At 46.0% G+C, this 71345-nt stretch overlaps 4 long non-coding RNA genes across 9 annotated transcripts; 3 read left to right on the forward strand and 1 right to left on the reverse strand.

Annotated features, from left to right (window-relative positions):
• Positions 1-8619: 8619 nt before the first annotated feature.
• Positions 8620-54364, forward strand: LOC308650571. Of its 4 annotated transcripts, XR_014022350.1 has the most exons (7): positions 8620-8940; positions 9826-9884; positions 10123-13801; positions 14642-15375; positions 19140-19285; positions 42211-42297; positions 53777-54364. It is a non-coding gene; the product is annotated as an uncharacterized lncRNA (long non-coding RNA). The 4 variants fall into 4 exon arrangements; XR_014022348.1 differs by having other exon boundaries at positions 10123-15375; XR_014022349.1 differs by lacking the exon at positions 42211-42297 and having other exon boundaries at positions 10123-15375.
• On the forward strand, positions 33606-38250 carry LOC308650572. Of its 3 annotated transcripts, none has more exons than XR_014022352.1 (4): positions 33606-33718; positions 34455-34518; positions 35982-36072; positions 38158-38250. It is a non-coding gene; the product is annotated as an uncharacterized lncRNA (long non-coding RNA). The 3 variants fall into 3 exon arrangements; XR_014022353.1 differs by having other exon boundaries at positions 33648-33754; positions 35976-36072; XR_014022354.1 differs by having other exon boundaries at positions 33648-33754.
• On the reverse strand, positions 33747-39847 carry LOC308650573. Its single transcript, XR_014022355.1, has 4 exons — positions 39743-39847; positions 37685-38804; positions 37107-37196; positions 33747-34004 (listed from the first exon to the last, which is right to left on the reverse strand). It is a non-coding gene; the product is annotated as an uncharacterized lncRNA (long non-coding RNA).
• Positions 54365-65412: 11048 nt separating the features above from the next.
• On the forward strand, positions 65413-67367 carry LOC308649168. Its single transcript, XR_014022022.1, has 2 exons — positions 65413-65847; positions 66940-67367. It is a non-coding gene; the product is annotated as an uncharacterized lncRNA (long non-coding RNA).
• The last annotated feature ends 3978 nt before the right edge of the window (positions 67368-71345 follow it).

Consider the following 71345-nt stretch of genomic DNA (forward strand, 5'->3'; position numbering starts at 1 on the left):
GCCAGAGGTTTCTCTGAACTGTCAGCAGTTTTCAGATCTATGGTCTCCCTTCCCCAAAGCATGTGGGCCCCACAACTGTTCTAGAGCTCTATTGGGATTGCACAGTCATCCCTTTTCTGAGAACTCAGGGGGTTCCTGGAACATGGGACCTCTAGAGTGAGAACTAGGATGGTCCAGGAAAACCCAGGACGGTTAGTCATCTTGTGTGAATAATCAATTCCATTAGATTCTTTTTTTTTTTTTTTTTGTGATGCTGGGTATTGAACCCAGATCTCACGCATGTAATCAAAAATCAACAATCAGACATAAATGCCAGAGCTAAAAACCCAACAGGTGTGAATGAGCAAGTGGGACACTTACCTTTGAAGTAAAAGATAAACATTGTAGTTCATGCACCATAAAGATTCCGCCCTCAGCCTGAGATAAATACAGACTCACACCTAACTGAACTGCCCTTCATCTTCTCCGGGCAGCCATGCTGAAACAGATCTTCTAACCCATACGACAGGCTGAGCTTTTTTGGTGGAGGATCATTGTGCTGTACCTAGGTTAATGTTGTCTCTTCTGACTGCACGTTAGACCCAGATGGAGAGTTTAAAGAACACAAAGGTAGACCACCAGGATCCACTCTTGATCGAGTAAATCAGATTCCTGAGTAAAGCAAAATTCCCTGGTAGGCAATTCTTAAAAAGCTCTGGAACTGATTAGTCTGTAGACTGGTTGAGAAACATGGGTCCAGGCAAAGAAGAGATCCCAGAAATCAATGCTGGATCAAGCCGGTGGCCGCGAATCCTGGCTTGCACCTGTTGTCCTGACGTTTTTTAATAGCACATTTTTTTTATTCTTAAAATTCCCCATATTAGAACAATAAATGCTATGATTACACAACATGGAAAACTGTTAGAAATTTTTTTTTCTTAATTGAAAAGACAGAGATCTTAAGTGTGTTGATGAAATTTAACATATGTGTGCATCTATGTAGCAACAAGCTATAATAACATTTTTAGTACTTTCCAGAACATTTGTTCCTCTTTCTGGTTAGTATCTTTTTCTTTACGTCAAACAAGTAATTTTGACTCCCTATGAGTAGATTCAGAAAATATATACTGTTGTGTGACTGATTTCTGTCTCTCAAAATCATGTTTGTGAAATTCATTTACGGCACAGCGTGTATCTGAAATTTGATATTTTATACAGCTTAATAGTATTCCATTATATGATTATACTATAACTTATTTACCAATTTGTTGGTTGTGGATGGACATTTGAGTGTTTCCATTTTTGGCAAATGGGAATAAAGCAGCTATCTACATCCTTGTACCTGTCTTGGGACACAGGTGCATGAGCTTTTCTTAATGTCTCCAGCCCTGAGAAACCAGTAGCTCATGGGTTATCTAGATCCACACTTGGGCATGTTGACTGGATGCCCTCAAGCTCTGGTGTATCAGTGGGAGTGGGAAGCTCTGCTTTTGGCTCGAGGCAATGGAGATGATCAGCATTCCTTTCCGAGATCATTGGAGGGTCTAAGGATGTCAGAGAGATTCCAGGTGGGGTGTGGGGTGGATTCCAGTCAAATTAGCAACAGGGGAGGGAGCATCCTGGAGGAGTTTAAGGTGACACTTCAGAGTCGGCCATGGGTACATTTTTAACCCTTTGGGTGGGAAAATGCACGTACACACATGCGCTCACACACACACACACACACACACACACACAATCACACACAATATAGTAGAACAAATGACATAATAAACCTACACGTTCCCATCGCAGTTTCAATAATCACCAAATTTGGCCAGTCTTTTTATTTTTATTTTTTAAATCTGCATCACCGCTGTTTCCCCCCACTCATGGTCACTTCTTTGATTTCCCAATTTCAGTAAAAGTGATCAGTGAGGGGAGTGAGGAAAGGGGTCATTTCAGGAGGGGAAAGTCCCTGTGAGTTCCCACTTTCATGACATGGAAATTTGGGGGTCTCAAGACCACATGCTTTGCCATCTCTTCTGTCCCAAATGGTGAACTACTTTTTCCTTTTCTTTCTGATTTCTTTTTAAATCCCAGGCCCGGCTCTGTGGTCTGTATTGCTCTAGACTTTGGGCTCCCCAGGATCAGGGGCTGAGTCATGGCCGTGTGCGTCTCCAAGTCAGTCCTAGCAGGGGGAAGGCACTGATAAAATATTTGTGGAGCGAATGTTGGGAGGGTAAGTTGTGGGCAACCAGTCATTTCCAAGTCTGGCTTCTAGAATCTAAGAGCACCTGCAGGCTTCAGGGGTGAGTGTGTGAGGCTACAACCCAGGGCGGGGCCTGTCCATGCGGCTTCCTCCAGGGTCAGCAAGGACTCAGGGCAGTGGCTTCCTGGTTCCTTGTTCAGCTCTGGGGTCCAGCCCACCAGGCTTTCTTCCATGTTTCCTGTTCTCTGGTTCTGCCTGCCTTCTGCTTCAGGTCTAGGCAGAATTTCTAAAAGAAAACCATTCCTTCAGGTCCCAGTCCCAGGACAGGTGCTTCCCAGCTGGGACAGAATCCACCCTTTCTTCTTTCTCGGGCTTACTTGGGCTCTCCTTTGATCTCTCATTGCGTGGGTACTGGAGACTTCCTAGAAGAATCCTCCTCTGTTTACCCAACAGTCAGGAACTTTTCAGAAGAAACCCCCCTTCGCCAGAGTTCTGCAGCCGGCATTGAGCATCGCTGGTCCAAGCCGGGTGGCGCACCTGCCTGAGAGGGGCTTTTTATCTTGGAGAGAATAGATGTCCCACTGTTGAGCACAGGGAGGCTGTAGGCAGGGACCTTTTGCTTGTGGAATTGGCAAAGACAGCAGGGCAGGATGATGATTGGTTGAGGCCATCCATCGGCATTTTCTCGGTCAGGTGGAGAGTCTGTACATCTGTCAGTGAGTATGGAGGGCAGTCCTGGGAGGCGACACCGGGTGAGGCTGGAGCACTGGGTCAGCGACCTGACACCTGCTGCCCATCTAACCAGCTTTCCCCAGCCCACACACCAGTGGAGACGGCGCCTGGGGCTCGGATCCAAGCACAACGCCTGCCCCTTTGCCTTCCAGCTGCCTTCTCCGGGCCTGAAGAAGACTTTGTCACCTTTGAAAAGAAGGGTGAGGAGGATGGGAACCTGGGGAGGTAGAGGGCACCTGGAGATGCCATCATGGGAAGTCACTAAGGACCAGGGGAAAGGGCAGTGGTTAGAGCCATCTGTGGCTGGCTTTCAGTGGTCCCAAGTGAATCAGACTTTCTGTTTCTTCCAGGGGATGTCATCCCCTGTCCTCTCATGAAAGCCCCAGAGGCAATGGCAGACTCAGTGCAGAGGGATGAGGAAGTTAATAACACAGGACAGGGGTTCTTAAACCCAAGGGCCTCAGGAAACCTGGGGGCAGGGGTTAAACCCAGGGTGCTAGGCCCCACCCCCAGGAGTTCTGATTCCTAAGATCTGGGTCCCACATGGGAATCTGCATCTCTAATAAGTTCCCAGGTGAGGCTCCCGCTGCTGCTGATCCGGGATCTCACTTTGAGAACTGGGGATCTAGTACCTGACCACAGACCCCTTGAAGCAAAATGGGGTCAGCAGGAGCCAGAGACGGCTGTTGATCCAAGTGCCTTTTATAGATGGATGAAGTCCAGGAGGTGGAGTGTAACAGAAGGTGACAGTTTGACGGACCCCAGGTGGCCCATGTTGGAAGGTTTTACCCCATCCCAGGGTTCTCCTCTGGAATCCCCGGGGTAGAAGCTGGGTCACGGTGACGATCCTGAGGAAACCCGACTCTCCTGGGGCAAAGTCCATATTCTGCAGAGATGAAGGAACAGAGGGATGTAGTGAGGAGCAAGGCTGGGGACCTTGTCCTGATGGAGCAGGGACCCTGTCAAGGGAGTGGAAAGACCACGAGCTGACCTGTTGGGATCGAGGTGCAGGACAGGAGCCCTGAGATTGCAGAGGTGGACGCTGAGGGTGGAAGGGACATGCACGGAGTGGAGCGTGAGCACTGCATGGGGCATGGGGCGCTGGCGGGCGGTGGCCACCGATCACACAGCTGTTTTCAAACACCATGACCTTGTCTTATCTTCCCGCATCCCTGTGGGTATGTGGAGCAGCTACGATCACTTCCAACTTCTGGATGAGGAGATTCACCACTGAGAACACTGGACAACATGCCCCAAGAGGCTGGGACAGCTGCGGAGCCCATGTCCTGCATTCGGAAGCCCATGCTGGTTCTGGGCATTGGAGAGGGTACAACTGCCATGCTCGGGTGTGCTCAGTGGACACCGCATGGTGGGGTGGCTGAATTGTGGCTCAGGATGGAACCTGGGCCCTGGAGAGGACCCTCGATGTTTCAGCTAGTGGAGAGCAGAGACCAAGGCAGGTGGCCAAGGTGACAGGAGGGAGGGAGGCAGGAAGCCTGGGGGGGTGGGGTCCTCATCTGGGGTTTAGCGTCACTCTCCCCGTGACAGTGCACCAGCTTCCCCCTGTGCCCTGCCTGCCTGGGCCTCTGCCTTCTCCCTGCGGTGGCTCCCTCTCTGCCTGCCTTCCCTAGTTTCCTGCCACACCATGGATTCTGCTTACTGCCATTACTTGTGTTCTATTCTTTTTTTTTTTTTTTTTTTTTGATAGGGTGATTGAACTCAGGGGTACTCAACCACTGAGTCGCATCCCCAGCTCTATTTTGTATTTATTTATTTATTTATTTTAGAGATAGGGTCTCAATGAGCTGCTTAGCGCCTGGCTTTTGCTGAGGCTGGCTTTGAACTCGCGATCCTCCTGCCTCAGCCTCCTGAGCCACTTGTGTCCATTCTAGTTCCCGTGGTCTGCTCTGCTGCTTCTCTGTGTACCATCTGTGGATTCTCTCTGTGTATATTTAAAGTCTTTAAGAGTAAGGACCTAGTTTGAGATGACCTAGTTTGAAGAATAAGGACCTAGTTTGAAGGTGGAGTGGAGTCTCAACCCACCTCTTGGTTGGTCTATAGGAGGCTGTTTTTGGGTAATGTCTGGTACCTGGTCCGGTCAGCCAAGGCCAAGGTGGAAAGCGACACAGGGCAGAGCAGGTGTCCAGAGCTGCCTGTGGATTTGTCCAGGCCATGGTGGGCCCTCAGAGGTGCTATGAAAGCACGTGCTGTTATAAAAGTCAGGCAGAGCCTTTGCCCTAGAGGGGATCCCAAAGACTAGGCTGCTCTGTAGATTTCTAGAGATTTCCAGATAAGAGGAAGGAGATAAGATTTTCTTTTCTGGGACTGAAATGTAGGGTGGGATGTAGGGGTGGAGCCACAACAAGTCCATAGCTGGGTGGATTAGCAGGAGGAGGAGTCAGGAGGGAGTCGGTGCCAAGTGCAGAGGGTTGGGCTGAGGTCCATAAGTCCTTCCTGCCTGAGGCTGGTCCTGCCTCTGATCCTGGACACTGAAATTGGGCTCACAGAGAAGGCTCTGCAGGATTCAGCTGTGAGAGTAGGATGGCTGTGGACAGAAACGGGCTGACCCAGGCCACAGTGGACCAGAACGGATGGACCCCGAGGTGGAAAAACAGCAGAACACCATGTTTGCCCAGGAAAAGGGTGTTTATACGTAACACATGCTGTTGGGACCTGTTTTCAAGTGAAGAGAATTCCACTCCTACTTGTAAATTCCTGAGTGCCAGTAAAAGCACCTAATCTGTGACCGTACTCCCAAAGCCACTCCTAAGGAGATTTATACCTGGGGTTTAACTAGGTGACATGGTCAGAAGCCTCAGTGACTGCAATTTCATGTAAGAAGAGGGGATGACTGGTGGGTCCCCTGAGAAAATTCCAGCAGAGGCTGAAGGATGGCAGACCAGTCCTTCTGCTGAGAGGTCTGAGCTCTGACGGGGGTGGGGCAAGGGCTGGACCATAGGGTCCTCGACCGACAGGTGACTGACCGTCCTCCCAACCTGATACTGTGGTTGGGCAGGTCCCAGATCCTGCCCTGTCTGGCCTACTGTTCACCAGGCTGCTCCGTCCTCTCCTGCCAGGGGCAGGAGGGACCTTGAAAAGACGGTCCTGCTCAACCCTCTGCTATTCCATAGGTAAATGACAAGTCAATCAAGATGCGTAATTGTCTGAATGAAACCTGGATCAGTAGGTTGGGGCTATGGCGTTTATTTGCATGTGGAGATCCAGTCTTCCCAGCACCGTTTATTGAAGAATCCATCTTTCCCCCATGATGTGTTCGTGGTGCCATTGTCAATGTTTAGTTGAACACATGTGCACAGGTTTATCCCTGGGCTCTGTAATCCATTCCGTTGGTCCATGTGTCCTGTCTGGTTGTTTGACAGTACCATACTGTTTTGATTACTATAGTTTTGTCAGATAGTAAAAAAACCAGGATGTATGATGCCTCGTGTTATTTCTCAAGATCGCTTTGGTGATTTGGGGTGTCTCATGGCTCCATAGTGCATGGCTCCCACGTGTATGTGGAATCTAAAAAGTTGAACAAACGAAGGCAGAGAATAAATGGGTTGGTGACCAGAGGTAGAGTGGTGGGAAATGCGGAGATGTTGGTGAAGAGTACAAAATTTCAGCTATAAGATGAACATGTCTTAGAGACGAAGGTCCTGTGTGGTGACTATAGTTAATAATGCTGTATTGCATCCTTGAAGTTGACTAAGACGCTACCAGGTCTTAAGTGTTCTTACCACAAAGTGATAACTCTGTGAGACGATGGATGTGTTAAATAGCTTGATTGTGGTAATCATTTTGTAATGACTTGTACAGTCATCCCTTGGTACACACACAGATGATGGCCTACAGAACCCCTCCCTCCCCACCCTGTGGGTGTCAAAATCCTCAGATGCTCAAGTTTCTCATAGGAAAATGGCATAGTATTTGCATAGAACCTGTGTACATCCTCCTGGATGACTTATAATATGCAACACAACGTGAATGCTATGTCAACAGTTGTTATACAGTGTTGTCTAGGGAATAGCAAGAAGAAAAAAAGTTTGCACGTGTTCAATATGGATCTACTTTAAAAATATATTCTTCGGGCTGGGGATGTGGCTCAAGCGGTTGCGCGCTCGCCTGGCATGCGTGCGGCCCGGGTTCGATCCTCAGCACCACATACCAACAAAGATGTTGTGTCCGCGGAGAACTAAAAAAAAAATAAATAAATATTAAAAATTCTCTCTCTCTCTCCTCTCTCTCTAAAAAAAAAAAAAAAAAAAAAAAGAAAGAAAATGGTTTCCTTGTGAAGTTTGTTTCTACGGGTTTCTCTCTTTAAAATATATATATATATATATATATATATATATATTCTTCATCTGAGGATGGTTCAATCTGGGAATGCAGAGCCCGTGGATAAGGAGGAAGGAGGGCTGATATATATCAAAGAGTCACATTGTGATTCTTAAATGTCCATTCTTTAAATGTGTATAATTTTATTTGCCTATTTTACATACCTTGATTAAGTTATAAAAATTTAATTCAAGACCAAGACAAAGAACATATTTGATGTCAGGAAGTTACAGCTGCTTCTCTGTTCATTTACGGAGGCTAAGGGAAGCCAAAGCAATGATGTTAATCTCCCTTTGTTTTCTACAGTTCTGGGGATCAAACCCAAGGGTGATCTACCTCTGAGCTACATTCCTGGCCTTTTTATTTTATTTTGAGACAGAGTCTTGCTAAATTGCTGAGGCTGACCTCCAGCTTGCAATCCTCCTGTCTCAGCCTCCTGAGTAGCTGGGATTACGGGCGGGAGCCACAGTGCCTAGCTCTCCCTTTGTTTTTGATTAATTGGTATCGCTGAAATGGTGAAGCCTCCCTACACGCAGTTATGGTGACATGTGTTCTTGTCTGTCTTCCCTGCTAGACTGCAGTTATTTACGGAGGGTTCATCTATGTTAGTAAGGACTTCACCTTGCATTTGTTCCTCTTTTGCCAGAGACCTGCCTTCCTCATCCATCAGATCACTTAACCCTTGCACTTGATGAAGGTCAAGTGGGCACTGTCATTATATACTCATGTGACAGTGAGGATTAAATGCCTTGCCTCAGGTGGAACAGGACAGTGGTTTCAGGTACTGGTTGTGCTCGCTGCTCTACCTGTGGTCTTCGCTAGGCTCTCTGACCTCTCCAAGCCTTGGCCTTCTCATTAACAAAAAGGACACCTCATACAATTTCCTTGAGAGTTGAGATTGTTTATAACTAAAACTTTTAGCACAGTACCTTTCAGAGAGCAAACGCCCACATTCATGCTGTGAGCAGCAAATCTGAACCTTCCTCTTCTGACATTATGCATTATTATTTACCGAGCAATTACTAGATGTTTGGTCTTGGGCCGTGTGCTTTGCCTCAACTCATTTTTGCAAAATCCTATGAGCCCTTTTTTTCCTTTTCCGTTTTATAGATTGAGGAAACCCAGACCCAGAGAGGTCTGGGTTCCTTTACCAAGGACACGGGGCTGTTAAGTGACACAGCCAGTATTTACAGCCATATCTTGCTAACCTGCATGTTTGTGCTTGTTACCATGACCCCAAGTTGCCTTCCCAGGTTTTCTGGCTTCTGATCCCCTGAGCTCAGCTCTGGATTCAAAGAAGCAAGAACAACCTCTGAGGCTCTGCCCATGTTCCTTTTGTCTTGGTTTACTTCCAAGTCACTCAAGGGTGTAAAGGCGATATGAGTTACGGCTGGAAAATAGCGAGTGGACGGGCTCCCAGGGCCTTCCTCTCTCCACCCAGAGGATGCCTGGTGGCTAGCTCAGAGCAGATAAGGGGTCTTCTGACTGCTGGACGAGGGGCTGGCCCAGCTGCAGACCTGTGAACAAGTAAGTCTGTTCCTTGCTGGCTCCCACTGCTTCAGCCAGCAGCAGGTGACCAGGACCCAGCTCACTTGCCCTTAGATGACACTGCAGATCTCACCTGTGGAGGCTGGGGCTGTGTCCTAGTGGTAGAGCTGGCTCTAGGTTTGATTCCCAGCACCTGCTTCCCCAAATCACCTGTGAGTGAATATGTGAGCTGAGCCCCAGGTTCTATGTGCACTGTGTGTGGAAGGGATCTTAAAGAGGCAGATTTGAAAGGATGCAAAAAGGATTCTAGGCCCTAACCAGAGCTGGCTTCCCTCAAAAGTATGTTGTTTAGGAGCTTAAAAAAAAAGGCTAATATTAATAATATTGACTGATCATTAGGGATGTATTTAACATTTTATTTATAAATCTCTGTGAAGCTACCCTAAGATCCTCTGATGGAGTGCAGAATACGGTAATTACTAGAGATGATTAAAGATGTACACATATTGGCTTCAGTTGCAACCTGGCTCTCCATCCTCTGCAGGACTTTGGCGAAGGAGCTGGGAGAGGGAGAATGCAGCCTTCCTTCCCCAGCCCCCAGCTGTTGAGAACTCAACCTATGAATTTAAGATCACAGTCAGCCTTCCGTATCTGCAGGTCCCACATCTGTGGGTTCAACCAACTGTGGATCAAAGATGTTCGAAAAATAGTTGTATCTGTACTAAACATGCAGAGAACTTTTCTAGCCTTTTTCCTAAATGATACAATATGACGACTATCGACATAGCATTTATAAAGTATCAGGTTTTATAAGTCATCTAGTACTATGCTAATTTCTACAAGGGACTTGAGCGTCTTTGGATTTTGGTATCCATGGGGCTGATACCAAGGGATGAATGTATTTCCCCAATTCAAAGTTTGAAACTACAAGCTTTAGAAAATTGCTCTTGCCCAAGATTATCATACATTGCCATATAATTTTTTTTTGTGACCTGCAACTTAAAGAGAACTGGATTTATATTTAACTTTGACTTATCCAGTCACCAGGGACCACTCTTCCACTCTCAGACTCATGAGTTTTTCTCTCTTGGCAAAAGGAAAGCTATCTGTATTTGGCCTGTTCTCTCTGACCAAAGTGGCTCAGTGTCTTCTGCAGGTAAGTGGGTTCAAGGTTATATTTAAGATGGCGTGTGCTTGCTGCCTTGAAAACATTTAAATTGATTATTTGCAAGTGTGTTTTTGGTCACAGGCTAAAATGATGAGAGTCTGGAAATCAGATTAGCGCAGAAGCAAATCAGATTGTTGAAGTATGTATTCTGTCTTCCGGACTTCCAACTCGGGGAGGGAAATATTTAAAGAATCGAGTATACTTTCTTTCTTTCCTTTTTATTGAGATATTTGACAGCGCGTGAGCCACACCTGAATCAGATTCTTCTGTGGTGCTGAGGATGGAACCCAGGGCCTCCTATGCTGGATGAGTGCTCAGCCACTGAGCCAACTTCCGAGACCTGAAGCAGAGTATCCATCCTGGATTCCCACGCGTGGCTTTGATTGTGTGTTGGTGCTTGTAAAGGAATTGATGCTCAAGTAGGGCCAGGTGAATTCATGCACAATGTGACCTCAATTGCTTTTTGTTTCATTGTGGCAAATATATATATAACTTGAATTGTGTCATCCTAACCATTTAAAGTGACCAGTTCAGTGGCATTAGGTAATTCATGTACAACCATCACTACCTTCCATCTCCAGAACTTTATCATCACCTCAGACTGAAACTGTATCCATTAAACATTAATTTTTCATTCCTTCTCCCCCAACCCCTGGCTACCATCTCTCTGAATTGGATGGCAGGAGGTACCCAGGCAAGTAGAATCATACAGTAGCTGTCTTTTGTGTCTGGCTGACTTAATTTAGCATAATGCCCCCTGGTTCATCCATGCCATGGCATGGTGTCAGAATTTCCTTTCTCAAAGAGGCTAAGATCCAGCACATGTATATACTGCACACTACACTTTCTTTTTCTTCTCCTTTTTTTTTTTTTTTTTGGTACTGAGGATTGAACTCAAGGTACTCAACCATTGAGCCACATCCCCAGCCCTATTTTGTATTTTACTAAGAGGGTCTCATTGAGTTGCTCAGTGCCTTACTGTTGCTGAGGATGGCTTTGAACTCACTATCCTCCTGCCTTAGCCTTCTGAGCTACTGGTACACCCCTCCTCGCCTCTACCACATGTTCTTCATTCACCTACTAGGGCATCTTTTGGCTCTTGTGAGTAATGCTGTCACGAACATGAGTGTGCAAATATCTGATCAAGTCCCTGCTTCAGTCTTGCTCTTTTTTATGTCCTGTGTCATCTTTAGCACTGATGAGTAAAACTCTTTCCATTCTCGCAGAGTAGCCCTTTGGGGGTCCTCTTTTAATATTCTGTATTCTATAGCAAAGCAAAAAAAAAAAAAAAAAGATTGGAAAATGTTGCTGACAATCAATTGTAGGACAAGTTACTTTTCTTTTTGCACGAATCTTGCTGTTAAAGCACCCCCTTGTAATCCCATTTCAGGGCACGCTGAGCAGTTGATCTGTTTACTGGCCAACATGTGGTTTGGAGGGGAGGCTGTGGAGGGTGGAGTGACCCACTCTGGCTTGATGCTGGGGCTTTTCCAGCTCATCTGTGTCTTTAAAACATTCTGCACATGTTCACTTGAGACTGGCACCTGCCCTGCGCCATCACTCTCTGTCACTTCCTTCCCTGTATTTCAAATTGAGCTTTCAACGTCCTGCCCAGATGCCTGGTTAAGAAGTCATAGGATTAAAAAAAAAAAAAAGCAAAAAAAAAAAAAAACCCACACAAAATAATCCCCCCACCCTACAAGACACCCAGCACCTAAAGAATAACCCAGTTCTACTAACTCATTGTAAAATGTTTGGCTTTATTTGGGTCTCAACCATGATGCCCCAAACCCCACGGGCCTTTCTCTCTGGGGATCTTTCTGCGTTTTGGCTTCCCTGGGGCCCCACACACTCCGTTTGGTGGGCTAGTTCTGCCTTGTGTTTCATCACAGGAAAGTTATTCTGGGTCTCAAAAAAGGCCTCGTAAATCTGCTTCCCAGATGGAAGTCTCCAGTAAAAAATCTCCTCTCTTTGTGCATCTCTCAAATTCCTCTTTAATTTAATTCAACAAATGAATAATCAAATGGGTGAGATAAGCTGTAATTCCACCCCCCCCAAAAAAAAATTTTGTTTTTTAAACAAGCACTATTGTGAATTTGACCACTTTCCTTAGTTTATGATTAGCCAAGTATGCAGCAGGCTAACGGGTGATTCCTTAGGAAGGCAGTCAAGGGTAAGCTGAAGGTCATTAACCGGTGCACAGCACTGGGTAGGCAAAATGTCACTGGGTCCTAGCATATTTGTTATTCCTTTCTTAAAAGGAATTTCATAACACAAGTTGGAGTTTCTAAGAGGCTGAGATATAATTTCTCTTTAAAGAGACAGGTTAAGGGATAGGTAGGCCCCAGGGTCAAGGGCACAGAGATCAGCCTTGTGACCTTGGAGTGGAGAACTAGACCTGGCACGGGTCTTAGGACTTTTGCTCTGCCCCCAAGCAGGAGAGATGACATGGGGAAATGCTGCTTGTGTGATTAGTCCTGGTGGCTTGGTGGGTTGATGGCACCTTTCGGGCAGCCTGTGGATGTCTGCCCTGAAACCCACTGGAAGCGTTCCTTCGTCCCTCCCTCTCCCCACAGGCACAGCTGAGGCTGGGTTTCCCCTCTTCTGTGCATGCTTCTGCTTTGGATTATGGGCATAAGAAACACACACTGTTCTTTCTACCAGTACGCACTTTTTTTTTTTTTTACCTTTTTATATGTATTTTAAAAAATATGTTTTTGCGGGGTGTGGTGGTGCACACCTGTAATCCCAGTGGCTCAGGAGGCGGAGGCAGAAGAACTGCAGGTTGAAAGCCACCCTAGGCAACATAACGAGGTCCTAAGCAACTTGGAGAGACCCTGTCTCAAAATAAAAATAAGTTAATTTATTGTGGCTCAGTGGTTAGGCACCCCTGGGTTCAATCCCTGGCAGAAATATTTTTTCAAAAAAAATTATAATAATTCTATAATTTTTTTAGAAATTATTTTTTAAAAAATACCAATGTTTATAATTTGTCCCCAAATTATAAAAGCCTCCCAGGTAGATTGAAACAAAACAACACAGAACAGCAAATAAAAAATACTTCAACCTCTCCCATGCCTCCTGGTTTCTCCCCACTCTCCCAAACCCATAATCACGGAATTGCACATGAACCCTTCTGTATTCTTATTTTATAGAAATATTTTATGAATTGCATAGCAGGTGGTTTTGCTTTAGAGAGCTAGAGTCATCGTACAGCTGCCGTTGCTTCTGGGTTTCAGTTACCCATGGTCAATAGGCATCCTTGTCCTGGCCTGTCATCAGAAGGTCCACAGTAGCCTAAGCTATGTCTCCATGTCTGTGACTTTCCCTTCAGTGCATCTTATCACGAGGGCATCGCATCATCTCACACCGTCACAGGGAGAAGAAGAGTGAGTTCAGTATAAGGAGATGATTTGGGGGGAGAAAAAGAGAGTGACTATATTCACATACCTTTCATTGCAGTATGTTGCTATAATTGTCTTATTGCTATTTTTAATCTCTTACTGTGCCTAATTTAGAAATTAAGCTTTATCATAGGTGTGGTTGTGGATAGGAATAAAAAAACAGTGGACCATACTGGGCTTGGCACTATCTACAGTTTCAGGTATCTGCTGGAGGTCTGAGGTTAGAGGGGGCTACTGTACATTTATTTGTGAATGTTTTTCACTTTCGAGTATATAGCATGGACAAGTTTCCAGATCAGTATAGAGACTGAACTCGTTTAAGAGGTACGTACCACTACCTGTGAAAATTTGCTGTCACTTATTCAGACATCCCCGATTGACAGACTTGCAACTTGCTTCCAGGTTTTACTACCAGGAACAATGCTACAACTGAAATCCTGTACATAGAAACACCCAAGCTTTTACTTCTAGAGAATGGATATCTTGCAGTGAGGTTCTGGGGTATGCCCAATTTTATAACTTATTGATTTTTGACTTTTCCAAAATTGACTAGCTCACACCATCACTGGCAATGGGAGAACACCTTAAACATTTATATTTCCTCTCCTGGGACTGGCCTATTATTTTTCATATTTTTTTTGGGGGGGGAATGTATCTTTAAGTTATTGATTTATAGCTGTCCAGCTGCCATATCATTATAATAGTTCCTTTTAGCTTACTCATTGTCTTTTGACTTTATTTTTCAATTTCCCTTTTAAATTATTTATTTATTTATTTTGAGGCAGGGTCTATCTATGTTGCTCAGACTGGCTTTGAACTCTTGATCTTCCTGCCTCAGCCTTCTGAGTCGCTGGGATTGAATGGGTATATCGCCATGCTCAGCACCATTTCATTTCTAAACTGGCTATTACTAACATAAATAAGAACCTTTGCATTTCATAAATGTATTGCATGTAGTTACCTTATCAAATTGTCCTAGTTCTTATAATAGATTTTAAAGATAGAATCTTTCCCTTTTTTAGGTGTAGTCATTTTAATATGTAAACATATTAGTCTTCTGATAGTGACACTCCTTTTTAAGTTTTCTTGTCTTATCGAATTCGTGAGAACTTGCCAAAGTAGATTGAATAACTTTGGTGAAGAAAACATTTTTGCCCTAGTTCATATTTTAAGGAAACCACTTTGCTATTTCCTTGTTTGATATAATGTTTGTTGGTTTTGTAGCTTTTTGTCACACTTTAAAAAAAAAACATTAGGATTGTCTCCTGGATTTTATTAAATGCCTGTTTTTCTTCAATGTGAATATTATTTGTCAATTTTAAAAATAAACCTCTCCCTAAGGGCCTCCACTTTAAATGATGTTGCTATTAGCTGGAAATTGAAAAATCTCACAGTTAGCAATGGATGTCAAACTTTGGTAACTTGCCACATCCTGTGGAGTCCTGGATGATGTCAGCTTGGAGTTGTCATTTGCATACAGCAAGGAAAGGCACAGCAAGACAGAAACCAGGGACTTACGGGAAGGGTGGAGGTGAGTGTCTTACTTCTGAAGCAGCTGGGGAGACCAGGAAGCAGGAGCCGGGTGAGGAGTGCTGATCACCAGGTGCTATCAATCAACCCGACAGCGTGAACCTGGGCGGCAAGGGTGGGGCAGAGGGTGGAAGCCAGTAAGATTCTTCACTAAGCATTGGGTAGAAAACTCCAGAAACCTGTGGAGCAGATACCAAAGTCTGATGTGAATGACAGCTCAGGCCATGGGCAGGCCAGGTGAGTGAGGCATAGGAATCAGAGGCTGGGGAGTAGGTGTAGGTGATTCAATGGTTGAGCTTAATCTCCCCGGGTTTAGGACTACTGTAAAAGGCTGAAGAACTTGTTTCTTTGTCATATTTTGGGTCTTTTGTATTTTTTTATTTTATTTTTTCTTTTTAGACTTTTAATTTTTGTTTTTCTTGAGACAGGGTCTTGCTGTGTTGCTCAGGCTGGCCTCACTCCTGGACTCAAGCCATCCTCCTGCCTTAGCCTCCCAAGTAGCTGGAACTACAGATACGGGTTGGGGCCATCTTGAAGATAGTTTGGTAGGTTATCTGTGAATAAAACGTAGGATGAAAAATTTGAACATTAGTGCTTCCTGAGTGTATTGGGTGCTTTCTTCCTTTACAAAAGAAATATTATCTTAAGCCCTCATTTTTTTTTTTTTTTTTGGTACCAGAGGTTGAACTCAGGGGCACATGACCACTGAGCCACATCCCCAGCCCTATTTTGTGTTTTATTTAGAGACAGACAACTTCACTGAGTTGCTTAGTGCCTCGCTTATTGCTGAGACTGGCTTTGAACTTGTGATCCTCCTGTTTCAGCCTTCCTAGCAGTTGAGATTTCAGGAGTGTGCCACCACGTCCGGCCCAAAATTTTAAAATAATCTAATTCCTAAAAAAAGGAAAATATAAAACATGGATAAAAATGTGCTCTAGAAAACAGAAAAATACAAATAAAAATAAGAATATAACCCATCTTTTAAAGAAAAACTTCAATAAATATTTTAGTGCATTTTTGTTCTGTCTTTTTTCTGTGATTTGAGATCATAGAGAATCTATATGGATAAAGTTTTTTTTTTTTTTTCTTCTCTGTCATTACTGTTTTCACCCAGAGAAATTTTCTAGTGTCATTAGGGCATATGATCAGGAATATCTACCGTGCTTAGCAGATATGCAAAAAATTATTTCACTGAATGAATTGTTTCACTGAATATCATAAAAATCTCTGTGAACAGAACTTTTAGTAGCTACCTGGAATTTCTCCTCTGTACACACCCTAGTTTATGGAAGCCTTGAGACAACCCTCTCCTTTCTCTCTAGCCATGTGTCTTCATTGCCTTGACCACCCCAAATTTCTAGAATGTTCTCCACACTCTCCCACTGTGTGCTGGACACTGGCTCCTTCCTCTGCTCTCCATGCTAGGCTAACTCGACCTTTCAGGTTCCACTTTGCAGACACTCACCTGGCAAGACCGCCATGTCCCCACAGCCATTAGTCAGACTCATCTTCGTCTCCCACATGGTCTCTAAAGATCCCTGAAGTTGGGAATTATATCTTATTTCTTTGGGGAAATATGTCCCAGGTTGAAAGTGAAGAATTAGACATGTTCTCTCCACCCACCCAAATAAGGAAGGAGACCTGTAAGCTAAGCCACCCCAAGCCAGGATGGGTCATCCTTGGAACAACCATAAAAATATTCTTGGGTGGATTCCATTAACAAATGCAAAACGGGATCACAAAGTAACAAGTGGCAAAAACAAATCCTAGTGATGATACATCTGCGAACGTGTGTAGATGTGTCCTGTATTGGAAGAGATTCAAGGCAGAGATGCTCAGGATAGTTAAGAAAAGCTGGGCCAAAAGTCAAGTCCCATAATTTAAGCAATAATGGCAAACTTCACATAGAATTTTTCATGAAAACGAGCACAAAGTTGTTGAAATATTGAGCACTGTGTGCAACATAAAAAAGTGCATGACAGGATGTGTCTCGGGGTCTAAGCATCCTTCGGTTCAATCCCCAGTACCAAAAACAAACAAAAAAAATTACATGGGAAAAGGTGGAGTGGCTCTTGTTAACTATTCCTCCAACATCCCAATATTCTTGTTGGGTATGAAATTTATTTTCCAATACACTGTGGTGGGTTTGGGCTAAATGTGTTTGCTGATACACAGAAAAGAGCCTTTCAAAGTTCTCTGACTTTGATGTGCCCAATAGCAAGACTGTGGAAGCAACCTAGATGCCCTTCAATAGACGAATGGATAAAAACAATGTGGCATTTATACACAATGGAGTATTACTCTGCATTAAAAAATGACAAAATTATAGAATTTGGAGGGAAATGGATGGCATTAGAGCAGATTATGCTAAGTGAAGCTAGCCAATCCCTAAAAAACAAATGCCAAATGTCTTCTTTGATATAAGGAGAGTAACTAAGAACAGAGTAGGGAAGAAGAGCATGAGAAGATGACTAACATTAAACAGGGATGAGAGGTGGGAGGGAAAGGGAGATAGAAGGGAAATTGCTTGGAAATGGAAGGAGACCCTCAGGGTTATACAAAATTACATACAAGAGGAAGTGAGGGGAAAGGGAAAAATAATACAAGGGGGAGAAATGAATTACAGTAGAGGGGGTAGAGAGAGAAGAGGGGAGGGGAGGGGAGGGGAGGGGAGGGGGGATAGTAGAGGATAGGAAAGGCAGCAGAATACAACAGACATGAGTATGTCAATATGTAAATCAGTGGAAGTGTAACTGATGTGATTCTGCAATCTGTTTACGGGGTAAAAATGGGAGTTCATAACCCACTTGAATCAAAGTGTGAAATATGATATATCAAGAACTATGTAATGTTTTGAACAACCAACAATAAAAAAAAAAAAGAATCCCCTGGGGATCCGGACAAAACATGCATCCTGATTCTCCAGGTCCTGGTGAGGCCTGAGATCCCCTACTTCTCACAAGCTCTCTAAGGAGCTGAGGACAGCATGAGCAGATTTCAATCAGTGAGATTCTTGTTTGTTTGCTTTTTAATCTTTTGTATCTGCTGCCGCTAAATATGCAAACTATACTACTCACCCACCTCCTCCATATTCAGAAGTGCCTCTGATTGAAAATACCACTGTCTTGTGACCTCTCTCAGCCAAAAAAGAAACTGCTTGAATTTTTCCTAAAAAATACCTTTAGTATTCCTAACATACACAATGTTGAATAGGTGTTCCCAACTGCATGGGATGCCCATCCTTCTTCCTTCTTGACAGTTATTTTCATGATTGTTATTTTTGTATCTCTCACACTGTTTTCACATGAGAAAGGTAAAATTCTCCATGAAGCCTTCCAGCAACCCTGTGGAAAAATATGCAAGTCTTTGATAAGGCAGAGTTCCAAATAATATTGAGTGCACCACTGTGATTCAGCTGACACTGTAGAACAAACAGTCCCCTGTCAAAGGCTGGTGTGTTGGTCAGTTTTCCAGTACTCTGACAAAATACCTGAGATAAGCAACTTATAAAGAGGAAAGGTTTGTTTGGGTTCACCTGTTTTAGAGGTTTCAGTTCATGATTGATTGGCTCTGTTGCTCTTGGACCTGTGGTAAGGCAGCACATCAGGATGGGGAGGGAGTGGCAGAGCAAATCTTGCCTCACGGTGGCTGGGAAGAGGGAAAGTCAGGAAGGGACTGAATTCCCACAATCACACTCTCAATGACCTGAACACCTCCCAGCAGGCCCCACCTCTTAGAGTCCCACTGCCTTTCAGTAGCACCAAGCTGCAAACTGCACAAGATGGCATTTTTTGTTGGTTGTTTCCATGGCTCTCAACACTTGAGTCAGGTACCATTTTAGCCAAGCCTGGCTCTCAGAGAGGGAAAGAAACAGCAGCCACCCTGTCCCTGATACCATTATACATCTTACTTTTTCAACATCTTCTATGGTTACAGTCGAGGCGTTTTGAGTTTTACTCTCCTTCTTCCTATTAAACAAATATCAAGAATATAAAAGGGCTAGGGTCGTAGCTCAGGGGTAGCGCGCTTACCTCGCACATGTGAGGCATTGGGTTCAATCCTCAGCACCACGTAAAATAAACAAAATAAAGGTATCGTGTCCCTCTACAACTAAAAAAAATATGAAAAAAAAAGAATGTAAATTAAGTTCCTTTTTGCTTTAAGTAGGCTTCGCTACTAATTATACTTTCCAGTTGAGGTTTTTGCAATTAATTTCTAGATCCAACAATCAGAGACCAACTCCCTGCAACTCTGCCCCATTTTCTCCTTCACCTGCCTGGTCCCTCTTCCCTCTGCTTTCTTCCCCTAGTCTGATGTCACTGGACAGCGGGATGATGTCACTGGACAGCGGGATGATGTCACTGGACAGCGGGAGGAGTAGAACCCACCATCGAGAGTCCAGGGTCACCTGGGCCGGTCATCTCTGTGTCCTGTGAACTCCTGCCATCATAACGGGTGAACACAGGCAGAGTGGCCCAGGGGGAGCAGGGAGTCTGGTGGAGGGGAAGTGGTTCTGACCATGGTTGTACCCCTGACTCACTGTGTAAACTTAGATTCATTGTTTAGCCACTAGGGTTTTTTTTTTTTAATCCCTTTGTTCTGGATTATACATATTCCCTATAAATCTAGAATGCAGTTTCCAAAGAATTACAGCATCTTTGACTTTGCAGATGTCTTGGGAGGGTTTAGGAAACCCTGTGTTCATGGACTTGTTCTCCAGCCCTGGTCCTTTGCATTGTGTATACAAATACACACCTCTCACGTGGGAGAGGGCCAGCTCTCACGGCCACTGGCTGTATGTTTGTGTGTAAACACAGACAAAAATTGAAATGTACCCAATAGTAAATAGACATTTGCTGGAATCGTCACCACTCCCTGCAAAAATTATAGCTACCACTCAGGACTTCTACTTACAATATCCTTACAGTGCGCAGACTCTGTACTAGCCCCCCTTTCTCAGCAGAAACTTAAACAACTCCATAAATTCCCCAGATCTGTTCAATTTTCTTATTCCTCAGATGCTTTCTTTAATCCTTTGCCATCCCAACTAAGGGACTATTTTTCTAACCACTTTTGCTTTGCTTGATCCCATTTTAAAATTTAACCACCCCCTTCAACCTCTGCACCTCAATCTTGCAACATAAACCAGGAAGTAGCCAGGTTCATAGACTGTGGAGAAATGGGAACAGAGCTGCCGGTTGAACCATCAATCTGCTTTTTCCTTAGCTGTAGAAAAAGAGGGTTTGTAGCTTGAGGAGTAGATCATTTTTCAGGGGCTTCCAGGCTAATAATATTCCATCCCTGTTGGCAAATTTTCTCCCACAAGTTGAGCAAGTCACTGTGACCCTCTGTACAGTATAAATGCCTCTGATATAGACTCTCATTTGGAAAAGTCCTGGAAACACAGAGTTTGGAAACTGTAGGATCTGCTCCAACCACGTGCCACTTGGTTAGTCCCTCGCCCTTCTGACCCTCGCTCCCGTTTCGAGCGGATGAAGGACCACTGCTGTCTTGGATGAAAAGACTGTACATTAGAGAGGGGTATGGAGGAAAGAGAATAAAAAGTGAAGTCAATTTGCATTCAGATGTTTGCATTAAATATTAATAGGGTGTGGGGGTGAGGGGGGAGTCTCCCTTTTATCCACATTCAGGTTGCTATGGCTGGCTGGGGTTTTCAGAGCTGTCTCTGGGCAGAGGAAGCAGGAAAAGTAGCTCAATGTCAGTCCTCATCCTGCGCCCTGGCACCAGACTAAGAGCGAGTTCAAGGAACTGGACAGCCGTTTCCAGCAACAATCAGAGGACATAGGGGGTGTGTGTGGGGGGGTCTTTCTTTAACCAATGAAACACCTTCATGATTTAAAAGTAGTAACTTGAACTTAGATGCAACAGGGAAGGGACAGGCACGTGAAGAGCAGGAGAGTCCATGTCCAGACACCTGATCGATTGGAAGTGTCCCAAGAGTCCTTTGGGGGAAGGGGCTGGAGAATTATGAGTTAGAAGTCAGAGGGACCCTGTCCTCACCTACAGACCTGGCCACTCAGGGCTTCCTTGTAGTAATCTCCAGTCAATCCAGAGGAGAGTATGGAAGTGGGGGAGACTGGCCTCCCTTCTCTGTCCACCTGGAGCTCTTGAAAGGTCAGGAAGCTGAACTGTTGGCGACCATGGAGGCAGCTGCTAACTTGAGGAGATGATGGCCCTGTGCCCAGGGTGGGCTTTATGACTAGTGAAAGTCCTTACAGAGCAAGTCCTTGAAGCTAGCCTCCTGGGGGGGGCGGATTTTGTGTCTGCTTTTTTTTTTTTAATTTTTTTGAGGATGATGTTGCCCCAGTGCCTGGGAACTCACACCACCTGAGTGATGTTCTATTTACCAAGCCTTCCTGAGAGGCTGGCTCTTGTCACCCATGTCTGAGCCTGTCCCAGTGTTATCCTCTACCAGGAAACTTGGAAATTTCCATCGCACCCCTCTGGTCTAACTCTATCCTGCGCAGACCAGACTGCCCCGGGGGGTGTGGTAGTTTGACAGCAGAGAACAGTTGTTCTCAGTTTTGGCTCTGCCTAAGGGTCCCCTTGGACATCTTTTAAAAGTTTGGATGCCCAGATGGCGTGTGGTACAATAAAATCAGGATCTCGAGGGGTGGATCGCAGGCTTGGTAGTTTTTAGAACTCCCTAAGGTGATTCCAGTGGCTGCCAAGTGTGAGAGCTGGCACGGGGGTTATGAGCTCATCCAGATGGCTCGCACTTGACTTCCAACTCTGCTGCTGGTAGTGCGCTTGGGCCGGGGAGTTCCCACTCTGCCTCAGTTTCTTCATATGCAAAATGATAATAATAAAGGTGCAAACAGCACACGGTATTCTTGTAAGGATTAAATGAGTTCATGTCCACAAGGGCTTAGAAAGTGCCGGGCACAAGGCAGCATTCTCTAAGCACTTTCTACTTCTGGTGCCGAGGCACACACCTTAAGAGGGACCTTGACAAGGGAGAACAGGCGGGACGGTGAAGGAGTCCCAGCAAGGGTCGCAGGAGAGCCCAGAGGATGGTGACTGTGAAGGAAAGAGCAGAGATTTGGGAACGAACGGGAGGTTTCCAACAGAGCCATCTGCCTGTCCTGTGGGGAGTGAGTTCTCAGGCTCTTGAAGCAGCAACAGGACAGTTTGGGGTGAAAACGTTATAGGAAAAGTCAGAATGGAGTTGAATGACCTCCAAGGCCCTCTCTAGCCCGTGCCTTGCGTGGACCAAGCGCTGCTAAGTGATGGCCATTATTAGATGCTCTCTTGAGTCGGCAAGGCCTGGCACGGGGTGGTGGTGCTCATCCGCGGTCTAAAGCTGTGTTCCAAGGGCCAGTGGAGAGGGGTCACACCTGTTCTGGAGGGAGAACACCTGAGGCTGGGTGGTGGGACCTGTCCCGGATCAGGAGCTGCTGATCAATGCAGCCTCAGGGTGGATCCAGGGCTTTGGCTGTAAATAGGGGTCCTGATGCCCAGAGGCCCTTTCTGTAGAGTGAGTGCAGGACATAGGCTAGAAGGGCCACTGGCTTTGTTTGAGTCACGGGGTCAAAGAGGACACTTTCCAAGCCTGAAGATCTTGGCCTGGGTGCTTTCACCTGCGACACCCATGATGCTGTTGCTACTCTTTCTCCCTCTGCTGTCCCTCCTGTCTCCCTCTCCCTGTGCAGATTTCTTCCAGATTTCCTCTCCGTGGGAGAATCCTATGGAGTTTGTTTCATTGTTCTTTTCTATTCCAGGGGCAGGTGGGGGTCAGCACCGTCGAGGAACGACACCGTTTTATGTAAGGGACTTGAGCATCCACAGATTTTGGCATTCCCCACATATACTGGGGAATGATTGTATTTCACCAGAAATCAAGCCCAGCCTCCCTTTTTTTTTTTTAAGCTTTATTTTTTTAAAAATGTATTTATTTATTCTAGTTTATTACACAGGACAGCAGAATGCATTTCCATCCACAGTACACATATAGAGCACAATTTTTCCACCCCTCCCTTGCTCTCCGCCTCTGCTTGCAGGGCCCTGGGCCTTTCTGCACCTCCTCTCTCACTTCCTTGACCCCCCCAGTCCCGGGGACGTCCCTGTTCTGAGCATCTCTGTCACTCAGGCACAGCCACTCCCTGGGTCTCCTGGCCCTGAGGCCGGCCCCGCCCTTGCCTTCCTCAGCTCATTCCTGCTAAGCCTCTTCTTTGCCTTCACCTGGGATCCTGGAGCCTCTCCTTCGTTTTTGGCATCTAGGACCCATCCTGGCTGTCTCTACCCCTCCCTCCCGCTCAAGTTTGGATTCCTTGGTGAGCTGATTTGGCCAGGTTCTCCAAAAGCACCTCCCTTCTTCCCCTTTGACCTCCCACTGCCTCTCCTTGGACCACACTTTCTTCTCCTCCTGATCCCCAACTGCTGCATCCCGCTGAGCACCTCAGGGTAATCGGAGCCCCTGTGCGTTCCTGCCCTGGACGTCTTCCCTCAACTCCATTTTTAGCTCCCTATCAGGTTCCCACGACAGCTGCTCTGAAGCTTTTCCACTCTGCCCAAGCCCGAGCTGACCCTGTCCCCCTCTCCCCGGAACAGACCTCTTCCCTGGATGAACCGAGAAAGCCCTCCCTCTACATCCCATTTCTTTCTATCCCCTTCTTTCCCCTAAACAGGAGTGATTTCTCATTCTGTTCTTTCATCCTGTTTGGGGAGGAAGATGTTCCTTTTAAAATTTCAAAGCTGATACTTCCACCTGCGTTCCTAGCGCCTTCCTCTAATTTCCTTCATCTTCAAAAACAACCCGAGGGGCTGGGGCTGGGGCTCAGGGGCAGAGCGCTTGCGACGCCTGCATGAGGCACTGGGTTGGATCCTCAGCACCCCATAAATGAAATAAAGGTATTTGTCCATCTAGAAATTAAAAAACGACAACAACAACCAGAAACCAAGTCCTTCCTTGTTCTCCTCTTCCCCGTCTTCTTCCTCTAGCGTCTCCTGTTCTCTCAAGCCTCCCCCTTGAGCCCATGTTCCGGCCATACTGAGCTGGTGCCCCTATATGACTTGCTATCTCCCTTCAGCTCAGTAAGTAGAAAGAACACCGAACACCGGTGTTGAAATCAGTCATGCAGGTTTTATTATTACTATCACTTTGGGTAGTGGGGATTGGACCCAGGAGTGCTGTGCCCCTCAGCTATATCCCCAGCCTTTTTTATTTTTTATACTGAGACAGGGTCTTGCTAAGTTGATTAGGACCTCCCTCACTGCTGAAGCTGGCCTCAAAATGCTATCCTCCTGCCTCAGCCTCCCAAGTGACTAGGATTATAGGTGTGTGCTACTGTGGTCGGCTCCTGCAGGGTTTCAAACCTGGCTCTGCCCCAGGTGTGTTACGTAACCTTGACCCTCGCTTGGCACATTATTAATCTTCCCTAGATTCAGTTTCCTTCTCTGAAAAATGGAAGCACTGATACCCAGTTTACTGGGTTGTTGTGAGTGTAAAATGAGGTCACATCTCTCAAATGTCCAACACGTGATTGATGCGGGATAAAAACTTCCTGCCCATCCTTGTTCTGCCTAGCTCTGATCCCTTCATGCGACATGCCTCTCTGCCTTCTCCTACCTACCTGCTGAATTTCCGCCCACCTTTGAGGCCTAGGTACATCTCTCCTCTCCGAACCTGCCAGGCCCAGTCCTTCCATGTCCTCTTCTCTCTGAGCCGTGTTGCCCTAGTGCTGTGGGTGCCGTGGTCCAAACTGCATCAGGGTCGTCTGTACCTAGTTGTCTGGTTGCTCAGGCAATTGAGAGTCTCTGGTGGCAGGGAAACTGAGTCTACCGTGAGGTCCCTGTAGTGCTGGGGACCTGTTGGAGGGTCTTGCATGTAACATCTCCTTGTAAATGTTGGGAAGTTTGAAACAATTACATGTCGCTACCTATAACGTTACAACCTAAAATAAATACAATAAAAAAAAATCTAAGTTGATCTGTCTCCCTTCCATGAATACACCCCCGAGACTTCTAGAATTTATGACAAAATAGGCTCTTACAATGTCAGGATCTGAAAAGGTCTCCTAAGAGGGACCATCATGTCTAGCTGGATTCTGGGAGTCCTTGGGCTCCCCATGGAAATGATTTCCTTTCAGGTTGCTAAGGTCCTATTTGGATACGTAGTGAAGGTGATGCTCCGTGGAATTGATCACACTGGTCAGACTACCTGATGTCTGAGATTTTCCCCGGCTTGGACACAGTAGGACTCAGCGATCACGTACTTCCAGGTACGTGACAGAAGTAAGACACATTTGTAAAAGCGACCAAGGATGCCTCTCGTTATCCTGCAATTGGAGCTCTTTCAGGGGGCTCTTTGGCACAGACGCATTAGTTAATTTACTTGTTCACACAATGGATGTGTGTGCCTGCTTGGGGTCAGGCGCTGGGAACACAACCATGAGTCAAGTTCAGTCTCAGCGGGGCCCTGTTGGCATCTGCAGACTCCCCGGGGGGAGTGAAGACAGATGCCCAGAGGTGGGCTTGGGCTGGGCAGCTGCCTGGCTTAGTGATTTTCAGAGAGGACCATCTGAGGGACAGTCTTCAGCAGCAGTTGCACCTGCCCCTTCTGGCAGGACCCTCTGTGTGGTTCCTCTGCTCCTGAGTCTCTGGGCTTGTCACATTATCCTCAGGCATCCTGAAATGCCTCCTGCTATACACACCAGCTTCCCTCAATTCATCTTTCAATCTAGAGGATTTACAAAGGTTTATACCATTAAGAGCAAGGTCTCAACAACATGCCGTATGGGAGAAACACGTTTTGCTTCTGCTGTCTGCGTATTAGACTCTGAGCTCTCCTGGGCAGAGACACACACTATGTGTCGTAGCTCTCCATGCAAAGCTCTCGTCCTTCTGAGGGCCGATACTTCAGAAATTTGGGTCTATTCTTTATCTCAATCAGTGAATACCCTCCTTGGCCAACCGGACTCATCGGCATTTTACAGTGAGGTGTACAAATCTGAATTCTATCTTCTACAGCCTTCCCTTGGTGTCTACAAAAGACTGTTTTCTGGACCCCAGTAGATACCCAAATACACAAAATGCTCAAGTGCCTTATACAAAATAGCATAGCATTTGTGTATAACCCACATAACCTTTCCTTATACTTCAAATCCTTTCTAGATAACTTGCAATACCTAGAACAAGTACTATGTGAACAGTTGTTACCTTCTTTGTTTAGGAAATAAATGACAAGGTTAAAAAAAAAAAATAAAGTCTGGCCAGGCATGGTAGCTCATGCCTGTAATCTTGCACAGCTTGGGAGGCTGAGACAGGAGGATCCCAAGTTAGAGGCCCCCCTCAGCAATTTAGCAAGGCCCTAGATAACTTAGTGAGACCCTGTCTCAAAATAAATAAATAAATAAAAAGGGCTGGGGATGTGCTTCAGTGGTAGCGCACCCCTGGATTCAATCCCCAGTACCAAAAAAAGAAAAGAAAAATAATCTGTACATGTTCAGCTCAGATGTAAGCTTTTTTCCTGAATATTTTTGATCCACAGTTGGTTGAATCCATGGATGTGGAACCCACAGATATGAAGGGCCAACTGTATGGCCCTCAAACAAAAGGTGGAGGGGGGGAGAGGATGCCCTTCTTTCTTAGGACCTGTTCTTGGCTAAGAAGCAGCAAAGACTGACATGTGCTCGACCTCCTCATGGCCCTGAGGCCCTGAGGCCCTGGCTTTGGATCTCCAGGGCTGCTGGAGGTTAAAACAGCACAGACGTTTACACCATGCAGTCAGCGCACCTGAAAATCAGGCGTCCCTCACTGGTAGATGGTTCACAGAGTCCAGGCTGCGTTCCTTCGAAGACAGAGAAGCCGGAGCAGTGGCCAGATGGAGGCCATGGAAGGAAGGGGGTGGGGGCACATTTCCCAGGTCTGTTTTGGGGATTTGTAGGGGGCTATGAAATCCTTTCTTCCTTCCTATTGGGGTCCTCTCTCAATAGAGGACCACTTGTCCTAAGCCCACGTGAGGGCAGGGACCAGATTGATCTCTTAGGTCTCAGTGTAGACCAATCAGAGGAGTGGGCAGGGCAGGGGAGGGGGAAGGTCTGGGGTCCTGATGCTCTCAGTGGGGCAAACGGTGGTGGTGGGGAGAGCGAGGGTGGGCAGGGGGCTGCCCTGTACTTGGTATCTGGCTGGCTCTGGTGTGGGCAGATCCCAAATGAAGGAATCTTGAAGCTCCACCCTGGAATCCTGCCGCTTTGCCCCGCCCCCACAGAAGGTCTTTTCTAATTGGCTAAAATGGCATCGGGTGCCGGGTGTCCCTCTGAAGCCTAAGTGACACTGACTGACACTGGGTGGGGATGACAGCTCCTCCCGCTGTTCCTGTTCACGCTCATTCACATCTGATTTGATGCTCACAACCCACCCGTCGTCGTGGGCAGGGTAGGTGTGACCTGCCTCCCCTTCCCTGGGATGAATGTGAGGCTCAGAGAGGTTAAAGGACTTTGTTTCTCACAAGGAAGTCCTGCCGGGCTCCAGGGATTAAGTCAGTCTTTGTCTATCGATAGCTCAGCAATAACAAAAAGGATAAAAAGAAAGGCAGGTGTGTTTTTTCTTCATGATGGACATCTTCAGAGGTCCGCTGGTCTCCCAAAATACTTTGCTTTTTTCATTATGCAATCAATGTTTGTGTAGTAGGGGACAGTCAGCGTGTCCACCACCACGGAGACTTTGACATCTAATTTTACTGATAGAGAGCAATGACCAGTCCAGGTTTACATGGATACAGCTGGCCCTGCTGAACAGGAGGGGTGAGGAAACTGAGAACTACTGGGTACGGTAGGGCACACCTCTAATCCCAGTGGCTCAGGAGGCTGAGGCAGGAGGATGATGAGTTCAAAGCCAGCCTCAGCAATTTAGAGAGGCCCGAAGTAATTTAGCGAGAACCTGTCTCTGAATAAAATATAAAATAAAAAGTGCTGGGCATGTTGCTCAGTGGTTAGACACTCCTGGGCTCAATCCCTGGTACCAAATAAGTAAATAAATAAATAAAAGGATTATGGGCCCCACCCTTGCTGGAAGGGACCACCCCACCCTTCCCAGTAGAGAACCTCGGCATTTCTTTCCCATTTTTAAGAGAGCAGCTGATCCAGGGCCCCTTCTCCCACTTTGGACAGACTTCATCTAACACAGGGACACAGGGTGCCACTAAGCTAAATTAGGCTTGTACCTTTTATCTTCAGCATCTTTCTTCCTCTTCCCAGAAGACAAAGAAGAATAGGAAGGAGCTCACCTGCTAAGTTTCTCATCAGCCAAAGAAAACTTTGCTAAAAGCCAACCAATGACCTGTAGGCACCTATTATCAAAAATTCAGGGTGAAAAGAATCGTGGCCAGTTGGGAACAATGATGGATTAGGGAGGAGAACTAAATCGTGTCACCTTCTCTCTCTGGCCTATTTTATCAGGTGTCCTTTGGGTGTCATTAATGTGCATTCACTAAAAATTTCCATGGGGTCACAGAAAATTTGAACTCCTGTATGTTATGATCAGAGGAATTTTGTTTGTTTCAATGATTGTTTTAAATAGGAGGTGTAATATGCAATCTCTCACAGACTCATACTAGGACTAATACACGTTCTGTGTGTCAACAAAAACAACAGAGACTAAACTCAGCCAGGGACCATCTACCAAAAAAACTAGAATGGTCCATGGCCGGCATGGATCTAGGATTAGCCCATGAGCTTCCATCTCCATGGGGATACCCATAGGTCTTGACAGGGGTAGGTGAATGCTATTCTAGATTCAGATTTGCATATCCAAGCACTGAAGCAGGTGCTATTAGAGGCCCAGATCAGAAAGCACTATTTTCCTTTGGACTGGTTCCATAAGGAATTCATTTTTATGACAGATACAATTTAAAATGTTCTGTGAAGAATCATTTGTAATCATATCCCTCACCATATGCTAATCACACACTTAGCGTGTACCCATAATGGGCTGATTAAAATTGGAATAGGCAGTTGAAACATTTGCCTAAGGAATTTTGGGGGAAGGCGGTGAGTGGGGGGCCTGAGGGTAAGCTTGCACCATCCAGTGAATGGAGATTGACACTTCAAAAAGGACTGCTTAAAATTAAATGAAACTCTTTGCTGCTTGGACAACAGCTTTTGCCATCTTATGGGAATAGTAAATCGTGCATTGCTGAATGATTTGAAGATCAGTTAAAATCTTCACCCAGTTTCCAAAGTGAAATGTTCGAGCGTACCACATAAATAGCTACCTGATAGTGTAAGACATCAGTGAATTCCAAAGTTAAAATTTATTCACGAGTCCAAGGCTTAGTGGATGAGAGCGGAATGCTATCCCTAATATTTCAACAGAATTAATTACTCTCGTTCAAATTCGGCCAGAAATGTTCAAATGGCCCAGTTTAAGGAAATCAGAGAAGGTATTCCTAAACACTAGCATGCATTTTTAACAACATTGTAAGAAAATGTTTATTAGCCAGTATCCTTTTAATGAGAAATGTTGATTAGTAGGAATGTTTATAGATGCCCCTTTTTAACAAGATAAATCAAGTATTCACCATATATATTTTTCAGTTAACAAAATGAAACAGACCACTTATTGACTACCACTTGTTGATTAGCTGCAGTGTTTCTAGGTACTTTATTTTACAACAAAACTGTAATAGGCCAGGCACGGTGGCACACACCTGTAATCCCAGCAGCTCAGGAGGCTGAGGCAGGAGGATTGCAAGTTCAAAGCCAGCCTCAGCTGAAGTTGAGGCACTAAGCAACTAAGTGGGAACCTGTCTCTAAATCAAATACAAAATCTGGCTGGGGATGTGGCTCAAAGGTTGAGTACCCCCGAGTTCAAGCCCTGGTACCAATAAATAAATAAATAAATAAATAAATTAAAACAAAACAAAACAAAAACAGGTGTCCACATTATGTTTTGAATATAGCCCTTGCTGCTCTGCAACTACAATTTATTTTTAAATGGACATGTTTCTTTCTTTTCCTCTCTCCCTGCTCCTCACCGATCTCTCCCCCTCCCTAATCTCAGGGGAAACAGGGATACCTTTCTTCCCCATCCTAGGCAGAGTTATCTGTCCTTGAATACACACCCACCCACCATAGGAACTGTGGGGATCTACCAGAAGATCTCAGAAATGACTGTCTCCCAGATTAACAAGTGCTTACAACTCCAACAGAGAACGTGTGGAATGGAGCCTCTGAATCACCTCTTTAAGAGCCGCCCCCTCCCTTCCTTGCAGATGGGCAGAATCGCAGCCTTTGGAGCCTGAGTCCCTGTGTTTCTCCTTTGCTAGCAAAGCCATCAATCTTCTTTTTCCTTTTTCTCTAAAACAGTGTCCTTGTTATTGGATGGACATGGGGGTGGGGGGACCAGGACTGATCTGTCGGCAACAGGACGTGGTAGATGTATCATGTGGATTTTATATATGAGGTTGCTAAAGTGGACAGGCTGAGTCATGTGTCTTGTCTAGTCACAGCTAGGTCTGTGTGATTTCCAAGCCTGGTTCTTTTTGTGAAGTGTTTATTCAGAAAACTTTCTTACAGGGTCCATAAACATTTTAACTCGGTTGTCTCTGGCTTTTCCAGGACCATATACTGATGGGTATCCATCTGTGCACACACATTCCCATTGACATCTGTGGGTTGGAATTTGAGGGGGCAGGTGTGTTGACTACTGTGGGTAGAGGCTGCTTGGGTGCCTCTCCTTAATGGAACCATCAAACTCTTTTGTTCTGAAACTGGGTTTAATCGGTCAAATGTTATCTGGGGGACTGACTCATGCTAACCAAGCCAACTGATAAAACAGGTAGGTGTTGCTTTGCCAATTAAATGCGAGAAGTGAGGCAATTCACCAAGCTTCTTCCTTCCCACCTTGGTGGTGATTGTGGAAGATGTGTTGAGACGGAGCCTCCAACAGCCTGGGTGCCTAAGTGACAGGTGAACAGACTTGTGTTGAGCAGAAGAGGGAGAGACAAATAAACTTCCTATTTAATCCATAGAGATGATGGGGTTGTTTGTTATGTATGCTCATGTTAACCTATCCTGACTGATACAGTAAATTGGTCACTCCCTCTTAGCTTACAATGACAAACATCCAGTCCCACACATATAAAGGGAGGAGTGCTTGAACCCAAATAAGATTTTTCATCTAACCTACATGAAAATGTCAATGGCTTACAATCCAACTAATCAAAATTCAATTAATGTATTTGCTTCTTACCACCTTCCAGTGCACTTGTCCAGGCCACAACCACCTCTGGATTATTGCAAAAGCCTCCTTGTATTATTTTCCTCATATACTTTTGCCACCCCAACCTCCTCCTCTGGTCCAATCCCGGAGTGCACCTTTTACAAAACTAATATTTTAGTTATCCATAGATTGGGAATTTCTTTCTGTGTTAGTGAAGTTATTTTCCGCTGAAGGAACATAGCTTGGAATTCAAGGCCAATCACTTGCCCAGGGCCCTTCCCCTAGGCAGATCTTGGTGTACTGTGCCAAAGAGAAGGGCAGGTGTTGGCTTGATGTACAGCGAGTTAGAACAAAAGGAACCATCTCTCCAGGGACGGCTTCCATTTGGCAGTGGTGCCCTGACACGTACTCAGACTCCTAACCCAGGGCTCTGTGCATGGGATCAAATGTGTTGAACCAGAAGACACCATTCCAGCTACCCGAGATCATCCCACATCAGTTTAATAAGAAGATTGTGGATGTATGCCCAAGAAACTTTGTGATATTAAAAACTAAATTACAAGATAGTTGTTTCCATAGTCTTACCCACTTCTATAGTTTGTATCCAGAATGACCCGAAAGGCCCATGTGTTCAAGGCTTGGTTCCTGTCTTGGCACTGCTGGGAGGTGGTAGAACTTTAAGTGGGAGGTCTTCTGGTCTTTGAGGTGTACCCTTTACGGGGATTAGGGGAACCCAGTTCCTTCTTTGTCTTGTACTTTTTCTTATTTGTGTGTGTGTGTGTGTGTGTGTGTATACTGGAGATTTAACCCAGGGGTGCTTAACCACTGAGCCACATTCCCAGCCCTTTTTGTTTTCTATTTTGAGACAGGATCTCACTAAGTTGCTCAAGGCCTTGCTAAATTGCTGAGGCTGGCCTCTAACTTGTGATCCTCCTGTCTTAGCCTCTCAAGCTGCTGAGATTACAGGTATGGGCCACTGTGCCTGGCTCTCTCTCTTTTTCATCTCTTGGCCATGGGAAGTGGGAAACTTTGCTATGGCATGATTCTGCCACTATGTGCTGCTGCCTTGCCATAGCGCCAAAGCGACAGACAGGGCTAATCAATTACGGACTGAGATCCCCAAATTGATCAAAATAAGCATTTTCTTCTCTTAAGAGGAGATCAGTGGGTACTAAAGTTACCACGAGGAGCAAGAAGTCCTGGTGTACTGCTGCACAGTAGTGCTGCTATACATAATGGTCTATACATTTCAAAACACTAGAAGAAAAGGGTTGAGGTTTTCACCAAAAAGAAATTAACAAATATTCAGAAAGATAGATAGGCTTAATTTGACTTAAACGTTGCATAATGTAGACATATATGGAAATATCACATGGTACTCCTTAAATATGTACTTTTTACTGTTTTAATGTATCAGTGGCAGAAATTTAAACAGTCAAAATTTTTAAAAAAATGAAACAAAAAGAATGTGCTTTTGCTGTTTCTGCTCTGGACGGCCAGTCTTTATTTCAAATAGTGTCCCTGAAAGAACGGGCTGCCAGGGAGCATGCATGGACAGTGGAAATCTGGGTAAGATGATTTGTGATTCCAAAGCTGTTGTCCGAAGGGGAAAAGTACCTGCCGTTGGTTAGAGCTGAATGCTTGCCAGAGCGAGTCCCCTTCTCTTGGATGTGCTCCTGAGAGGCTAAATTCAAGTCCACAGTCATGTGACATTTAGTGTTTTATCTGAAAGTGAGTGACCGGACAAGGGTCGCGAGAGTGGGAGACAGGGGAGGAGGAGAGAAAAGGATGATGAGCAAGACCCAGCGAAACAGGCGAGACCATCTTCCATACCCCTGTACCGTGACCTCCTCCGACAGAACAGTTGTAGGAACTTCCTGTCTTTGGGTGCAGCACAATAAGAAGCCCCCAAAGCGAAAAAGCAAATTTTCTCTAGGACTGATCATTCTAGACCGAGACATAAAACGCGTAAGGAAAAGTTCACTGAAACCAGGCGTGGTTTTCACCTACTTGGGAAATGGAGGCAGGAGGCTCGAGGCTGGCCTCGGCAACTTAGCGAGACCGTGCCTCCAAATAAAAACTAAAAATAAAAAAAGAGCTTCGGATTGTAGGTAGGTGGTAGAGAGCCCCTGGGTTCAATCCCCAGTACTGCCAAAAAGAAAAAAAAAAGAGAGTTTACGTTTTTTTCTAGCCTGTGGCAGAACGGGTGTGTTAAAGGGTGGGTACCCTTGTCCCCAGGAGTTTTGAAAAAGCTACAGATTTCCCTAGGCTCCCGGGGGTTACTGGTTGCCATGGAAACCATTAATCTCCTCGCTGAGGTTCTAAGTGATTTGAGAAGAAGAATGTTCACTTGCACACATTTTGTCCCCTCTTCCTACCCGGGCCTCGGCCCTGGCAGCCAGATGCCTCCCGCTGCTCTGGGGCCACAGGTGCGACAGACTTCTGGATCCTCTACAAAGTCGTCCGAGTGGATTGCTGTTGGGAAACTCTAGCGGGCAGAGCGCTCGAGCAGGTCGGAGTTGGTGTCAATGCTGGCACGGAGCGGCTCACCTGTTGTGTGATTAAGTCATGGGGTGGCCGCTTGTTCTCTTTGGGACGAAGCCAGGAAGCATTTGTTCAGGGGAAAAAATCGGGCTCTGTGTGCTGTGTGTGGCGGTGTCAATAGAAACGGGCAAACAGATTCCGGTGGAAGAAAAGAATGGAGACGTGAGCGGTGGGGACACCCAGCAGCTGTGTGCAAAGGTGTCTCCGTGGAGGGTGGCTCCGTGGGAAGGAACAAAAGCCGGCTTGGCTCAGGAGAGGTTGGGGTGTGTGGTGTGGGGTCAGGGGATCTCAGGCTGACCTCATGGGAACTGGAAAGCTGTCCGGCAGATCCTCAGGCTCTGACCATTGCTCTCTCTCCCCCTTGGGCATGTCTGCTTCGCTCCATTCCTTGGAAGACTGACTTCTTGCAGGGCCTTTCTCCTCTGCTGTGGATTTGGGCTGCTGGGGTCTTTTGGGTGCAGAGCAGGCTGAACTGTGTTGTCTGCAGGGCAGGCTGAACAGATGTTGGCTGCAAGATAGCCCACACACTCAAACCCCCTTCTATCTGGTCCTTTATCACCTGTTTGTGTCAAGTCCCGCTCAAGGCTGAGCACTCAACCCCACTTGGGCCAACAAGGCAGCTTGCAGACCCAGAGGCCCCATTAGATTTGGGCTATAAAAACTCCCTCCTGCCAGGCCCCTCTCTCTCTTGCTCTTTCTCTCTTGCTCTCTCTCTCTCTCTCTTGCTCTCTTTATCTTTCTTGCGCGCGCTCTCTGTCTCTCTCTTGCTCTTGCTCTCTCCCTGTTCATCTCTTCTCTTCTCTCTCTCTCTCTCTTTCCTTCCTTCTTTTCTCTTTGTTGCACTGCTGCAATAAAGATCTTTTGGTCACTCCGAGTGTTGTGGTCACTTTCCTTTCAGGGTCCCTGGGCCTCAGCATTGTCTTGCACTACTCTCCAGCAAGCGACTCGATGCTTCCAACAAGGTGGACTCTTTTTATTTTTTTATTTTTGGTACCTGGGATTGAATTCAGGGACACTGGCCACTGAGCCACATCCCCAGCCCTATTTTGTATTTTATTTAGAGACAGGGTTTCGCTGAGTTGCTTAGTGCCTTGCTGTGCTGAGTCTGGCCTTGAACTCAAGATCCTCCTGTCTCAGCCTCCTGAGCCGCTGGGATTTCAGGCGTGGGCCACCGTGCCTGGCTTTATTAGGCATTCTTAAGGCGGGTGACTGCCATAGGTCCAGTCTCCTGTGGCCCCAGGATGGGGACAGATGGTGGAAATTCCCGCCTCTGGCTGAGATGGGGAGGGGCAGAATTGGAAGTAGAAATGGCAGGTGGAGGGAATGTTACCGACATTTGTAGGAGGAAGGATTGGCCGGGGCACTGACAAATGCAAAGGGGTCAGAGTGGATGGTGGCCATTAACAGTGGCCCAGCTGTCCTACTGGTGAAATACGGGAGGGGGTAGGAGGAGTCCAAGGTTCTGAAAAGGGCAGAATAGATGATGCCTTCCAGGGAGGGTGAGTAGGAGAGGGCAAAAGGCTGGCAAATATAGACAGGGGTTGAGTAACTGAAGGTTCTGGAAAGATGGGGAGTTAAGAGATTAGTAGAGGACAAAGATGGCCCCGGGGAGAGATGGTGCTTGGAGATATTGTGAGTTGCTGGGGGAACAGGTGTTGGGTTAGACTTGGGTGAGATCTCGGGTTGCGGCACGAAGCTTACCTTTTGGTAAGTGTCAATCATGGGGAGAGCAGGGCACTGAAGGCCAGGCGTTGGATGGGAAGGACCACTGGGATGCGAAAGGAAGGCCGGCTACACCCACCATCTCCAGTGGACCACGGGAAGTGGGAAAAGGCAGGAGGCAGAAGAGGTATTTGGTAAGGAGACAAAGGAGGCCAAAGAAAGAGGGGTGTGTGTGTGGGGGGTCTGTATCATGGAAATATGGGGAAGTTGGCCCACAGTACGGGTGGCAAGGGGGAGGAGGGTGCAGCTGGAAGGAGGTGATGGGAGGTGTGTAGGCACAGAAGGGAAGATCTGAGGGCTGGGCACAGGCCGCAGGGGTGAGAGATGGAGCCATGCAAAGGATGCATGAACCAGTGTTCTAGAAGCACCCAGTGGAGGTAGAGCAGAGCCACTTGGAGACTGGTAGGAGGGGGACACACACCTGCCTTTCTCTGAGGTGAGCTCAGGGATTCTGGAGGAGTCTCAGGTCTCGTGTCAGAGAGGCCCTTTGCCAGGGAGCACACCCAGTCTGAGTAGGAAGGTCTGGAATTCTTTGGGGGGCTTGGGTGCGACTGCGCCCTTGAGGCCTATTATGGTCAGAATCTGTACCCCAGGCTGCCTTGGAAGGCGACCAGTTTCTGATTTGCTTTTTTTGTTGTTGTTGCTTATGCCAAAATATTAAAGCCTAAAATTCTCTCCTGCTCTGACTAATTCTGAGGCTTAGATTTTTGAGGACTGATCTTGCTCGGGGTCAGCTTCAACAGAGGAAAGCACGTCGGAGCTTTGTGCAGATTCTTTGAGAAGTGTGGCTGAAGGTCAGTAACGGGTCTGTGCAGGATTTTTGGAGGGGGTGGCAATCCAGGTTAGCCACTGGTTAAGGAAAAGAAGTGTGTGTGTGTGTGTGTGTGTGTGTGTGTTCAGTGCTGTGCCAACACAGAGCTAAGCCTCGTGCTTAGAGTTCATTGCATGAAGCCATTATGTAACACATGCCATTAAAAAACACACAGCCCTGTATTTATATCTTAACACAATTACTTATCACAAATACTACTAGAATTTAAGCTCCAGGAGAGGAAAGACTCTTTCTTCTGTATTTTCCAATGCTTAGATGACTTTGCCTTATACCTTGTGGTGCTCAGTAAACACTTGCAAAATGAAGGAAGCAATTGTGGAGTTCAAGTATACCGTTAAGAAAAGGTACCACTCCCACAAAAAAACAAAAAACAAAAAACACCCCAGAAAACTTCACCAAAGGAGCCCAAACAAACAAACAAAAAATCGGAACAAAGAAACTGTGTGAAAAAAAATCACAGAGGAACTATACATGGTTTAAAAATGTCCTACATTACTCAAAGAAATGCAAACTCATACTGTAAGAAGCTGCTGTATTCAAATGAGCATATATGCTGTTTTGAAAAGTATAAAAGAAATCTTCTAGAAAAGATTAAACAATAATCACACTTAGTGCTGGCATGAATGCTGTGAGATTTTCTCTTACATTTCAGGTGGGAGTATGAAGAGTCATAACTTTTAAGAGAGAGCTGTTTGTCAAGGTGTCCAGAATTGTAAAAAATATTCACATTTGCCCTGGAAAGTTCTAGTTATGATTTTATGATTGAATTTTGGAACAAGTCTAATTCATTATACAGAATTCTCCAATAGAGTGAAGAGGTGGCAGTGTATTTTGGAGGAGAAAATATTGGTAGTAGAAATAGTGGCCGTAGTAAGACAACCGGTAGGTAACTACTACCAATATTTTCTCCTCAAAAAAATGACCAATCCAATGATGCGTCTAGAAAACGTTCCTGACCAAAGAGTAAGAGATATGTTTTGGTTTTTGTTTTGTTACCTTTCTTTTCTTTTAGAGGTGGGGTCTCCACAAGTTGCCCAGGCTGGTATCCAACTCGTGAGCTCAAGTGATTCTCTTGCTGCAGCCTTCCTAGTGGTCATTAATTTTATTGACATTAAGTAAAATAACTGAAAAACCAACAACATTAATAAAAAAAAAAACCCCAGAAGACCAGTTAGCAATTAAGGACACTCCCAGAGCAGAGAACAAATGATTCTCCTCCTTATTTTGTAATATTTTACCAACTTGTTTTTGCATAACTCAAACTGATGCCTTGAGATTGTTTTGCTTTTAAAATACTCTAGTGAGCATTTAGCTACCTCTTAAAACTGAATCGTATTAATAATTTATAGTCACCATAATGTACTACAGCACTCTAGTTACATCGTCGTCTTTTGACCAAGCCGTTTTACAGGTGCTTGACCTTTGAATGGAAGCCTGTGACACTGGATTTGGCATTATTGTAATTATTTATTTTTTTAATACTCATAACCTGGATTGTACTGGGCAGTATTTTCAAAAAAGCAGTAGCACCCACAGTGCATGTAACAATGATATGGAAATCTTTTTCAACTTACAGTTTGCAAGCCAGACGCAGTGGCGCATGCCTATAATCCCGTTGGCTCTGGAGGCTGAGGCAGGAGGATCACAGATTCAAAGCCAGCCTCAGCAACTTAGTGGGGCCCTAAGCAACTTAGCGAGACCCTATTTCAAAAATTTAAAAAAAAATTAAAATAAAAAAATAAATATAAGGGGCCGGGGATTGTCTAGTACCAAAAAAAAAAAAAAAAAAAAAAGGATCTAAGTGTAATTATAAATTCTGATTGTCCTAATAACTACAGCCTGTGTATGTATTTGATAAGACTTGTGGAATTCATTTGTTTGAGATTTTTATTTGATGGACAAGCAGGAATGCTTCGGGGGCCGTCCTTGTTCATAAACCTCAGAGTTGCAAATGTCGCACACCTGTCAGCCATGAATGGTCCTTTCTTTCTTGAGCTGTGACATCATTTTGCCTTCACTGGTTTCTAGCCTTGGGTTCTCTTTCCAGCACCCTCTACAGTGATTAGTCATGTCAACAGACTTCCCCATCCACATCTGCTCCAGGAGTCAGGTCCTCGGGACAGAAGGCAGGCAGTGTTTTGTAAGTTGCAAAGAGCTTTTATGCAGATGGTGATGGTGAGGAGGGATGGGCAAAAGGGAGAGGGCTTTATCTCTCCCCACTACCAGGCCCCGGGGTGCCTGAGCTACCTCTGCCAGACCTTTCCAATGCACGACGCTTCCCCCCTTCCTGGGCTCACAGTCCGGCTCTTCCCTGACCCCACTGCAAACTGATGTCTGCTTTGCAGAAGGTCCCACCTCCCTTCCAAAGCATGAACATGGGTGGCTTCCTGGAGGGTCTTGCCCTGCTTGCTGGGAGTGGTAGGAAGGGGCACTTGAATGGCCGTCAGAACATGGGCGCTGGAACTCCAGCTGGATTTTTCCTGTTCCCAGTCTTTTCATTCCTCTTTCCCAAGCGTGTGGTTACGTTCTGTGGCTTGAGAGCCTTCCCCGGGTCTCGGTACATGTGGGGTATGTTACCATTTTTATTTTTAGCACGGCATTGGCCTTCCCGTCTTCTCTGTCAGCGTCCCCCTCAGCCCATGGGGACAGTCAGCCCTCTGCATTTGCTGATTCTGCATCTGCAAGTTCAACCCACTGTGGATGGAAAATACAGTAGTCACACAAAACAAAACAAGACAAAATTGCTTCTGTACTGAAGGCATATGAGCTTTTTCTTGTCGTCAGTCCCTGAACCATACGAGAGGACTATTTATACAGCATTTATATGACATTAGGGATCACAGTCACCTGGAGATGATTTAGAGCTTACTGGAGAATGTGTGTAGGTTCTAGGCTAATACTGTGCCATTTTGTATTAAGGATTTGAGCATCTGAGGGATTTAGTATCTGTGGGGGTCCTGGAAGCAATCCTCCTTGGGTACTTACTCAGGGATGAGTGTACTTGCTGTTCTCTGAATGATAGTATCCTAGGCCTGGATCCTGTATAGTTAGTCCATAAGATCTCTCCTTCCAAACTGGCCCTCTTTTCCACCCTACACTCTTTCTTCTTCTTTATTCTTCAAGGTGCAATTAAAACTCACTTTATGGCAGTTCTCCTGACCTCCGTATAAAGCAAACTTTTTGTATCCTTCAAGATGTGTTACAATTTTTTGCATATTTTCTTATCCTTTTCATTGATTTATGGACCTATTTTTTTTTTTTTTTTTGCATCTGGCATTTAATGGATGCTTAATAAAAGTTTGTGGACTGCAAGCGTCTCAGGGGCAGTGATTCTGTTTTTCCTCTTTTTTTTTTTTTTTTTCCTTCATAGAACTCAAATCAGAACCTGCCATATAGTAGATGCTCAATAAATGTTGAAAGAGGTAATGGGGGAAAGTATCTGAATCAAGCATCCCTACCCAATACTGGATGATCTTTCAAGTTAGGGAATAAGTTGGGAGGAAGGTGGTCATGTTGTCTACTTTTGAGGTGAAGAAGCTGAAGAAGAGGGAGGGCATATTGTAGGTACGTTTCTTAGATTTTTTCCAGTTTGCTCCTTATTTCATTTTTCTGGACACTTCAGAAAGTTCTACCTGTGGTCCTGCTGATGAACTCAGTGGATAAGGTATTATCCCTCCTCAAAGTACTCTTCGGATCCAGGGTTTGTCGAGTGCTCTTGCCAGGTGAGCATTTTCACCTTATCAAACAGAGGCAAACAGGTAGAGACCCCCCAGCACTCCTCACCACCCCTAGAAGGTCAGGGCTCCTTTGCTACATGGGTCCCATAGCTGTCTCTGCCCTGGGAGATCAGAGTGGACCACTGCTCAGTCCAGCACCTATTGGGGCAGTAGGCCCTTATGGGACAGATATAGTCTTCATTGGACAATTGGGACCAAGCTCATTTTTTTTGGAATGAGGCTCATTCAGTCGGCAACAGTTAGCAAAGTTTCTGTGACTGTGTGTCAGGCATTTCACTAGGGCCTGGCACCCAGTGATGGGCCAAGGACACAGGGTCTCTGGTCTTGGGGGCTCCCAGGCCAGAAGCAGAGGCCAACAGGTTCCTCCCTTGTAGGCCCAAGCCTGGCTTCCTCCTATGGGCACGCTCTGCCACCAGGGAGGAACAACTGGAGCTCAAAGGAGGGGGGTGGGCCGGGGACTGGAGGTCACTTGGCCCCAGGGTCAGGCAGGCCGATGACTCAGGGCCGCCAGGCCAGAGGGACAGAGACAGCCACTGAACAAGGAGCCGAGGGCAGAGGCTCATGGAGGAAGCAGTTCAGAGAAGAGTGTTCTTTTGTCTGCCCACGTGGCAGGGTGAAGTTTAGGGCTCAGGTAGTTGACTGAGATTTAAAGCTCAGCTCTGCTCATTCCATTTCCTTCTCCTAAAGAGCCAGAGTTTAGCTCCAGTTCCCTTTTCCCTCCATGCACACGGGCACATGGATGCATGAACACACACACACACACACACACACACACACACACACACACGCAGCTCCACTCCAGCTTTCAGAATGTCCTACGTGGGGAAGGGCTTTTTTCACTCAGTTGTGACTTCTGGGGCAGCTGCCCGGCCACCTCTCATGATGGAGGTTTTGTTCCTCTTGAAACAGTAGATGACAAATGAAAACGAGGAAAAGAAAACCCCCCAAGCTCAAGCAAACAGAAGGAAGGGAGAGGGAGCCAAACTGTCTTGTTGTGGTCTTATGCAACCCGAGTCTTTGCTAACCCTTACCTGGAAGCCGAGCCTGGTGGCTCATTCTATTTTTGGACTGGCCAAGCTGGTATAAAAAGTGAAACTACTACAAATGTTCAAATGGCAAGTACCGATTGCCTTCTTTTTCGGGGATCTCACGACTCAAGGCAGGAGAGGAGTTAAATCACAGTAGTGCAAGGAAGTAGCTGAGCAAAAGTCACGGTGCTGTTTCTTGGAACTCTTTCTGCCTAACCAGTTATCGTTTCTCAAGCCCTATGAAAGCCTGCCAAAAGCTGTCTGCAAAGCAGCGACGGGCTGAGCAGCCAGCACAGGGTGTTCTCGTCTTGGGGCATAATGCTGAGCAGTTTTTGCAGTTTTTAATTGGCATCTTATTCGCTTTGATTTTAAGCAGTACTTTTTTTTTTTGTGGAAAGTGCACTGAACTTCAGAGTCGGGGGTAGCAAACCTCCCTACCTTCTGCAGGCATCCGATTCTTCTTCATCCGTGAAAGCAGAGGCGATTAAATCAGAGCTCCTTAATGGTCTTTCCTAATTCAAGAGTCTGTGTTCCAGTCCGGGCGTTGGCAGACGATGGTCCAGAGCGAGCGAGGCCAGCTGGGCTCACTGCCTGTAGATGTACTGCCCACAAGCTAAGAGCGGCTTTAGCATTTCTCAATGGTGGGGGAAAAAAAGAATCAAAAGCAAAATAATATTTTCTGATTCATGAAAACGATCTGATTTCAAATGTCAGTGGTCACAGATAAAGTTTTATTGTCACACAGACAGGCTCATTCATTTGCATACAGTCTATAGTTGCTTTTAGGACTTTAAATCTTGGTATCCAACAAATAAAGTTTTATTGGAACATCCGCTTGTGTCTTCATGTGTGTATTGTTTGTGGATGCTTTTCTCAGCGGGGTTGAGTGATTGCAACAGTATGCATGGCCCCTAGACTGCGGTCACTCTCTGGTCTTTCAGAGAAAAAGTGTGCTGAGGAGGTATCTGATGGCCGCAGCACGACATACCTTCTTATTTTGCTGCATTTATGAAAAGAGCAAAACCTCACTGAATTACCCTAAGAATGAAGTGAGATGACGAATAGGAAAGCATTTCTTGGGAGTTGGGGATTGAACCCAGGACCTTGTGCATGCCAAGCATGTGCTTTACCACTGAGCTCCACCCCCAGCCCTATAAAAGCATTTTGAGAAAGTTAAAAGCATATGTAAATATTCATTATTCAAGTAATGCAGAGAAAGGATAGCAGGTGCACAGATGCCCAGTCACTAGGTATTGCTAGATGGAGAAAGGACGAATCAACCTTCATTAATAATTTGATTAAAAAAAAAAAACAAGTTACATTTGTATCCAATAGGGTTGAAAATCTCCAGGCAGTACCACTGCAGATGTGTGAAATTCTGTGCACATCTGGAAGAGAAAACAGTAAGAAGACATTTGCTAGGTTGGTGCCATTCCAGATGTTTTTATGCTTTGATTATTTAAACTACCGTTCTTATTCTGTTTTCAAATGAATAAGAGCAAAGGGAAAGCACTCCCCCACCCAGACCTTAGTTTAATAACTAATGTTTTAACAAGTTTTAAAATTTTCCAAAGTGAATGCTGAACTGCAGTAGATAAGATCTCATTGTCTACATGTTCCATACTAAATTCCAACACTATTTCCCAAACAGTGAAAGATTTAGAGTCAAGGGTTGGAAACAAAATATAATTTTAGAAGAAACGACAATAGCCATGATTTATGGTTTGGTTACAACAAGGTCAGAGTAACCCATCACCAGTTAAGTAGCTCATCTTTGACTTACATGTTGAACAAGAAAAGCAGAAATTCTCTGTTTAAAATGTAACTTACTTAGAAAATTGGGGGCGGGTGGGTAGTGAATATTTAAAATGGGGTTGAGTCAATTTGAGGGTTGCAAGATGTGAAAGGGTTGAAGTTTTTTCACAAGAGGTTCTGAGGGCCAAAGAATAATCTAGAAACAGCAGCTTTTGGATTCTGAGTCCTATTTTCTAATTTTGACAGTAGAGGAAACTTCCAGATCACCCAGCGCATTTGTTTCTTTGGTGTATTATTAGCAAAAAAAAAAAAAAAAAAAAAAAAAAAAGATGTTCTTTCTCTAGGAGAGTGACCAGCTGTTAGACTTCTCCATGTGGACCTGGTCTGACAGTCAGCTGTGAGGGGACTTCCCTGTATGGGAAAGAAAGGTTGCCTCCTCCCTCTCCCGAGATGCAGAACCACTATGAAAACAAATTTTTCCCTCTCTCTTTTTGGGGTGCTGGGCATGGAACCCCGCGTCTGGTATATGCTAGACACGTGCTTTACTACTGAACTGGACCTCCAGCCCCCAAACAAATATTTCTCAATGGTGGTAGAGAGCTGAGCCATAATCTCCTTTCCGTTTTGTTCAAGCCTGGATCAAGTGGTGAACATTTGTCTGTCCGGCTCCCTGGTTCATGAGGGATGAAAACATCTGGCGGAATTTATTACCAACTTTGAGTCTTTGTAGGATGCCTCAGGCAGAAGGCAGTTATTCACAACTTGATGAATGATTTTTTTTTAAACAATTAATTTCCATCCAACAAAATGATGGAGTATACACTGGCTGCCCGATGTGTCAGAAATGGCCAATAAACAATGACGAAGGGCCTTTTACCTCCTCACAATAAACACTGGAGCTCCGACTCACCATCTTTTTTGATAAACACCAGCTGGAGGCTGCTTTTGCCCAGCATCCTGGCTGCCATGATGTTGGAGAATCAGTGGCCTCCTAAGGACTCCCTTTTTCTTTTTCTTTCTGATAAAGTCTGGTAACATGTGGGGGGGGTCCCTGTTTGGGGGTCTTGGATTCTGGTGGCTTCCTTCCTGAATTGGAAGCCAATTTATTTTTTTTAATATTGACTTTTAAAATTTTATTAATTTATTTTTATGTGATGCTGAGAATCGAACCCAGCGCCTCACATGTGCTAGCCCCAGCCCTGGAAGCCAACTTTGAGAAAGGATTTAAAAAAAAATTTTTTTCTTCAACTCTGTCATCATGGCCCTTTGCTTTGCATTAAAGGGGGACTGAGCTGGCTGCAGGGAGTTGGCACTTGCAGCCGTGGGGACAGAGATTTGGGGCACAGTTACTGTGTGTGAATGATTAATGGGGAAGGCGAGAAGGAGGAATTAAAAGTGAGCTGTGTATAATGAATGGAAAGTCCCTCTTGGTGCTTTTATGAGAAATAACAGTAAAGAAATAAATCTGTCTTTGGATGTTGAACTGGTAGCATTGTAGCTCAATGCTACAATGGACCAACATGGGGCCACTACTGTAAGCTCCTGATTTGTCCCTGTGCCTAGAACAGTGCCTGGCACACTGTAAATGAACCCATATTCATTCAAAGCATTTCTACCATTCTGGTGCCAGGTCTCCAAATGATAAATCACCTTTGCATATTTTTTTTTGTTCTGATTTTTCCCCATTATCTTAGAACTTTTGGGCTACTATAACTAAAATGCCTTAAGCTGGATGATCTTTTATGACCGAAATTTATTGCTCACAGATTTGGAGGCTGGGAGGTTCAAGATCAGGGCACTAGAAACCTCATGGTCTAGCGAGGGCCCACTTTCTGGTTCATAGATGGCGCCTTCCTACTCCAACTCTCTGTGATAAGGGCACTAATCCTATTCGGAGGACTCTACCTGAATGATCTGGTCACCTCTCAGGGGCCTCTGCCCTCCGTGCTGTCACCCTGGGGTTTGGGGTTTCTATGTGTGGACTTGGTGAGAGACGTTCAGTCCACAGTGCCTGCCCTTCCCCCTTTCTCTGAATCCATATTCCAGAAATCAGCTCTCTGTAGAGTTTCCTGTCTGCTCTTCACTGTCTTTATTTTGTTTTCCCTCCAGAGGCACAGACGGAGGTGTATGTATTTAGGAAAGTAGATAATGTTCAAGGGGGTCTGAAGAAACGCAGCCTTTGGGTAAAGCAAGGCGTTGGAGGGAGAACATGGCCGTCTCAGGAGGGAGAGACAGGTGGCTCCTACTCTTTCTGATTTTGCCTCCTCATTACCTTGTTGAGGGCCACAGCCGAGTCGGGATGACGCATGGCATTTTTGCGAGAAGTAGAGGTTGAGAGGTGACGCCAGCGAGCTATTAAGATGATGACTTTGGAGTTCTCTCCGAGTTCCCGTTGAGTTCCGGTTGAGCTCTCGCGGGGATTCCTGAAGAGTTCGTGTTGGTTGGTGAAGTTCCGGTGGTGGGAGTTCCGGTTGGTGTGTGTGTGTTCCTGGAGGAGCCGTGTGGGTGGCGTTTGGGAGAGTTCCCGGGGAGTGTGCTGGTGGAGTTTGGAAATAAAGTTTGTTCCTGCTTGAGTGGCTCGTGATTTGTGCCCAGCCAGACTGCGGCATTACCTGACAGGGGTGGCGATGGCATTGGAAGGCAGTGCTCTGCCCTAAAAAGTCCCAGAGGAAGATAGTTGGGTGGTAGGTAGCCCGTGGCCATGCTGGGATATGGAGGAGAATGTGATCTAATGTGGGGGACAAGTGGCCCCAGGTCACCAGCATGAGTGCCAATGAGCCTTGGCCACAGGTGGTATTGTTTTACCTCGATACCTCTGCATGGACACCTGACCCAGGCAGTCATGTGGTTATGGGGACACCCTCTTGTGCTTTGTGTGTGTGTGTGACCTTGAGCTCTCTTTAGGGGTTGTGTGTACTGTGTGTTGGTCACTTCTGTGCCTGATGGAGCCCTCGTTCTATCGTGCAGTTAGGAGGGGTTAAAAGAACCGGCGGCTTTGGGATTAGTCATTCATGTGAGCATCTAAATTCTGATTATTGAATAAACATTTATTGTGTTCTGCTATGGTTTGAATGTGAATCTCCAGAGTTTCTGTGTTGGAAATAGTTCCCAGGGGACATAGCTCAGTTGGTAGAGTGTTTGTCTCATAGGCACAAGGCCCTGCGTTCAGTCCCCAGCACCACACACACACACACACACATACACACACACACACACACACACACAGGATGGGGGATATGGCTCAGTGCTTAAGCAACTCTGGGTTCAATGTCTGTCACTAAAAAGAAAACACACAGTTCCCATATTCACATGTTAATGATATTCAGAAGTGGTGCTTTTGGGATAAGTGCTTTCTTTCTCTTTCCTTGTGACGCCCTTTGCCATATTAGGAGGTACTAGGAGGACCCTTGGAAAGTGCTGATGGGTGTTGGTGCTATTGGGATTCCCAGTCTCCAGAACTGTGAGCTAAATAAGCCTCCATGACCCAGTCTGTGGTAGGCAGCCAGTTACAGCAACAGAAAGCAGACTCCGATGTGCTCCTACTGTGTGCCAAGGGCAGGGGCTAGACAGATAACAGGGAACAAAGGCTCTGTAGCGTGCTAGAGCCGCGAGATCATAAGTGAACAGTTAGCATCTTGATGGGGTGTAGGGGAGGTGCGGTGGGACGAAAGATGGGGAACAACACATTTTGCCTGGGGTGGGGGGGTGGTCTGTGTGGGCAGCTAGAGAGGAAGGCCATTAGAATTGAGCCACCCAGGACAGTTAGAAGGTGGCTAGCTGGGTGGTGAGGGGGAGGGCAGGAAGGACACTTTCTACAGGCAAAATACCCACCCCAAAGCCAGGACACGTGGGAATCCACAGACTTTTGCAGGCACAAACAGTAGTTTGTATGACTGGGAGATGCTCAAGCGTAGGCTCAGTAAGGAGAGAGGAGAGGGAGAGGGAGGAGGCTGGGGAAGGGCCCATCCCATTCCAGGGCCAGTCTGTTGTAGGTTGGGCTGTCCAGATGCTGAGATGGAGTCGGGGAACAAGGTACTCATTAGCAGTCCAGGCCAGGGAGAGGGAGGAGGTAGGGCCGGGCAAGGGAGAAGTCAAGCCCCACCCAGCCTGCCCCGCCAGGACCTCAGCCAGTGTGGAGGGGAACCTTGTCTACCCCCTATGTCGCTGGGAGACTGTACCATCTAGTATGATGCTGGGCATCAGTTGCAGAATGTCTCAGGTGTGGTCAAGAGATCCACCTTGTGAAGGCCATAAACCAGCTTGTCATGGTTGGGCACAGCAATTAGTGACTGGAGGGTGACTTGTGCGGTGAGCACCTGCTCAGTTTGGCTTGGTGCTGGACACCTCCACGGGCCCTCTCTGATGACTCAGTCACCAGGCTGTCACCCCTGACATTTCATTGACCCATCAAAGGGCTTTGAACGTCACCTGAAGGAAACTGCAAGGCATGGTACAGCTCTGGGTGAGCGCACCATGAAGAAAATTCTTCAACGAGGGTGGGCGTAAGTTGGGTAATTCTGAAGAAGGTCAGGGAGAACGGGACAGAGTCGTCACTCTGTGGTGTTACTGGTCCCCCCTGCCCAAGACTCAGCTTTATGTTCAACCTCATGCTGCCTGGGTTTGGATCCTTCCTTGCTGTGTGACTTTGGTCAAGTTATTCCACTTCTCTGTGCTCCAGTTTCCTCATGTTTAAAACGGGAAATGTGGTGATAGTGGAGTGGTGGAAATTGTTAGGGAGATTAAAGTGGCTTTAAAATGTCATACTGGATGGTTAGAAGGCCACCAGGTGGATGATACAGAGAGGGGAAGAATATTTTATGTAGGAAAAATACTGATGAGCCACAGCAAGGAAATGCATATAAATATATATTCCCCACCCCCCTGTCAGTACAGACAGTAGTTTGTGTGGTTGAGGGATTGTAAAGTGCAGAATCCCCGATGTCACATGCGGAGGATGGAATCAGAATGAAGTTTAACACAATAAGCATTCTATAAAAGTTCTCTCTTATAATGAAGATTTTAAAACCACTTAAAATACAGAACCACACACATTTAAAACTGCAGAGTCCTTTGAAGAAGAAAAGAGGGTGGGATGGGAAGGGAAAGATGGGAATGGATGTGACATTCATTCCTACACATATTTGACATTTGCGTCATATCGTCCGTGTGCTGGGTACTGTGTGAAGAAATGGGTTTACCTGAATAACACATAGTTCCTGCTCTCAGGGATGCACAGCCTGGTGGGGGACACATAAACTAACGTGAAATATCCCAGTGTGATGGCACTGTGTTACACCACGGTCCCCTTTTGTCCATGAACAATGTATTCCAAGACCCTTGATGGGTACCCGAAACCATGGATCATACCAAACCCTATGTATACTCTGCTTTTTTTTTTTCTGTATGTGCATACCTATGTTAAAATTCAACTTATAAGTCAGCCACAGTAAGAGACTGACAATAATAATAAAATAGTTACAATATAAAAGATACTGTGATGAAATCTCCAGGATCTACCCTTGCGCATTGGGGCCGTCATACAAGGACAGTCAGGGTTACATGAACATAATGAACACTAGGACCCCGCAGGGTGGTCAGATAGTCAGGATGGTTACCAAGTGACCGATGGTCAGGTAGAGTAGCCAGCATGGACAGGCTAAAGACGAAAAGATGACGGCGTCCAGGCAGAACAGAGTAAGCCGGTAGATTTCATCGTGCTGCTAGAATGGTGCGCCATTTCAAGCTTATGTACTGTTTATTTCTGGAATTTTCCATGTAATATTTTGGGGCTGTGGTTGACTGCATGTACTAAAGTCACAGAAAGTGAAGCTGTGGATAAGGGGGGACTGTGTGTTAGAGGCATTTGGAGACAGCCAGGGGGAGAAACTGCCTGCCGGGGAAGGGCTGGAGGGTCTGGGGTCACAGGGTGAGCAGGAGGTCAGCAGGGGGCCCAGCGGGGAGGAGGACATTGATGGTAAAAGATGGAGCAGAAGAGGTGAGACGATGAGGAAGAGCTCAGGCAGCTCAGTGGCTGGAGAAAGAGCCAGCAGCCAAGTAGCCAGAGCTAGAAGTGACAAAATGAAGGCCACCTACTCCAGCCCACCCCAGGCTGCTCGGAGTCCCGAACCCCCAAGCGGGGAGCTGGAACTTCACTCTGGCAGCAAAGGGCAGGGGCAAGATGTGATCTAATTCTGTGACTCAGAAAGATCTCTTGAGATTCTCTGGCTTCTCAGCAATTGGAACAGATCCTGGAATGGGGAAGAAATCGGGGCTCAGGGAGCCCATTTTAGGAGGCTCCTTGATTGAGGGGCAACAGAGTCCTCCTCACTGCCGGACAAGATCCTGGGACTCAAAGTGAGGGCTGAGGACCAGCAGGAGCAGTGGCCCCAGCCTCTTAGACAGGCAGGATCTCAGTCCTCTCCAGACCTACCTAAATCAGCATCTGCATTTGAGTGAGCTCCCAAGGGGTGGATCACTTGCATTAGGGAACTCAGAGCCCGGAAAGATGGCATCTTTAGGTTCCGAATTGAGATGAGAGAGTACGAATCCCACAGGACTTCCGAGCTGAGATTGCTCAGGCCAGACGCTGGCTGAAGGGCCGTTGTCCTTGGAAGGCTGGGACACCTCATCCTGGTGTTTCTGCCAGGGTCTTTGTATTTACCAAACACGTTTCAGGATATTTCTGCCCACGAGGTGCTCGGAACCATCACTGTCAGATTTTCTTGTTCAGCTGTAGGTCTTGCTGGGAGTGAGAAGCTGTTCCCATAGTCCTCTGTTCCATCAGGATTTCTCCTGCATCCTACAAACAGCCTCAGTGATGACCATGATTTTTTTGAATCCTTTTCCCCCTATGCTACTTTTCCAGAAGTTTCTAAACTTGTCTCTGGTTTTCATTTTTTGGGGGGAGTGAGGAGGAAGTAAGATCTTTTCAAAAACTTAAGTCTGCTTGCACGTCTTCGTTCATACCCACCACAAGAAGGAAGTCTGTTTTCTTTTCTATAAGATGTTAACCTCAGAAAAACAAGACTGTGGAGGAGGAAAGGCCACACTCTGATGTCCATCCAGGAGCAGTGTATTCCCTGCCTGATACCCAAAGGCGAGGCATAGGCCCCAAATTAATGAGACTCCAGGCGACGGCTACAGTTTGAGCCTGTCCTGCAAAAGTTCATGTGCTGAAAATTTAATCCCCAAATTCATAGGTTGATGGGGTGCAGAGGTGGGGCCTCTGGATAGTTATTAGCATGACATGAGGTCATGGGGAAGGGGCCCCAATGAGGGCCTCAGGGGCCATAAGAAGAGAGCCCCGAGCCAGCCGCTGGCTCCGTCTGGCCAGGAGAGGCCCTCCACCAAGCCAGGCTGCAGCAATAAGGCCCTCCCAGGTGCCACCCGGATGCCAGTCACATGCTCTTGGACTTTCCAGCCTCCAGAATCATCAGCCGCCTACTTTTCTAATCTTGACCTGGTCTCAGGTTAATTTTTAAATAGTAACAGAGAAAAGACGAAGCATGGAAGACTGTTTCTAAAAACCGAAATATAGGTCTTGCACTTTTCTCAAGCTAGGATAGACCTGGTATGATAGTTCAATGTGGAGGAAAAAGCCAGAGAAATTACAGAAGAGTTGATTTTTTTTCTTTTCAACTTCATATGATAATTCAAACACACACGCGCGCATTCACGCGCACACACACACACCAGCAAACCTGAACCCCGGAACCAGGGAGCTTGTCACAGAAGACCCTAGCCTGACCTACTTTCTCACAGAGCGACTGTTCTTCCCAGCAGTCAATCATCACTCCATCGTCACTCAGAGAGGATTTCACAAGAGGTGAAGGTGAGTGGGGAGGAGTAGAGCTTAATCTGGGAGAAAACAACACAACACTGTTGGAACCCACGCCAACAAAGAGGTCCTACCAAATACAAAGCTATTACGACACTAAAAAGGCTTGTAACATCAGGTAGCCTAGTGGTTAGAGCAGGCTCTCGGCTTGGGCGCTATTGACATTTGAGGCTAATTCTTTGTCGTGGGGACTGTCCTGTACATTGTAGATGCCAGGAGCAGTCAAATATATCTCTAGATGTTGCTTAGTGACCCCGGGAGTTGGGGGTAAGGCACTCCTGGCCAAGAATAGTTGAGTTAGACCAAAAATGGGCGGGAGGGATCCACATCCACTTCTGAACCTCTTAGCTCGACAATCTCAGTTAACTCTTAGTCCCCCTTGAGCTTAATTTGTCCATTTGTAAAGACAGGACGGTGTGGTGGTCTGTGGTTCATATCCCTCCAAGGTTCCCGTGTGGGGACCTTGCCCCCAGAGTGGAGTGTTGGAACACGGTGTGGACGTTTAAGGGGTGAGGCCTAGTGGACATCCGTAGGTCACTGGGGGCATGGCCGGGAGGAATTGTGAAACCCGTCTTCCTCTGCTGCCTGGCGCCAGATGTGACTGCTCGCTCTGACACTTGCTCCCCGTAATTGCCATCCTCCATCCGCCATCCGCCATGACATCTTCACCAGAATGTCGATGCAGGCACCGTGTCCTTGAACCTCCCAACCCGTGATCCCAGTAAACTTCTTTTTTTCAAAACAGCCTATGTCAGGTATTTTGTAATAATGATGAAAATCGAACGGACAGGGATGTGTCACAGGATTACTATAGGATTAAGTACTTGAATGCGCACCACGCAGGACAAAGTCAGTGTTCAAGAAACCTACACTATTTTGAGGATGATAATGACACCCTCTCACCTGAGTTAAAACACTGTAACCAACAACCTGGATCCATTCATTGATAAAAAGAGGAAAGACAGACTTCATCTGCTGTAAAATCACATGGGGACACATTCTGCTGTAGTGATCAAGAGCCCTGATGTGCCCTACATTCATGCTTAGCTAGAAGAAAAGCACCACACACATCGGATTAGCAGACAAGCTCTAGAAATTCTGAAGGACTCGGGCTTAATAGGGGCTCGGGAATCTGGACAACAACAGGGCCCAGTGTAAACACAGGAAAAACAGAACAGAAGGCCTTTTAGAAAAGCCGTAAGGCTAGCACAAAATCCTCCCTTGCTGTAAAAAACAAAAAACAAAAACAAACAAACAAACAAAAAAACCCCACCATCTAATTTAAGCGTCTCACTTAGAAGGTCCCTGTAAAGTCAGAAGTCACTGCCCAGCCCTGCTAAAGACCACAGAGGTTCTGATCATGGAGGCAACATGTACAGGATCCCCGAGGACAGAGGCAGGACCACGGTTGTGTTCTCTAAGATGTTAAACTAAGAACTCTAGGCAGAGGCTGGGGCTGGGGGCGTGGGGGACAGGGGAGGGTCATGGAATAGTTAGGTGACTCAACAGCCACTGGCCTTTTGATTGATTTTACTATGAATACATAAATCAAGCAAGACGTGAACTTTAAACCGATTGCAACACGCCGTGTTATCAGTGTGTTCTCTGGTTATTTAATTTCTGATCCGATCTTATCTCCTATTTCCCAAGATGCGTCTGAAAAGTTTCATGCTCACAGATAGAACTTCAATCACCTTTTCTTTTCTCCTGCCAGGGCTCCGTGTTTTCAGAGCGTGTGTGGATAGGGGCAAGTTTTACAGAGCACAAGCTAGCACTTTCGGGGCCTCTCCCTTGCCTATAGCGAATTCCTTCTGGTTTGGAAGAAAAATTCATCTCTATCAAGTCCCCCCCCCCACTTTGGGGGGTATTTCTTTAATTGCCACAATCACTCAAGGCTCTGGGTTTATTTTTATACATTACTCATCTGTTTATTCAATTTATATTTCATTTGATCTTGGGTGTAAGTCTTAAAACTTCAGTTATCAACTTGAGTGTTATCAGGGTTATTTTTCATGCCAAAAGGCTCAGAAATGCCAGTTGACTTGTGGACCTGACTCTATTTTTTCTTTTTTTTTTTTTTTTTCCCAAAGATACAGTTATTAGTCAGGGTTCTGGTAGGAAGGAGATAGCTGAGTGGAAAAGACTTTTTAAATGAAGCACTTTGGGCAGAATTATGGGGACCAGCCAGGGGTGCAGAGGCACCCTGAGCCCTGAAGGACTACAAGAGGCTGGGGACAGGATTGTCAGAGTCTGATAAGAAATGAGCTGTGTGAGAGGGACCACCGACAGAAGGTACCATAAAGGAACACAGCCACCAGCAACCTGTGGCGAGGCTGGAGGGAGCTGGCAGGATACATGCCCTTGGATCTCTCCTCCCACCTCTTGATTTCCTGACGCTGCCTCCAATTGGCCAATCTGGATGATCCAATCCAGAAAGATCAAGTTTCCTGTCCCAGAGAAGGGCTGAGAGTAGATTTGGAGTGAGGTGGGGATAAGATACACACAACATCACTGACATCAGCCTCTTCTGTACTGTTGGCTATTGGAATTCTCATTAGGATTTCAATTGACAAGCGATTCTCCATAAATTTTCAATAGCTATGGCACAGGTGAAAGTGCACCAAATATATTCATTATATATATATATATATATAATCTTGAAGAATTTCTCTTTGTTCCTGTTGATCAGCCTGATTCTCTGTATAGGGTGGATGGCTATTGTGCTAGTCAGCTTTCTGTGATTGTGTCAAGATACCTGAGAAATCCACTTAAGAGTAAAATGTTTATTTTGGCTTATGGTTTCAGAGCTTTCAACCCATGGTCACTTAGCCCTGTTGCTTTGGGCCTGTAGTGGCACAGTGCATCATGGCAGGGAGGATGCAATGGGGCATAGCTGCTTACCTCACGGAAACCAGGAAGCAAAGAAGGAGAGAAAGGGAGTTGAGTTCCAACATCCTCTTCAAGGGCACACCTCCTATGACCTGACTTCCTCTCATTAGGCTCCACCCACTAAAGGTTCCACCACCTCCCAGGGGCACCATGGGCTGGCAACCAAGGCTGGCAACATAAGCCTTTGGGGGTCATTTAGGAACCAAACCATAACACCTATCTTAGATGCTTTAATGCCCCTGTCATGGTAGAAATGATAACTCTCGGCCCCTATTCCAGATCTCCTGAGCCAGGAACTCCGAGAATGAGGCTCATCAATCACTAATGAGTCTGAAACGTGCCCAGGTCTGAAAAGCACTGGGCTAGATGTTGTGGAGAACATCTCCGATGCTTCTCCTAAGCCACACCTTTTTGTTCCAGGTGTCACTGTGGCAACCAGCAGCACACAGGTGTAGCCGGGCCCCACCTCCCCTCAGCTGCACCAGTGTTTCTTTTCTGCCTCGGGCTCCTCCACTGCTGCATGTGGGATGACTGGGAGGGCCTGCTCCACCGTCCAGGCATGTGCAAACCTGGAAACGCTGAGCAGCTAATGAGCAGCCCTGGGGCAGCCCTGGACCAGTCCACGTTGGGAGCCACTGGAGCAATTCTTCCCCTGCGGTCTTGGGGCAAAGGTGAATTCTACATGGTTCCTCAGAGGGGCTCAGTGGGACTGAGACCCATTTCTCCAAAACACCAACCAGCGTGGCAGTTACCTATGGGCAGTGTTCCCTCTTCTGATTCTCTTCATTTTTTGCTTCCCTGTATCATTTCCCAAAATAAACTGTGCACTGCATAAAAATGTTTTTTGGTTAATGATGGATTTCATATACAAGGGTGGCCTCATAAGATTATGATGCCCCTGAAAAACTCCTATTGCCTACTGATGTCATAGTTCAGTGCATTACCTGTGTGTTTACGGTGATGCTGATATAAATATAAATAACTACCACGTTGCCAGCCATGGGAAAGTACAGCAGCACATACAATGATGGATGGTACATGATACCTGATAATGATAATAAGTAGCAATGTTACTGGTTTATGCATTTACTATACTATACTTTTTGTCATTATTTTAGAGTGTATTTCTACTTATTTTTTTTAATGTTCCTGTAAAACAATCTGCTGTGTGGTGCCAGGAATAGCCTCATCCATCTCTTACTTATCGCATCCCTTGATTGCACCAAAAGTCCTTGGTGGGGGACTGGCCTATTCCATCCAGGTTTATGTGAGTAGGTTCTGTGGTATTTGCACATTGATAAAGTCACCCAGTGATGACTCATCTCTCAGAGTGTCCTTATCCTTCAGTGACACAGGACTGTCCCTGCATGCAAAACCCTTGTCTTAGGTTCTGTTTCTTGGGGACCATGTAAGGGAGGGTGAATATTCTCTCTTCATCCTCTGTACCACTTATTTGACCATCTTAGTGCAGCCATAGTCTGTCTGGCAATGTGGTTCTGTAGCTCTCTATCTCCCCAGCTAGACTGGTGTTCTTGGATCAGGGACTGGGTCTATTCATTCTCCCACTCCCCTATTCTGATGGATTTTTGGATACTGAGGAGCAAAACAAATGTCTGTTGAATCTAACAGACTGTCAGAGTCATACCCAAAAGCTTTTAAAGTCCCATGATAGTATTAACTCATCTGACTTGGAAAAGCGGTATATATTCCTTATTGCAGTGGTCTTAAAATTTGTAAACCTTTCTCTTTTAGCTATTTTTGATCCAGTTATTGCTTAAAAATGAAGTTCAATCATTGTGACCATTCAGCACAGTCAGGGCCTGCTTCATGGGCACGGGGCGTGGTGACATTAAGCAGGGCCTAGTGCCTGGAAGGGCCTGGCCTTGGTGGAATGCTCCGTTGTTGCCATCTTGAAGTTCCTGATTTTATCTTTGAATTTGGCGCGTTACAAGTGAAGCGCTGTGCGCATGAGCAGAAGAGCTCTAGGAAACAGGCGCATGTGCCATCCTATGGGCCCATCCCCAAGCTGTGTCCCTGAAGCCCAGAAGCACCGAATTCCAGGGAACCGTGGTGTGTGTGGTCCAGTAAGACCTAAAGGTGATGAGCGTGTGGTGCCCCTGAGGGAGTGGGCAGCAGAGAGGAAGTAAGGGAGCTGATGGGGAAGGAGGGCCTGGCTTCCATTAGAGCCAGTACTTGCTTCAAATCAGAAAGAAGGTGCTGACCTTCAATAACAAGGATGACCAAGGGACGCTATCATAGCCTTTCTCACCCACGTTGTTTCCCTGTTTTAGCCAGTACTTACACTGAAGGTGACGACATAGGAAAAATAAATAAAGGCAATGTACGAACCCAGAGTCCCTTCTCCTTTCCATCCTTCCTCACCCAGAGGCAAGCTGAAGGCGGGCTGCTGTGGAATGTGCACCCAGCGAGAAGTGAAATGAAAACATCGGCTGATTTTATGCAGTGGTTCTACAGTTTGGGTAAGAATAAAATAAATACTTTTATATTTTGGATTTTTTGGGGAGGAACAGAGGATTGAACTCAGGGGCACTCAATCACTGGGCCACGTCTCCAGCCCTATTTTTCATTTTGTTTAGAGACAGGGTCTCACTGAGTTGCTTAGCACCTCACTTTTGCTGAGAGATCCTCCTGCCTCAGCCTCCAGAGCTGCTGGGATTACAAGCATGTGCCACCATGCCTGGCTTATATTTATAGCATATTTGAGCTACAAAATACAGACTGTATAATAGTGGTGATTCTGTGTGTCAGTTGAATGTTTTTACAGTTGCATTTTTTTTTATTACAGATGCATTTAAAATTGTCATTACACATTAAAAAGATGACTGGGAAGATTTAAGTGCATTCACACACCAAAAGAAATATTAATTCAAAAAGAGGTGAAAAAAATAAAATAAGGCATTTGAAAATTTTTCTGAAACGAGGCAGACTGTGTGTGCAAGCACATGTGTGTGCACACAATCAAATACAGGTGACGTAAAATGCTTGAGTGAATAAGAAATATTTGTAAGGGGAGCGGCTTGTCTTTCCATTTAGCTCGTGCCAGTCTTTGGGAATGTGGAGAACAAAGCCATTGTTCCTGCCCAAGGGCTTTACAGATTATCAGGGGATTCGGATGAGCTACTGGACCGTTGGAGAAGAGGACAGTGAGCACACAGGGGTTGGAAACAGACAACATCCAGTGTGAGCCAGACGGTGTCCCCTGTAGCCCTCACCACCACTCTCTATGACCATGGACCTCGGCACAAAGCAGACCTCAATAATCAGAGCTGATTCAGGGTAAGTTTTTGAGAAGATGACTTCTCCATCACCAGTTCAGTATCTGGGTTTGCAGGCTCCTCGGGTATCCATTAACCTGCAGACGTCAGGATGCGGCTGGGAATGACCACATTCAGTGACCAGGAGAGACCGGGGTGAAGCATCTCTCAGGATGGCTGCATTCGTTCCAACACGATGGAGGAAAGAAACGCCGAAGCCCATTTCTGCCACCTGTGATTCTTATTCCCCAGGACAGTGTTTAATTTGGCATTACAAATTTCACAGCTGAAAACTAGAAAGATCTTCATACATTTCTTGTGTAGAAAGACTGTTTCACCCTCTTTATATTTTAAAAATTCAACTGTGTATCTTCTTATTTCTTTCTATGCATTTCATATTTCTTTGCCATATTTCTTCACCCCTGGAAGAAAGTCTTGTTCAACAAGCCCCTTCTTGGATGGTCCCCAGGACTCCGGATATGTGGCATTAACTGTCACCCACAGAGCCACCAAAGGACTTCATTTGCCCTGCCTCATGGCTCTTCTCTTTGGCGTCACCACTATTGGGTATTAATTAGACAAGGAGTTTCCTGAGAGTGACTTGTGCCTGAGTCTCCTCTGGGACTGCCCCAGGACCCATCACAGGGCCAGTTATATATGAAGAGAATCTGCAATAGACGGGGTTCATTGAATGAATCAGCTAATGCCATCTGCTGTGGTGTAGATGTGTCCCTCAAGAGTTCCTGTGTTGGAAGCTTCGTCCCCTATGTGGTGCCGTGGAGAGGTGGTGCCCAGCTTTTGGAGGTGGGATCTATTGCACGGTAATTGGGTCAATTTCCTCGGGAGGATTTAACGCAGTTCTCCCGTGAACATGGTTAGTTCTTGCAAGAACATTCATTGTTATGAAGGATAAGCCTTCCTGTTCTCTGGCTTCCTGTCTCACTGTGCAATTTCCCCGCCTCACACTCCTACTATGATGCCATCTGCGATGATATCACGAAGCCAGGGAGCCCTCACTAGAGCCAATGCCATACTATTTGGACTTTCAGCCTCCCAAACTGTGAACTAAATACAGTTCTTTGCTTAATAAACTACCCAGCCTCAGCCATTTGTTGTAGCAATGGAAAATGAAATAGATGCCATCTAGTTGCTCCCAAAATTTAAAAAAAATTATGCTCTTCAGTGATTCACTTCTTTGCCATCACTCTTTTCCCTGGTACCATTGTGTGTGTGTGTGTGTGTGTGTGTGTGTGTGTGTGTGTGTGTATGTGCTGGCGATTGAACCCAGGGACACTTTACCACTGAGCTATATCCCAAGCTCTTTTTACTTTTTAATTTTGAGACAGATTTTTGCTTAAGTTGCTTATGGCCTCTCTAATTTGTCTAGGCTGGCCTCAAACTTGCACTCCTCCTATCTTGGCCTCTTGAGTCGCTGAGATTACAAGCATGCACCATTGTGCCCAGCTCCTGCTAACTTAACACACACACACACTCTTAAGATTCTGTTCACTAAATAAATAAATAAAAGAAAAAAAAGAAAAAAAATAGCAGATGGCTGCTTAGTCCTGGCTGCTGGGACATTTGGCACAGTGGAACCTTTTGGTTGTGTCTGAATTCAGAGCATACCTGTAGACCTAGTGAGAGCCTGGGCTTCTGAGTGGGCTTGGGAAACCCTGATTTATTATAAAGCTAAAATTAAACTACAAGTTTTTACATGTCGCACAGCAGCAGCTGATGCAAGTCTTCGTGAGCACAGTGCTTCTCACACCTCGGGTTTCATCTACAGTAAAGGGATTCCCACGTGTCATGCCTGGATCGGGTTTTGGCCATGAAAATGAATGAAATCGGGGAAATTAAAAGTCATGTTCTTTCACTTTCTTTGAGTTAAAAAATCTCTTTAAGATTTTTCAGAATTCCTGGCACTTCTCCTTCTCTCTCTCTCTCTCTCTCTCTCTCTCTCTCTCATTTGGCATCTGTGTCCTAGTGCCTGCCAGGACGTCTGCATCCAAATGGAAAATGCTGAGACAATGAGGCGATCGTCTTTCCTGGAGCACTTGGGAGGTGCTGGGGTCTGAAGTGCTCACCTCCCAAGCTCATGTTGGAGGTGCTGAATCTGACAGTCGGCTCTGCGGCCTGCTGCCCCACTACCCACATGAGTTCGCTGCTGGCAGATGGTTTGTCTTTTCCCTGTGTCCCTCCTAACCCATCATTGACAGAACATCCTGATCGTGGTGAGAGATCCGGGGTCCACACATGGCAGAGTCTGCTCTCCATGCCAGGTTCCTCCTGGTGCAATCCAGCTCTGTTCCTAACAACCCCCACCCCAACCTCCGTGCACAAGGTTTCATACAATGTGTAGAATTTCCAAAAAAAAAAAGAAAAAAAAAACAAAACAACCCACAATGCTCTCACTACATGCCATTACGGAAGCAGCTGTGAGCATCAAAAATAAAATGGCAGCCAGAGCATAGGGTGTATTAGTCAGCTCTGCATTACTGCACTGAAAAGCCTGATGCAGGACACTTACAAAGAAGACAAGGTTTGTTTGGCTAACACATGGAGGTTCAGAGTCTAAACAGCACAGCGCAGACTCTGGTGAGGGTTAGGGGCCAATGGATGGCAACGGTGGGAGCATGTGTCAGAGTAAGGGGGGAGGGTGGGTGTCCTGCAATCCCTTCAAGGGCACAACCCCCCCAGTGACCTAACTTCCTCTCACTAGGCCTCACCTCCTAAAGGTTCTACTACCTATAAACAGTGCCAAGCTATGGACCAAATGTTAGATCACAAGGGACCTTTGGAGGACCCTCAAACCACACTCAACTAAAAAAGTGTCATTCCCTGAAATTGAAGCTGAGGATTGAATTAGCATTAAGCACAAAAGCCACCCAATGTGACATGGTGTATGATGCTGTTAGGATTTGTGTGTTTTTAGTGATTCTGATTTTTTAGATTATTTACATCTTATAGAAAGTATTTTCTCAATGTTTTTATTTTTTATGGAGGACTATTTCTAAGAGTAGTATTGGGTTGACAAAAACATTAAAAAGAGGGTCCAGAGAGCTCCATAGGCTTCCTCACCCCTTCATGCATGGCCTCCCCAGGATCAACCTCTCCATCTGGAGAGGTGCATTTGTCACAGTCAGTGACCCCACAATGACACATCATCATCGCTCAGTGTGCATTGTTGACGTTGGGGTTCACTCTCAGTGTTGTAAAGTATCTATTTATTATTTAATGTGTGTGGTCATTAGCCTTGAGCCAGAAGTAGACGTGGTAATCTTTCACATGCAAGGAAGCTGAAGCGTACAGCAGTGAGGTGATCCTATGCACAGATGCCCAGCCAGTAAGCGGAGAGCCAGGAGAGGACAGCCCAAGCACGCCCCGTACCATCTTAGGGCTGATGAAGTGGGCGTGTTTCCTTAGATAACTTTGGGAAGCAGACAAAAAACCAATAAGGTGTCAACTCACTGTGGTGGGAAAACCTGCTACAAACTGCAAAGAGGTGGAGGATGAGCCTTCTCAGGTCTTGAGAAGGGACTGCCAGGGTTTGCATATGGTTTGAGTGTGTCCCCCAGAGGTTCACATGCAGGGAATGTGATAGAACTGGAAAGAGGTAGGGAGGTAGGGCCTGGTGCATAATCGTTAGATACTCGGGGGCGCCACCCTCAGTGGGGATTAATGCAGTTCTTGAGAGGCCTCCATTAAGAATGAGTTGTGCTAAAAAATGCAAGTCTGAATCCATCTGGCTTCCTGTCATGTGATGTAATCTCTTCCTTTTGGATATGCTTCCCCCAAGGTGCCATCCACCATGTCATGTTGTAGGTAGAAGGTCTCCACCAGAGTGAAGCAAATGGCACCATGCTCATGAACCTTCATGACTGTGAGCTAGCTGAGCCTCTTTTCTTTATGAAGTACCTGGCCTTGGGTATTTTGTTATAGCAACAGAAAACAGATGAATTCACAAAGAGTAAAGCTAATGATTTTTGAATTTTTCCAGCACTGTCAAAAGAGAAACACAGGTGTTTAAGAAACAATAAATATTCTGGTCTTGTACACTAAAGAAGTATATTCTTCACTGGAGAAGAGATATTGCATCAGCCTGTATTGCAACTATTTAATGCAACATATCAGATTAAGCAAGCCCCACAGTCATTCAAATCCTTTCTCTTTGGCTTGTTAATAACCAAACATCTGGTTATTAACTAGTTAGTACCTAGAAGCTGGAGAGGAGTAGGGTGCTGTTAATATTGGACTATAAAATAATAGTTGTGGGAAAAGTTTGTATTTTGATCTAAAATTAGAGTCTTGACTTCCAGCTTGTGATTTGGGCTTCTGGTGAACTTGACTAACAGGAATCGATTCCCCAGCACCAACTCAAACCTGGGTGAGCTAGTCTTGACTGATTTTCTGCAGGAGTAAGCAGTAGATGCAGCATCCATGATTATCATCTCAAGTGCAGCCATCTGAGAGTCCCATCTGGATCTGCCTGCTCACCTTCCCCACAACTTGATGTGAAAATAAATCTGATTAAATGGTCCACCAAAGCAATGTCTCTACCGGTAACATCGTTTTTTAAAAATTTGGTAGTAGAGATTGAACCCAGAAGTGTTCTACTACTGACCTACATCCCCAGCCCTTTTTATTTTTTATTTTGAGACAGGGTCTTTCTAACTTGCTTAGGGCCAAGCTATTTGCTGAGGCTGGCTTTGAACTTGTAATCCTCCTGCCTCAGCCTCCTGAGTTGCTGGGATTACAGGCGTGTACCTCCATGCCCAGCAACCACCTGTAGCGTCTTTGAAGAGAACTTTACATGATCTTGCCTCACCTTTTCCCTATGTAGAAGCCCCATGAGTGGTCAGTTAAGTCATTAGTGAGTTTATGACCTCAACATTGATTTTCTTTGGGACATCTCTATTTGTTAGAATTTCTTTTTGTTACTGTATTGAGCTGAATTTTGTCTGCCTGTCAGTTCATTCTCTAGAGCTACACAAAATAAATCTACTTCATCCACATGGGAACCCTTGGAATATTAGACTTGCAGCAATTAAACATAACATGTAAACCTTCCTCACAAGGGAATTTTCTTCTCCTTAACCATTTAAGGACTGTTGGCTTTAAGAGAAGAACTCAGTTGGATGATTTTTATGTTGTAAGCTGAGGAGGACGTCTGTCTGGAACAAGAGTTGAGTGCTTTAATCTTTCATTATATGGCAATTGCCAAGAACGTGAAGGTTCTGAGATTTTACTTGACTGGTAATGTTAACAGGTTAGCCTGCCATAGTCACATCACTTTCTAGTGGGGGCTCCCTAGACCCCAATTTCCTCAGAGTGGGCGAATGGGGACAGACAACACCTCCATGCACAGAGGGTGTGTTCCAGAAGAGAAGGCCTCAAGTTTAGGAAGCCTCCATCTTTTATTATGGGTCGTCAGCAAATCTGCCAACTGCTGCCTGGGAGAAGATGTTTTTCTTGCTATACTGGGGAGCAAACAAATCAGTTCTTTGCTCTGGAGAGAGATGCTCTATCTTCCAAGGCTGTTCTCTCAGCATGTATCCTTGAAAAGATAGTCTGTAGCAAAGGCAGCGCCTCTGCTTGCAAGATGTGCAGAGACGCAAGAGGCCCAGGAACTATCACCCAACAACAACCACCTTTGACTCCACTTCAGCTCTGCCACCAACCTGCAAATCTCTTACCTGTGAATTTACTTTTCTCAGCCTCTCACCAGACCCAAACTTGATGCCAAAACAGGCTAAAGAGAAGAAAGGGCAGGTGTAAGCAGCATCATTCCTTATTTTCTAATTAAGTTTTATTTGCAACTTCCTCTATTAAGTTCTTTTCATTCACATCCAAGAGACAGTTTTCCCTTCAGATAATGCAGATTTTTGGCAATGCATGAATTCAGTTAAAAATTTATTATAGATTATATAAAACTGGAAGGGCCATGTGATAAAGGATAAAGTTATTAGAAGTCAAGTGGGATGGTGGGCATGTTGACATGGGCCCGCAGGCCCAGCTACGTGGGAGGCTGAGTCAGGAGCATTGCTGGAAACATTTGAGGAGTAAAAAGAAAAAGGAAAAAAAAAAAAAGGCAAGTGAGATACTCGGATAAACCATTTGCAATTTTCTTAATAGACCAAAGATTAATACCCAGACCATGGAGCTGTGGATGTAGCTCTATGGTAGGGCACTTGTCTAGCCTCTGAGAGGCCATGGTGTGATCCCTAGCATCACAAAACAAAAACAAAAACAACAAAAAAGAAAACAAACAAACAAAAACCAACAGAGAAAGAGAATACGAAAAAGTTATTCCCAGAAAAGTCAATAAAGTGACTGTTCATCTTATGAAGAGACGTTTAACCTCAGACACTAATCAGGTAAATGCAAGTTTTAGATAATGAAGTGACTTTAACATATTGTAAAAATGTGAGAGTGATGATAGTCAGAATTGGCAAGGAGTCTCTCAGAGGCTGGAGGCATAGATGAACTTAAAACACATGATTTGTGCAAAGCCCCTGGGTTTACATACATGCACACACACACCACATTCCAACACCAAAAAAGAAAAAAGAAGAAGATCCTAAACCAACCAAAAAACATTTTCAGCAAGGCTAAGGGTGATATAAATTGATAAAATCCTTTAGAGGCCAACTGCTAAGTTGAATCTCTTGAGAGGACTAATTTAATACTGTTGGAAATATTAAACTATTGGAAATAAGATAATTGGCCATTAAGCAGAGAAAGGTTAAATGAATAGGATATTCACTATATCCATATTATGAAATGTAGTCATACTGCTCTAAAAAGAATGAAGCAGTTTCTAATTTTGATTTTTTGAAGGATTTCTAAGAAAAATTATTTGTCTAAAGAAGTTGCAGAAAAATACTTAGGATATGAGGTTATATTTTTCTTTAAAAAAAACTCCAAATGATATATTCCTACATATGAACAAACATGTATATACATGCATGCAAGAAAACAGAGAATAATACACACCTAGTGTTCAATATTCTTTAGCTCTGGGGAGGAGAGTGGTATAAGGGATGGAGAGGGTGGTGGGTATAAAGGTTGATTGGCTTTAAGTTCATTCTTGTTCAGTATTATTTTAATTAAATGTGTTGCTATTTTGCTTGAACAATTAAGAGCATAATAAAAATCGCACTGTGGTCAATCAGTTTGGTTATTCTGTGGTACTCGCGTGGTAAAGAGCCAGTTATGGATCGAAACCATAACTGGGCTGAAAAACACAAGCAGAACCTTAGAATAACTGGGTGGAAGAAAAAATAGGATTTTCATGAAATCCTCTGTGAATGCCCAGCACACGCTGCCTGGTTTTCCACGTCTACTGCAGCACATCAGAGTGAAAGCACTAAATGAATCACATACTGAGGCTGGGCTGTGGCAGGGGCTCAGTAGCACAGCACTTGCTTTGTGTGAGGAACCGGGTTCGATCGATCCTCAGCACCACATAAAAAGAAAATATTTAAAAAAAAAAACATGTACTGAAATCAAGGGAGAGATCAAGATAATTAAACCATAAGAAGGGAGATGGGGGTGTAGCTCAGTGATAGAGCCCATGCCCACCATGTACAAGGCCCTAGATTCAATCCTCATTCCCTCCCAAAAAGAAAAGAAAAAAGACACTTAGAGGAAAATTTAGGAATTTCAGGGATTGAGAGGTCAGTATGTATGTGTATATATATATATATATATATATATATATATATATATATATGAATAATGAAGCTTTTTTTTTAAATTTGATATTGGTGACTTGGGCATTGTGGTATCACAAAACAGTGGTTCCCAAAGTGTGGTCCCCAAACCAGCAACAGCATCGTCACCAGGGAACTTGTTAGATATGCAAATTCTCAGTCCCTGACCCAGACCCATTGCATCTGAACCTCTGGGGCTGGGGCTCACCAAGGTTTTACTGAGCCTTCTAGGGGATCCTAAGGTGCGCTCAAGATTGACAACTTTTGGAGACCAGGGCTTCTCCAAAGTGAACCCAGACATCACCCGGGGAGCTCTGAGGCAGCACCTTCTGATGTAGCAGGAATGGGGGTGGACCTCAGATTCTGCACTGTTTTAGCAGTTCCTGGGTGAGGTCGATGCTGCTGTTTCTCAGAGCACATTCTTGAGTCACTTTTGGAGGAAGATGGAGTCTATGACTGGAAGGCTTCATGAGGAAATGATGAAGGAGAAATACAAAGAGCCACATCAGTTTATTTCCATCGGTAACTTAAAGGCTATGAGCAAGAAGAAGGCGGATTTCTTGGAATGGATTCAGGATGCCTTCATAACAACATCTTTGCATGTCTCCAACATGCTTCCTGAAAGCTCCAACTATTAGCAGCTACTCCTGACTTCTTGTTCTCCATTCCTTTTCCCAGATGGAGAAGCCCAGGCTGGCCCACAGAGCTATTTGCATCTCAAGGTCACAGGGACCTCGGGCTGGCACAGGCCTCTTGGCTGACTGGCCGCAGCTCTTTCCACAGGACTTTTCTAGCTGTCTTTGTCCCCACAGTGGGAAGTAGTGACAGAGCTCCTGAGATTAACACAGCTGGGTCTCCCTTGTGAAAACCCGACCAGCTCCATCTCCAGGCTGGCCGGTGAATAATAGGAATCTTTATCATCCTTTCCGTCAGAAAGCATTTATTTAAAACCCTTGGCTAACGCATGGGGTGAGCTGGCCTGTCACACACCATCACATGGCATGGAAACTGGCGATTAAATTTAGCAACCCACCTTGGCAAATTCAGACCGGGATGTTTACCGGCCAGCCCAACCCAGAAGGAGCCCAGGGGTCTCCAGAAAGAGGGAAATAAGGCCCAAGTGAGTTTATGACAGATTACCAGCACCTGTCCCCATCAGTAACTTGGTGTCCTCCAAAAGCTATGGCAAGACTCAGAGGGCCAAGAATGCTCCCTCTGTACACTGGCCTCCTCGCAGAGCTAGCAGCAACTCTGGAATGGGAGGCCTTGGCTCCAAGGACAAGTTGTTTGTTTACTGACTCTGGGGACCAGACCAGCAGAGACAGCATTAACCAAAGAATAAATGCCATTTGCTCCACACACCCGCTGCAATTGCAGTCTGTGGTGTAACTGTAACAACTTCGCTGAGCAACTGTGGTGGCCCTCCTTGATAGAGAGGTGGGCACAGAGAGGAGGACTTTACTGGCTTACAAGGTGCCATCAGAATGATGGCCCAGATTCATAGGTGAGGCTGCGCCTGCGGCCCAGGAGGCTTTTCAGATGTAAAGATCTTCTTTCTGGAATATCCTTTGGGTTGAAAATTAGCAAAAAAAAAAAAAAAAAAAAAAAAAAAAAAAAAAAAAAAAAAAAATTGGTGAGCCTTTCCGGGCCCTACTAGTGTGTGCTGGGATGTCTGAACAAGAGAGATGATGTTTATCATTTTAGCCCTGGACTCAGCCAGGGTCCTCTGTGTCAGTGCAGCTGGGAGTGTGATCGTGGGGGGGCGGGGCGGGGGAGGCTTGCATGAGCCAGGCTCTTTAGTCACATCTTTTCCAACCCTGGATGTGCCTGGTAAATGACATCTGCCCAGTTGCTGTAAAGGTATGTCTCCATCCGCCTGCGGTGGGAGGGAAGGGGACCCTGGCCACCCTAAGGAAGGGCGCCAGGTCCCACCCTCGCTCGGCCACAGTTGAGACTCAGACCTGGCAGCGCTGCGGGCACACCCACGAGAATATCTGTGCTCTCACCTTACACAACAGCCTCTCCCAGAAGAGGGAACAGAACTTCAAGTGTCACAAACCCCGGCCTCCAGGGGAGGAGAGAGGCCAGCTGATAGGGGCCCTCCCCCTGCTGAGAACTGAGGGGCGTGGCCTCCCGGCTGCGGGTCGGAGCGCTGGTGAACTTCCAGTAACGTGGGGTCAGGACGTGAGGGCACCCAAGCCTCGAAGGCCGCTAAAACCAAGCCTGCAAAGCTGGGTCCGCCCACATGCCATCGTTAACGGCAGCACGTCCCCCAAGCAAGGCGCTTATCTGCCCTGGCCATCTTGGGTCCTTTATCTCTCATTTTTTCCTCTGTCTCCTTTTTATTTTTTCTTGTTCCTTTGTCCCTAGTTTCTAGATCTACTGGCAAAGAGTGGCAGTAGGGACGTCCCATGGGCACTGCGGCGGGGTGCTGGTGGCCTCCCGTTCTCGGTGCCTTGGTGCAGGATGGGGAGAATGGTCCCTCCCTTCCTCCACCAGGATGATGTCAAGGGACAAACAAGACCAGAACATGCCTGGGAGGAAGGGCACGGCGGAACACAGGGCACCAGCATCGCTCTTCTTCCCCCCTCTGCAGCCCTTCTGACTCATCGGGTCTCCTCGGCTCGTAAAGCAGGTTGTGTCTGGAGAGTGGTGGTTGGCTCAAGGTCACGCAAGGTTGAGTGCCTCCGCTGGATTTAAACAAAGAGCAATTGAGCTCCTCATCTACGGCTCAGCCCATGGGACCACAGTGACCTGTGGTCTCCGTACCTGAAAGCCCTGCCCTGGTGGAGGAGACCGGGGGCCTGCGCCCCAGGTGGTGTGGAAACCTGTCGGGCGGCTCCTCCCCCAGCAGCCAGGCCCATCCAGCTCTCTCTTTCCACCCGCCCTTCGGGGATTGGCCAGGCAGATGCTCGATCAAATGCGAAGTCTGAGGATGCAAACCCTCTTGGGGAGTTCAGGGGTGTTGGACAGCCAGCCTGTGCGCGTTTCCCAGGCTAATTAAAATGTCCCTATCTTTCCGGCTCTGCATTTAGTTCCTTTGCATATGAGGCATGGAGTGCAGAAATGGCAGGACAGACTGAAAAAAAAAAAAAAGAAAGAAAAAGAAAAATGCCCTCTGAGCTGGGGAGCAACCCTGCAGCCGCTCAGCCCTGGGGAGTCGGTGGGGTTGGATTGACGGTTAGGCAAGGGAGAGGGCAGGTGTCTCCTAGTTAGGGTGCCTAACACTGGTCCTCTGCACAGTGCCAGTCCTCCCTGGACAGCTCAGAATTCCGGTCTGGATAACACCCCCTTTCTAAGCCGAGGGCGGGGAGAGACGTCATCCTGTTCCTTCCGCCTGGGCTGCCTGACCACTCCCAGTGGCTCTGCATTCCTTCGGCATCTTCCTAACCTGTTCTCCACCTTCTGTTCCCTCTGTTCGACCCACACTGGGCCCTGCTGTCTCAACGGATCTGCAGATGCCTCTAAGAGCATCTGATCCATTTCACCAACAACCCCCCCCCCTCCCCGCCAAAGCTCGGGGGAGCCACTGGTCTACCTGTGTGCAGGGGCTCATGGTGGGACAGGAACCCAGCAACCAGTGCACCTTTGCCGGATCCGTGGCTGTGCCTCTGTTGGGTAGGGGCACTTTGGATCTGAGGCTCAGTGTGGGCCATATTTTATGAATAGGAAAAGCCCAGAAAATAGGCTGAAATTTCCAGTTGATGCCCAGAAGTGGTTCAAATATCCTAACCCAGCCTTCCATTGGAAAAAGAAAAGAAGTCATGATAAAGATCAAAAGAGAAACTTGAGCATCAAAATTTTAAGGAAAGAGGGGGGTCCTGTTTCTCCTTGCTGTTTGCCTCTGCAGGAGGAGCCCAGGCTGGGAAGGTGGCTTCTTGGAAAGAAGAGGAGGAGTCCCTCATCCCTTGTCGGGGACCCTGATGGGGACCACCCTGGCCATAGCCTAAACATTTTTCAGTGGCTCCTTGGGGTCACATCTAGAGCCAGGTCCCATCTCCAGGCAGCCTGTGTTTCTGCATGATGCCACCAGCCTGGTCTGTGTGAAACTTGAGTTCTGCACCTGCTCTGTCACTGTTGAGCAGTCTTCCCAGAGGGCACCGCGGTCACCAGGGCCTGGCAGAGCCCTGGAGGGGCCCAGCCTGACAGTGGTCTCTGACTCCTGCATTCTTCATGGGCCTCTGAGCAGAGCTGACTGCTGCCCTGCAGAGGGATTGGTCTTTTTTTTTTTCTTTTCTTGGTACTGGGGATTGAACCCAGGGGTGCTTCACCCCTGAGCCACATCCCCGCCCTTTCTACTGTTTATTTTTTACGTTGAGACAGGGTATCGATAAGTTGCTTAGGGCCTCGTTAAGTTGCAGTGGCTGGTTTTGGAACTTATGATCCTCCTGCCTCAGCCTCCCAAGCCGCTGGGGCTCTAGGCATGAGCCATTGTGCTCGGCTCTTCTTTTAATTTCATCCCCAGTTCTTTAATTTTTTTTTTTTTTAATTCTGAGGCAGGGTCACACTAAATTGATGAGGCTGGCCTCAAAATTGTAATCTTCCTGCCTCGGCCTCCCAAGTCACTGAAATTACAGGTGTGTATCGCTGTGCCTGGCTTTGTTCTTCTTCTTTTTATAATAGCCTTTCTAAGGAGGGTCAAATGCCTTTTAACTTTCAGTTTAATGGTAAAAGTGTTTTCTCTATATGGAATAAAATTTTCACAGTGGTTAAGGGGATGTATAAATGAAATTTGATCTTTCATTCCTTTAACTATGGATTCCCTGTTTTTCTCTCCAAAGGCAACAGTTACATCTCAAAGTGCTTTCCAAGATGCCCTGTGCACAGATAAGCTTATGATTTATGTGTGTGTGTATATACATCTTTTAGAGAAACAAATAGAAACGTAGAACAATGTACTTTGCTTTTTAAAACAAAATATGCCATTTCCCCCTGAATTTAACTGTATCTGTGAGAAAGGACTTAAACCTACATAGGATGCAGATCACTGTAATTAGAATCCTCATCCCTCCAACCTAGTTCAGAAAATTTGGGCTTCAAAAAGATAATATATGCACATGCTGTATGTTTGTGCCACTCTCGGCAGAGACTGGAGCAGCATCCAGTCATCAAACACATCCGTCTTTCTGCAGAGAAAAATAAGAATGCATTCCTCTGAGATAAACAGCTATGCCTGGGTTGTACTCAGGCTTTGCCAGAAAATGAGTTTAGAAAGATTTTCGTTTTCAGAGCTTTCTGGGTTTCAGAATTGCAGGTAAGAGATGACAATTTGTAATATTTAGGGCCTGCCAGACCCTGGATGGAGAACGTTTCACATCTTATTTTTGATACTCTCAATAACCTCATGAGATAGAGATTTGACAGGAGGGCAAACAGGCTCAGAACAGAAAGTTATTTGACCAAGTTGCTGTCAAGATTCGAACCCAGACCTGCCTGATTCCCAAGCCTGGGCTCCTCTGCTCCTTTCCGGGCCACGTCTGCCTTGGTCGGCTGTGATAATCAATAGAGCCCCGTTCTCTCTCCAGGAAACCCTGACTCAGAAAATACGTCCTGCGGTCATGCTAACCAGTCCATGCTAAGCCGCGGGCCTGAGCTTCCTGGGCCTGGAGGGCCTGGCCTGAATTTCCACACGCACCCCCGGGGCTTGAGGACCAGCCTCACAGATCACTGGGCCTCATTCTTTACTTAGATCCACTTCCTGGCTTATCAGAGGGGCGTGAAGAGCCACCTGGGCATGGCCTCTTCCAGGAAGCTCCCGGCACCTCCTGGTGTCCCAGGAGCTTGGGGTCCATGTCCCACAGATGGCCTCTTGGTCTTGTGGGATGATTTGATATCATTTATTTTAATTTAACAAACTCTGATAGAATGCCCATAACATAAGATCGTCCCTCTCAGTCATTGCTGAGTGACCAGCTCGATGGGATCAGGTTCAGTCACGTTGCTGGGTGACCATCACCATCCCCCATCAGCCTCTTCGTCTTGCAAAACGGAGAGTGTGTACCCATGAGACACCAGCACCCCACTCCTGCCTGCCTCTGCCCCCTTCTGCCCCCTGGAAGCCATCATCTTTTTTTTTTTGGCTCTGGGGATTTGTTCTCACTTATTTTATGAGGATGCCAAGACGAACGGAGTCCCACAGGACCTGTCTTTTGTGACTGGTGTGTTTCCCTGAGCATGATGTCCTCAACATGTCATAGCATGCTCTGGCTTGAGGGTCCCTCAAGGCACATGTGTTAAAATGCATTCCCCGTCGGTATGAAGAGGGTAGACTTTGGTGTTCATAGGTAGGGCCTTTGGGAGATGATGAGGATTAGATAAGGTCACCAGGGGAAAACCACCATGGTTGAGTACTGGTGGCCATTTAAGAAAAGAGAGACCAGAGGATATTGATGTACACATGTGGTCCCTGTGTCTTGCTCATGGGATGCCCTGCAACCACCTTGGGACTCTGCCAGCAAGAAGGTCATCCCCAGATGAAGCCCTTCAACTATGAACCAAAACCATGAGCCAAAAGAAGGCATTTTTTTCTTTTTAACTTACCCAGCCTCAAGTATTTCATTATAGAAACAGAAAATGGATCAATACATACCATGTGCAGGGAGATTTCCTTCCTTTTTAAGGTGTGTCTTCTAATTAAGTTTTCTATTAAGGCTCTGAAAGTCAGGACACCCTTGTGTCTTTAGTCCATTTTCTGTGGTTCTAATGGATTATTAGATGATTGGATAATTTATAAAAGCAAGAGGTTTATTTTTTACAATTTCTTAAAATTCTGGAGGCTGGAAGGTTCAGATGCTGGCTTTGTTGCTATAGCCTAAACTGGTAGGAGGCATCCCCGGTAGACAGAGCAAGTGCGCTAGCTTGGGTCTCCCTTCCTCTTCTTATAAAGCCACTAATCAAGGGAACCCACCCTCATGACCTCATCTGTCCCTAATTATCTCCCTAAGTCCCCACCACCAAATACCACAAGCACGTGAGTTTGGAGTTAAGGTTTCTACCACATGA

Source organism: Spermophilus citellus (genome assembly GCF_964194105.1).
Source record: "Spermophilus citellus genome assembly, chromosome: 5".
Taxonomy (NCBI): Eukaryota; Metazoa; Chordata; class Mammalia; order Rodentia; family Sciuridae; genus Spermophilus; species Spermophilus citellus.